We start from the raw sequence: 70381 nt of genomic DNA on the forward strand, positions 1-70381 counted from the left end.
CGGGTGTCAGCTTGGATTCTGACTCTGGCAGGGTTTGGGATTGTTCTTTGTAATACTGCATTTCTATTTTAATTTTCCTAGTAAAGAACTGTTATTCCAAATTCCTGCACTTTTGCCTGAGAGCCGTTTAATTTCAAAATTATAAAAATCTGGAGGAAGGGGGTTTACATTCTTCATTTCAAAGAGAAGCTCCTGACTTTATTGGCAGATACCTGTCCTTCCAACCAGGACAGTGTCAGGATGGGTGGGTGTGCCCTGGCTCAGCTCACCTGAGCACCCCTGAGCCTACAGAGGGTTCTGAAGCACCATTGCCATGGCAGGCACTAGAAAACATCCTCCACTCTCTGCATCCTGGCCCTGACACCAATTAATTCCACATTTCTAGGGAAATATTGACATTTTTCCAATAGCCTGTCCCATCTGCTGCAGCCAGCAGTGAGAACTTCCTCAACCACAGACACTTGTTTTAGCTTTTCACAGATTTTTGGATGGATTTTTTTGCCCTGTGTTTTTCTAGCCATTTGTTTTTAAGCTCAGGTTAACTTTGGGCCTCAGCCAAGGAATTTCACTGTTTTCATCAACAAAGGGAAATGCTTCCAGCCTCCTTTAGCCTGCACTGGCTCTGCTGACCAAGAATTCCACACAAAACCACTCTGCCAGTGGCAAAGCCAGTCATTCCCAGTCCACCTTCTCCAGCTCATTGCTGTTTTGGAGATTTTTTTAACCCTTAATCTTCAGCCTTTATCTGCAAGCAACTCCTTTTCCAAAATATGAATACAAATAATTGGAATTTCCAAAAAATACTGCATGTCCTGGGATATTTGCAACCCAAGCTGGTGCAATTCCTGCTGCTGTGCCACCCCTCACAGCTCCCAGTCACTGAGTGCACGACGACGCAGCCACGGATGCCCCAAAAAGGAGAAAGTCTCTTTTTTTAAAATTCTTTATTTATAAAAAAGTACATTTTTTTTCCACAGCTCAGCCACTATTGTTTTTTTATACAAGTAAAAGGAAGGGTGATGCAACACCCCACCCACACAAATTATAACCATGAAAATACTCCCCCCCCACCCACCCCAGGACTCGAAATGAACAAATTACAGAGGATGGAAAACAAAACAAAACAAAACAAAAAAACCCCAAAAACCAAAACAAAACAAAAAAAAAAAAAGAAGAAAAAACCAAACCAAAATCATAAAAGTCCATTACATTATAATTATTATTTTTATTTTTTATTTTTTACAAAAGCACTTACAACACAGATTACAAAATTAAAAAAAAAAAAAAAAGAAAAAAAAGTGGGGTTGGGGTTGTTTGTTTGTCTGTCTGCAGTTTTAACTCCACAATAATCATTACAACCATGGGATGAAGAAAAAGAGAGATAAAATCACTGGAGCTGAGGAATCATATTCTTTTAAAAAAAGAGAAAGGCCAAAGAAAAGAAAATCCAGATCCTCCAGCATCAGTGTCTGCCAGTGGAGGATCTGACTCTGTGTGCTCCTTACATTCACCCCAGGGAATCACAGCTGGAAAATCCCCCTGGCCCCAAATCCAAGCTCTGAGCCTCGGTTTGGGAGCTGAGCCCCCCTGCTCTCCCCCAGCCCCTCTGCCCTGGGTCCCACTCTGGGGTGAATTTGGGAGGGATGGGAAGGACCCAGGATCTTCACACCCTGCCCTGCCCCAGAGTTCCCCTGCTCATCCCAAGGAAAAGCTGGAATTGCAGCAGATTTCCTTGGGGATGGAAGGAGGTGCTGGTTCACACCCCATCAGTAAAGAACAGGCAGCAGGACACGGTGCTGGCAGTGTCCCCTGTCACACACCCAAAACTTCAGAGCTGCAACAGCAGAGGTGGAGCGAAACTTAAAAGTGGATTTTAACCCTCTGGCAACCCTGGATCCCCCCATTTCCACACTGGCAAACCTCAGAGCCTGCAGGAGGACACATCTGAGGGCAATGGGGTTTTCCCCTCCATCCCATCTGGTACCCACACCCCAAAATCTGCGTGTGCGTGTGTGTGCCTGTGCACAGCAAAGGGAAAGAGCCAAGCAGAGCAGCAGCCCCCGTTCCAATCACACCCCTTCTCTAATTGCCTGGAGATCAATCTTTGGAATCTCTCTCTCCCTAACCCTCCGTGATTCTTGCTGAACTGCTGTTGTGTTTCTTTTTGACTGGACATCAGGAAAATGGCTCCCTTTGTCCCTCATGTCTTTGCAATCAATTTGGTGCAACCAGCTCAGTTCGTTGATTTATTTCATGAAGAAATCTTCAGGTTATTTTTTCTTTTTTTTTTCTTTTTTTATTTTTTTTTTTTTATCCCTGCTTGAATGAAAATGATTTAACAGGGGAAAAAAAACCCCAGCAAACCTGGTAATTAAATAAGGGAAAATAACATCACTAGGGTGAATTGCAATGAATAATCCTAGAGAAAAGCCCCGGCAGGGAAACAGCTGGAGTGCCTTTGTACATAAAGCACAGGCTCGTTGTGGCACAGACCTGTTTGCTTGTACAGCTCCCTGAATCTACATTGGGAATGGGGGACTGGCCCAAATTCACCTGAATTTCGGGTCACTGATTTCTCTCTCTGCCTGCTCAGTTTTCTCCACCCACCCTGAGGTATCACAAGCTTTGCCATCCAGGATGAGGGATTGGAAAAGGGAAAAGCACCAGGCTGCTGTCTCTGTTCCCTCCTGGAGCAGGATCCCTGCGCGGGGGGGTGATGGATGAGGCACTGACACCCAGCCCCGAGCAGGGTGAAGCATTCCCCGGGCACAAACACAACCCAGGCACAGCCAGGGGGGCCACACCAGTTCGGGACTGGTGTGAAATGGGACAATTCCTGGAGAGCAGCAGCTCCCTAGCACCGGTGTGGAGGGGACAAGGACCAGGAGCAGCTTCCCTGTCCCAAATGGAAAATCCCACTCGGTCCCACAGGGGCATTTCCCACCTCCTTAGCACCTCTGATGAAAGGGGGGGGGTGGAGAAGAAGGGGATTTTTCACAGGAGGCAGCCCGAGGGTCCCAGAGAGATGAGCCAGCCCTGAGCCCATGTGTGGCACTCCAGCCTGACAGAACTGCAGGAAATTGGGCACAAAGGGACAAGTGACACAATCACCAGAGCCAAGAACTGCCCAGGCTGGCCCTGCTGCACAATCCCAGCACATTCCCTCCCTGCAGAATCCCCCAGGAGCAGGATGCTCGTGGTTCTTCACTTTGGCCTCTCTCCTGAGCTCAGCCCTGCACTCAGCTAGGAACAGGTATCACTTTCTGCTTGATGATGTTGGAAAAACATCTAATTCCCTTCAAGGGCCCCCTCAGAGCAATTCAACCCAGAGAAGGCAGTGATGCTATTACTGGACCAAAACAGCTCTCAGATGAAGCATCAATCTGATTTTCTTCCCCCACACTTCTTTTTTCTTCCACCTTGCTAAGGATTAATGGCTAATCACTTGGCTAATTACCACCCCAAGAGTCCCATGGCCATCTAGCTGACCTTGCAAGGGACAGCAAGAAGCAAATGACAGCACAGAGGGGGCATTTCTCCGTGGCTGTGGTGATATTTGCACCAGGGGAGCAATGCTGAAGAGCTCAAGGATGAGAGAAAAGCAGCACTGAACCTTGAACTCGCAGGGTGCCTCGCTGCTGTGCCAGGCAAAGCTGTCTAAGGATCTTCCACTCCAGGTTCTGGATGAAAAATGATCATTTGACCCCTTTTCTGAACCACTCTGAGGAGGTAAGTGGCTGAGCTAAGTCCTGCATTTGGGCTGGTGGAAAAAGGGCAGGAAGGGAATTATGCACAGGAATTGGAAATTCCACATTGCTCCACTCTCTCCTTTCCTCTCCCTGGGTCCCACTGGGTTTTTGAGTGTGTGAACGGGCAATAAATAAGCCAAGAAGGCTACAGCTCCAAAAATGACACCTTCAAAGGTAAACTAATAACTCCCCAAGCAGATTTCTCAGGGTTGCTTTGGTCACCCCTGAATTTGGGAATACCCATACAGCCCTCCCAAACCCTCTGCCCCAATTGCCAGGCTTTGCACTTTTGTTCTTTAGGACACAGAGCTGTGGGGTGAGTGTGGTGGGAATTTTCCAGACCTGAGGCCTCTGCCTGAATGTGAGGAATTGCTGCTGGGCCCTGCAGATTTTTCTAAAAAATTGTTTTCCTCCAAAGCCACCTCCTGTGCTGGGGGAAATCTGCAGGGCAGAGCTGTGCCACTGATCTCACTCAGTGCCCAGAGCTTGGTGTTGGGGGCACTGTCACCATCCTGTTCTGAGCCTGGCTGTGGCATTCAGATCTAAAGGATTACTCACTGGAGAGATGGAATTTGTTGGGAATTCTCCCTGCACCACACACTGATCCAGATTCCAGGCTCTCCCTTTGGGGCAGTCAAAGCCCTGTGTGTGCTGCTCTGCCAAGGCACTGGAGGGAAGCCATTCCCACCCCTAATCATCAGTAATCAGAGATTTGCAGAGATGCTAAAAGGTTTTATTTCCTTTATTGGGGCTTTCTTGCTATCAGGGTGCTGCTGGTGTCATGGAGGGGACCTGGGACAGCTCAGGCTGAGGGATCCCGAGGGAATCTCTGCCTGCCCTGGCTCTGGGAGGACACAGAGCAGCCTTCCTGTGGCATGTGGCTGTCATGCCAGAAGCCAGGAAGCCTGAGGGGCTGGCAGGAACAGCAGAGAGATTACAGCCCTACAATTGGATTGCCCACTGCCCTACCCCACTAATGCAATCAGAGCACTGGGATGGCTCGGGCTGAGCTCCCTGTGGTCTGCACTGAGCACCTCACAGGAAAGGAAAGATTTGGAGGCTGCCTGGACCAGAGATCTGACCTTGACTCATCTGTGTGGCTCTGCCTCTTCACCCTCCTCCCTTTCTGCAGCTGTGGAACAAAACCCAGCGGGTAAGGCAGGAGGAGAATTAGTCCTGCTATTTTTAGATGTGCATGATAATACAGCTCAGAAAACTGGGGATTTCTTTTCAAACAAAAGATTTATTTATACATCAAATTAAAAAAAAATATATATATAACCCACAAGAAGAAAAATAAGCCCCAACCCAGTGAATCTAATTTGGAGATGGTCGGTGTGAGACAGAGGGCCCTGAAGTCTGGAATCCCATTTATTCACAGAGCAGAGATAGCAGCAATGCAAACCTCCCCAGCACAACAGCTCAAGGCGAGGAGGGTGAGATCAATACCCCAGGCTCAATCCCTCCTACCCTGTCTGCCAGGCCTGTGCTCAGGAGAGGGATGTGATATTGGAAAAGTGGCAATCAATGCCAGCTACGTGGTGCAGCCACGGGCTGGGGTTGTTGCTAGGAGAGAGAGAGAAAGAGAGAGACAGAAGCACCCCCGTGCTCTGAAAAAATAAAAAAATAAAGTGTAAACACATGACAATTAAGTCTTAGTGGTATAATAAAATAAAACTCAGGGGTTGGCCCTGCCCTGCCTGGGCGTGCAGAGCAGAGCTGAAGGCAGTGAATGTGTGGAAGCAAAGTGTCCTCAGTTGGTCCCTTCCCCAGTGGATGTGCCCCAGTGAACTCTGTGGCTGGTACCAGTGACAACAACAGCAACAAGAACAAAAAGAGCCAGCCTTTCTCTGAGCCATCACGGGGGGAAAAGTGTCAGCAATAAATACTCCTTTTCTTTTCTTTTAGAAGAACACTCAAACAAAGACAGAAAAATGAAAAGCCAGGCAATAATAAATTGTAGGAGGAAAATGGCAGTTTTGTTTCCCTGCTCTGCTATCAGCCCCTGCACCTGGGGTTTGGTCTAGGGTTATTTTTCCCCCCTTTCTCCTCATTTTCCTTTTATTCAGTCATTATAAAACTGGGTGTGGTTCTCTCCAGGTGTGCAGCAGGCAATGGGAATGTCACCCAGACCCCACCAAAAAAATAATAATAAAAAAAAAAAAGAAAACAATTAGGGGGAAAAAAAACCCCAAAATCCATTTCACCTGATAATGGCACCTTATGTTTCCATTGCCATAAAACTCTCCTGGCCTCCGTCCTACGGACAGCCCACCTGCCCCCCTCCCAAGGTTAAAAAACAAACAAAGAAGACAACATACAAACAAATTTCCAGTGTTTCAGGGGGGTGGGAGGAGGGAAGGGCACTCTGAGACATGAAGACACAAACAGAGTGTAATATACAGGCTGGGCAACAGTCGTTAAAGCAAAGAGTAACACCTAAGCCACCGACCAATACAAACACCACAGAAGGGGACGAAAGTCGAAGAGAGAAATTAAAAAGCCAAACCAAAACCGAGAGAAAATAATTACCCGACCTCCCACCCTCCCACACTTTGCCCCCCCACCCCCCAAAAAAAAAAAAATCATTAAGCAAAGCTGCCCTCCCTCCCTGCTCGCCGCTGCTGGGAGCATCCAAAAAAGTCTGTGCAGGGCAGCGGGGCGTGCGTGGGGGTGCTGGAGGGATGCAGGGGAGGGAGGGCATCGCTCGTGAGCGCGTGTGAGCGTTTCGTGAGTGCGAGTGCAGCACAGGGGGGGCGTGGAGCTACACGTACCACTCCTTTTTGGAAATAAAAGAGCCGTCGTTCTGCGACACCATGTTGTCGGCCAGGTCGAGCTGCTCGGGGTCGTACTGGAAGCCGAGTGTCCTCTCGTCGTAGGGCTCGGGGTGGGCCTCGCCCTCGTCCACGGTGAAGTACGGCCTCTTGGCGTCCTCCTCGTAGGTTTTGGGGCCGCCCAGCTTGCGCTCGCCGCCCGCATCCTCGTCCTCGTCCTCGTAGGTGCTGCCGCCCAAGGGGCCCGGCTTCTTCTCGTCGTCCGAGTCGTCGGGGTACTGCAGGTTCTGTGCCATGGGGGGGTGGTGCTGGGGGATGCCAGCCTTGCTGTAGCCGTTGCCGTACACGTGCTTCTTTGTGCTGTAGTCCCCCTTGAAGGTGTGCCGCCGGCGCCGGAGCACCACAAAGAGCACCACGGCCACCAGCAGGACCAGCGAGACGCCTCCCACTACGCCCCCAATCACCGGTGTGGGGATGTTCGGCTGCACCATGGATTTGTGATCATCGATTGGAGACGGGGTGTAGGGAAATTCTGGGTAGGAAAAGACAGATGGAAGGGGGAACAGTGTCAAACCATGCGGAAACGCGCCCTCCCTCCACGCTCTCATTGCCAGGTCGGGGTGGGGGGTGAGGGGGTGGGAAGATGAGGGTAAGGAACAGGGAAGGGAAAGACTGGGGAAAGGGGAAGAGGGGCGTCCTCACGGGGGTCAGCTGTGCCTCAGCAAGGGGAAGGTGCCGTGCCAAGCTGGCCAAGCCTCATGCAGGAGCCCAGCAGGCTGGAAGCAGTGATTTCCCCTCCCCAGCCCTCCAGGTGTGCTCAGATCCCACCAGCCCCATGGCTTGAGTCCAAACGCGCTCGGTTTTACCAGAGAACAGAATTCCAGTTTCCCAGAGAGTGCTCCTGACAGGGAATGAGACCCAAACCCACCTGAGCTGCTCAGAGGTGCCACGCTGGACCCAGCAGCTCTGCATCCCTCTCCTCACGTCCCAGCCCGCAGCAGAACCAGCACTTTGTGATCCCCCACACACCCACAGGAGCCCTGTGGCTGCTCAGGGCTGCTCAGAGCCCTGCTGGCTCCTGACCCCCTGTGCTGACCCTGCAGCACAAGGACACAGCCCTCCCACTGCTCCTTCCCAGCACAGTGCCACTCCTCCTGCTAATCTTGCTCTTACAGTTACCCTGACCTATTTAAAAAATAAAATAAATAAAAAACACTCAGAAAGAGGCAGAGGAAAGAAATGAGAAAGCAGCTCTCTTCTCTTTCATGCAGTTCAACACCTACACTTTGACACAGATAAAGTTTGAGCCAGGACTTCAATCAACCTTCCTGGGCACAGTTACAGCCCCTGGCTGAGCTCAGAGCCTGTTGAACACCCGTGTCCATGAGGAATTAAACACCACGTGGTTGTCTCAGCCCTTCACCTGCCTCCTCATTTAGGCAGCAGGTGCCTGGTTAATGCCCTGTGGCAGCTTTGTCTTTGCACATCAGACCTCTCCCAGTGTTGTCTGCCAACCCTGGATCCTCCTGGCCTTCCCTTTTTCCCCAGCAGCCAAGGAGAGCTGCAGACCCAGCAGCAAACTCAGCATGGGGAAAGAGGGGCTCAAAGGCAGCAGGTTCCAAAGAGATGTGAGGCAGGGACTGTGCCCACCCCATTTCATGTCCCTGCTGGCACAGCTTAGCCCAGCCACTGGGGGAGAGGGGGGAAAAGAGCTTCCCCCAAGTGAAGGCACAGCAACAGCTGCAGCTTTTGGACAAGGGCACTGAATTCGAGCAATTGCTGGCCTGAGCCATAAATGCTTGGGGTTTTTTTGTGCCTGGGAGATGATTAATTCCTGCCTTTCCTGAGACATCAACCCAACAACAGAGTCTTGGTTTCTGCAGACTTGCCTGGACTGAAGCCTCCTAAGGCTGAACCCACACAGAGAGCAGCCCAGTGGGCAGAGTGGGCTGGGGGACAGATGGAGGGTCCCTGCTGCAGCCAGAATGAGCAGCAAGATGTTGTGCAGGCAGGAGCCAGCATTTTCCCCCAAAAACAGCCTCAGAGAAGCAGCAAGAGCATGTCTTGCAGCTCAGGGAGCCAGGCTGGGTTGTGGAAAGCCAAAGCCACATGTTGCATCAAGAGAAGGTTTGTCCCAGCCAGCTGGGTGATGCAGAACCTCTCTGCAGGGACACCAGGGACTGTCACATCCATCCCCTGTTGTCCTGCCTGCTGAGGGCTCTGGATGGTGGCACAGCCCTGTGGGTGGCACTGCTGTGACCCTCTCCTGCTGTCACTGGTGTTGCCAGCAAGGGCTGTGCCCTGTGACAAGGTGCCTCAGCTCTGGCAGGTGGTGAGCAGGGACCAGAGTGTCACCTGTCCCCTCATCCAGCTCCATTAACCATCTGCCAATCCCACCAAGGGGACCCAGCCCTCTGCCCACCCCGAAACAGAGCAGCACCAAGGGGAGAGGGGGAAGTGTGGGAACAGGATCCCCTTTTCTTGTGTCCGAGGGGGGCGTGAAATTTCTGGGAACGGGTGCGATGCCTGAGCGTGCTCGGGGGCCCCATGTGAAAAATCCATTAGGAAGAGTCTGGAGAGAATTAAAGCTGCTGTGAAAAGCAGCCTGGAGAAACAGGAGACAGCGGAGCCGAGGGAGGGGGAACAAGCCAGGCTTTAATGCCAGCATGAAAAGCCTCCCCCCCTGCCACCCCCCAGCCCTTATAAAAAGAGGGAGTGCTGTGTGAATAGGAATTAAAGCAGCAACACTATCTGCCCGTGCCCGGCTCTGCCAGCTGTTGCATTCAGCCCAGCTTCCTGTCCCTGTGCCAGCAGCCAGACCTCTGGGACAGCAGCTGGGAGAGCAGGGGACAGGAGGTGACCCCGGGCTCAGCCTGGCACCTGGCCCAGCCCACAGGCTCTCTTTGATCCCTTTGCAATGCTCCATGCATCTCCTGCCCTCCTAGTGAGGCCACAAGCTTCCCCAAACCTTCATCACAAGAGTGGCTTCAAAAGCACAGGTTTTTTATAAAAAATCACATCTTTTTCTTAATGGCTGTTTTTCAATAAAAATGAGGTGCATGCAAATCATCCCACCTGTCCATCAATCCTTTATCTGCTGCTTTTTTGAACCTGCTGGCCAATTTGAGTGCTATGTGACAGAAGGAGCTGAAATTATCCCTGTGAGAAAGCTCCTGGAGATGGCTGCAGTGGGATCCTTGGCAGAGGTGGGAGCTAAACCTCATTAGACATCAGAGAACCCAGAGGGACAGGAGGCTGGTCCCAGGGGCAGGAAGGGCCCAGATCAGAAAAAGGGTATTTTTAGACACCCAGTAATTCTTCTGTGATATGCAGATCCACGGGAAATCAGCTTTCAAAAGCTCTTCTGCTCATCTGCTGGGATATTTTAAAAGACTGCTTCCTGTGGACATGTTTTTCCTTTAAGTCCCTTTGCCATCTTTTTGCCCTCAATCCTAAGGATGAAGGGAAAAGCCAGCACCAGCCCAAATTCTCCCTGTAGCCACAGGCACTGAAGAAAATGTCAAACTCCATGAGTTGTTGGACACGTGTCAGCCCAAGCTCTTCCAGAGGAAAACTCTGGATTTCCTTCTTGGAAAACCAAACATCCACACACTGTGAACAGCAGCTCCAGGGAGGAACAGGAACCTGAATTCCAACGTATTCATGGGGCTTCCCAGTTCCCAGATGGCCTCAGCAAATACAGAAATGACCCTGCAGAGTTTGTTTAGGAGCCAGATTGCTGATGGCAAACTCTCCCTGCCGGAACAGTCCACGCCAAATTATCTCAGGACTTTACTCCTGTGTTAAGTTATGTACACGAGGGAAGATAAGGAGAAACCTGGGGACAAAGCTGCAATTTGAGAAGCCCAGAGCACTGCTGACCTTCTCCCTCCCCCCCTGCACCTCTGCATGTCCATCTCCAGCTTTCCAAGGGCTCCTGCTTTCCTCTCCCTCCCAGGGGTTCCTGCAGGCTGGAAAAACCACTGGCAACTAATCCAGAAGTTCAGCAGCTGCCCCTGGCGTTTCAGAGTGTGACAGCTTTCAGGCCAGATGCCAAACGTGTCTTAGGTTTTAATCTCTCTCTCAGGTCACCTATCCCCTGTCAATCACGCCCTGCTCCCGCGGGGGATGCTGGCACAGATGCCACCAGACAGGATGCACGGCCACTCTGGGAGATTAGCATCAGCCAGACCCCCCCTCGGGGCTTGCTTCTCTTTGGCCCTGCATCCTCCCACCTAAATCTGCCTTTGGGAGCACCTGCTGCAGGGTTTGGGATTTAGGGCTTCCCAGGAAGGGCTTTCCCAGCTCGGTGGCAGCAGCTCCCACTGTTTGCAGTGACCTTGATGGGACGAGAGTGTTGCTGGTGTGTAAATAACTCCCTGCTGGAAGCCAAATGAGCAGGGGGGGTCAGAAACCCCTGCCAGCTTCTCCTCCCCCCCAGCCTGTAGCAGATCCAAGGCCAGGGCTGCAAAGCTGCTGGCACAGGCTCTTCCTGCTCCCCCAGCTCTGTGAGTCTCCTTCAAAGGACCATTTGCCATTTTTTTCCCTTTCTCCTTGTGCTTCCTCTGGCTGGAAGCAGTGCACAAGTGGGTGAATGTCTCCTGCACAGGGCCAGGGCATGTCCATGCTCTGCTGCACCCAGAAAAGCCCATGGTCATGAATCCATGGACATTCCCAGGTGTAAATGATTCATTCCTGCCCTGTGCTGCAGGGCATCCCATGCAGGTTTGGGGAAACCATTCCCACAGCCAGGATGAAAATGGGATCACACCTGTGAATGTCCATGGGCAGGATAAAAATGGGATCACACCTGTGAATATCCATGGCCAGGATGAAGACTGGGATCACACCAGTGAACATCCATGGCCAGGATGAAGACTAGGATCACACCAGTGAACATCCATGGCCAGGATGAAGACTAGGATCACACCAGTGAGTGTCCATGGCCAGTTCTCTGTGCAGGACCACCCCACACGTGCAGCCCACAAGCACAGCCTTCCATTCTGTCACCCACCCACCCGTAATAAATAGTTACATGTCACACTACATGGCTTGCCTGCGACTGACAAAGGTCCTGCAAGGCAGGAGAAGCTATTATGGGAACAGATTGCTGGAATAAAATATTAAATTTCCACTTATCAATCTCTTTAATGCGCCATAACTCTCATAGAAGCATTCAGCCTTCTCCCTCTGAACAAATTGCCCTCCCCATCAGGAGGCTGAATCAGCCCTGCACTCTTCCTCTCTGGGGCCTGGAGGGAAGATTTTGGGTGGCAAAAGGGGGGAGAACAGGGAGACAGAAGGGGGAAAAGCTGCTGCAGGGTTTTCTCTGCATCAGCCTTCTGTGTTGTGTTTTTTTTTTTTTTTTCTCCCAAGGCTGGCTGCTCACTAGATTGAACTCCATTTATTGCATGCAGCTCTTGAAAGAGGTTTCGTGGTCCACTGACAATCCCTAAATTGCCTGCAAGACCCAAACAAATGTACCTGTAATAGCTGAGTGAGGAGGGCTGAGCCCTCCCCAGCACTGGCCTAATCGCTCCTTGGGGAGAGCTGGATAAACATATTCAGATCCTATGAATTATTAAAGGATTTTTTTCTTTATAATGTGGTGCTGGCCTGGCCTGTGGGGTTGGCTGTTAATCCCTCCTAGCAGGGCAGCTGTGGGTGTGCCCTTCATTCTCTCCCATTTAACCCCAACCCCACAGCCAGGACCTTTGGGAACCAGCTGAGGTTCCAGGCAGGCAGACACAACCCCAAGCCCAGAAATCCTGCCACGTCCTCTGCCAGGAAGAGAGACAATTCCAATCCCAAATTCCAAATCCCAAATCCCAGAGGGTTCTCCCTGCACAGCCCTGCTCTCCAGAAGAGCCTGTGCAGGTGAGCTGGTGCAGCACCTGTGGTGCTCAGACACCTCAAAAATGGGCAGGAAACATGAAGAGGTGTCCTGACACCTCCAATGGTGTGGGGTGGCTGGACAGGCAGAATGACAGCAAGAAATGGGCTCAGAGGCTGTGGGGGATGGAAAGTGAGAGCCTGTTAATCTCAAAGTCTTCAGTCCCTCTCCCACCTCATTGTCTGTGTCTGAGGGCTGAGCTGGAGGTTTTTAAGCTCTGCTCACTGTTTGGAATGGATTTCTGTTGCCAAAGGGAGTCAGCTCAGTTTGTACCAGGCACTGCCCCAGGAACACTGAGGTGACAGCTCCCCTGGAACGGCCAGAGCTGATTTTGGCCATGACCTTGCCCTGGTTTTGGGTGGTTGGGCAGGGCTGGGCACAAAGGGCTTTGTTCTTCCAGTGCCTTTTCCTGGCAGAAGAAACAACCCCCAGAGAAATGCAGGAGCTCAGCAGGCAGGGATCCAGGACAGGAGGTGTGAATGAAAGGACTGCTCCAGTGATAATGATCATAAATAAATACCGGGTAATTAGCATCTCATTAGCACATCCCATCCAGTGACCTCCAAGCACTTGGGTAGAGGAAGATTAGCCTGGTTTGCCCATGTTACAGAGAGGGGAGCTGAGGTGCTGAGGGTGCCAAACACTGAGTTATTGCTAATTTTAGCTGTCCCAGACTCGGCTCTGTGTTTGCTCAGCATTTTCCACCAGAGAAAGCTGGGGGAGGGGGCTGGAGTTCCTTCACTCAGGTCAGACAAGGACTGGGGTGGCAGGAGAGGCTCTGCCTGCCTTGGGCAGGACAGAGGGAGAGGTGACAGCCCTGGGAGCCTGTCCTGTGCTCCCCAAGCCCCTCATCCACCTCACTGCCCATCCTGTCCGGGGTCTCTGCAGCCCAGAGCTCACTGAGGTGTGGCTGTGCTCTACATCACTGTTCCCAGAGGCACTTCCAGCCCTCCTGAGACCCCCCCAGTCACTGACCCCCTTTACCCAAATCGCTCCTTTCACCCCAAAGGAATGGGATAAATCTCCCTTTCCTGCTCTCAAAGCACCCACAGCCACTTTTCCCCTTTGGTGTCTCACAATGTCACTCTGATTTCAGAAATCAGGCCATTGCCATATGTTATTTCTTCTCTTGAAGCTATTTCTTGACATGATTTTCTGTCCCTGACACTACCTAAGCTTGCCCACATCTTTCCCTCCCTCCTGTGCTTTGCAGGCCATCAGATTCCTTCTGTGTGACATCACAGCATCCCTTCCCCCTGCGTCCTGGGATGTCATCCCTTCCTGGAGCCCAGACAAAGCTCCCCAAGCACTCACAGGAATCCTTGGCAGGCAGGTGAGCGAGTTCACAGAGCTCAAATGAAGAATCCTGAGAATTGCCCAACACCAGAAGCACCAAACACCATCCTGAACAAGTGATTCATCCATCTCCTGCCTTTGTGGCAGTCCACATCCTCATCCTGCCCCAGCAGAGGGGCAGGGCAGTTTTGCCCTTGCTAGCAACGTGAGAAATCCCCCATTGCAGGATCTAGTGCTTATAAAGTTCTGTCTTTGCTGTTAACACAACCATCTCTCTGAATCCAAAGCAGAAGACAAGGAGGGAACAAACTGAATTGGTGTAAGAAAGGAAAAGACCACGAGAGGAAAGGAGGCACAGAAAAATCCAAAGCCAACCAGTACAACACCAAAACAAAGCCAAGAACTCTGCCCCATTGGCACCATGAGATTCCCAGCCCTGAAAGGTGATTGAGATGTCACTGCTCACACCTTTGCCTCCCTCCCCCTTCCTCCAGGTTCCAGGTGCTGTCCTACCTGTGACATTGACCTCCACCAGGCCCGAGCGTGTCCCGATGGCGTTGGTGGCCTCGCAGACGTAGGTGCCAGCCAGGCTGTAGGACACGGGCCCTTTGAAGTAGATGGTGTTGTTCTGGATCTCCACACTCCCTGGCAGGGTCCCGTTTGGCCTGGGGGGGACAGAGGCAGTGGCTGAGCCCAGAGGTGACACTGGTGTCACCAACATTCTGGGCTGTGCTTGCCCGTGGGTGCTTGTTGGGAACGAGGAAATAGAAAAACCTTATAAATGTGAGTGCTTAGTGAAAGGTTTTGAAACCATAAGTGAAATAGAAATTATAGCAATTTTCAACTGTGGGGCTGAGAGCAACCATGTGAAAGTTTGAGGCCTCTTCCTTTGCTTAGATAATGCCAAATGCCAAAGATACCCAAGAGCCAGCAGACATCGTGTTCCAAGGTTTAGAGATAAGGTTTAGAGATAAGAAAGCCATAAAACATGGCAATAGAGTGATTCCTATAGGTTGCATGCAAATATTAGGAAATTAGTATTTTGTAGTAGATTGGTTAATGGAAATTAGAATATTCAGCATAGAAGAATATTTATTGTATTGTAAACAGGAAATCACTCTCTTATTCTCTCTATTCCTCTCTCTTATTCTCTCTCCCTCTCATACTTCTCTCTCTGTCCTGCTCTGAGTTGTGCTGGCAGCTCTTAGCAGGACCTTTATACCCATGCCCTAACAATAAATTACAAACTTCAAGAAAATAGAGAGCTCCTGAGTCTGTCCTGATGACCATCCCCCTGGCAAAAACTCCCACAGGTGCTGGCTGGGAAATCCTCATTAATTTGTGTCTCCCATTAAAGGGACACAACCTGACCCTGTTCTACCCCAATTTCCTGCCCATTCAACTCTCCTGATCACCCAGTGTTAATTTCAGCTCGAATTCAAGGACAGAAGTGTTTAGAACAGTCAGGTAAGTGTAAAACTGCAAAAGTAAACCCAGAGATACAGAAAATAAATGAACAAAGGCAGATGAAATAAATAAATAAATAAATAAAAGCCCCTGTGTGTTAGGAAAAGACACACATGGCCTGGTTATTCTTAATTACTGAAGCAAAGTAAAGTAATTACTTCTCTTAGGCAATTAAAAATTACTCAAGTAATTCGTTCCCCTCCTCCCAACCCAAATGTGCACATATTGTCAGCAATTTGTGAGAAACAAAAGGGAATAACGGGGGTATAATTAGGACTGTAAAGAAGTGCCTAGATGGATGTATTTTACATGGCTGCATATACACACATGTACAGAAAGCAGAGTTTTTCCAGTTGCATCAAGAAAATGATCCCAAAGTTGATGGAAAAACACCTTAACTGTGGCCCTATAGACCCTGAACCTACAAAAATGAAAGGGTGCTGTGGGATCTGACAGCTCCCCTAACTGCTGCTCATCCCCACCCAAATGGGAGGAGAGGAAAAGCACTGCTGGCTTTTCCATTCCAAAAAAGCAGCAGCCCCCAGGAAGGGGAGGAGGCACAGAAAGAGCCTCAAGTGGCATCTCTTGTGCTTGGGTGCATTTCTGCCTCTGAGCCTTCCTGGAAATGTTGTGAGGAACCTTCAGAGTTTAAGTCAGACTGGCAGAACCAACAGATGGAGAGAGCTGGGGATGGAGAAATAGGAAAAAAGGCAAGAAAAACAATCCTCTTCAGACTTCCACTTTGAGCAGTTTGATCTGGGAAGTGGAATGAGAGAGAATGTGCTCCTTGCAAAGCCATATTGAGAGCCTCTCTCCTGATGACAAATGCCAGCTGAAAAGAAGAAAGGATCCATTTGATCTTCCTCTTTTAAAGCTACATGAGTGCTTACAGAGAAGAAAGAGCAGCAGAGAACCACATCAGGTTGTATCAATTCCCACCTGACTGCCCAGACACCCCTCACTCACTTTTCAAGTCCCTTTTCCAAAAGCTGGAAACCTGAGGACAAGGAATTGTTGCTGTTTAATGTCAGCCACGTGGGAGGCTGCTGGAGCTGATTCCAGGGTAAGGTTGTTCACACACAGACAAATTTTGTGTTATTTGTGCCCCTTCAAAGCAGGGAAATCCTGGGTTCTTTCCCAGCTCTGCTACTGAGGCACTTGGTGGTGCTGGGCACATGAATCACCTTGTCACATCCCAGCTGCCTCACATCACCAGGGCAGAATATTATCCCAGAGAGGTGAGAACAGTTTTTCCTGGATATTGAAGCTGTGCTGTGCTGGCAGCCACCTCCACCACAGGCACAGGTTTTACCTTGGAGTGACACTAATGGGACTGGGCCCTGAGTGACCAGAGGGTGAGCGAGGTGTCTGCAGGGATTCCCTGTCCCTGTGGGGAGGTGACATTTGCTGCTGGCAGCAGGGGACTCTGGGGACACTTACAGCTTCCACTCGTAGGTGTGAGCTGGGGGGTTGGCATCAGATTTGCAGATCAGCTTCACATCCTTGCGGTTCAGGTACCAGTTGCCATCAAAGCCCTCGATGGTGACTTCTGGCTCATCTGCAGGGTGGGGGCAAAGGGAGGAGAGCAGGAGGGGAGAAGAAGAGAGGGAAGAGTTGTAGGAAAGGGGAGGAAATGAAATGGGAAGAGATGAGGGAGCAGAAGTGGGAGAAGGAAAAAGATTGCAAGGAGGTAATGGGACAAGGAATGTGGAAAAGGAAAAGGGAGGGAATGAAATAGGAAGAGATGAGGGGGCAGGAGTAGGAAAAGGAGATTAAAAGGAGAGGAAAGAGTTATGGGAACAGGGATAAAATGAAATAGAGAGAGATGATGGGGCAGGAATGGGAGAAGGAGAGAGAACACAAAGAGGGAAAGATGATGGGACAAGAAATGTGAGGGAGTGCAAAAGAGAGAGAGAAGGGGAGCAAAAGGGACATGGCAGGGGCAGAGAAAGCAGGCAAGAAAAAGAGAAACGCCACGATTACTCCAAAGGATCCTTTCCGCTTTCACTCTCCAAACCAAGCCCAACCCCTCTCCCCACAAACCCCCTTTTCCCAGAGCGTCTCCCCAGCTGTGGGCAGCCCCTTACACTGCACGTTGAGGGTGATGCTGTCGGTGAACCTCTCCAGCTGGTAGTTGACCACGCAGGCGAGCGGCTGGCGGTGCGCCTCACGGCTGGGCACCAGCCGGTAGCGGCTGATCACCGTCACCGTCCCGTTGCTGTGCCGGATCTCCTGGAATTCCGCCTCCCCCTTCAGCTTGGTGTCCCAGCTGACGCTGCTGGGGGGTTTCCCGTTGGAGGAGGTGCAGGTGGCCACCAGGATCTTTTCTGTCCTGCCGGATTTGGCGATGAGCGGCCTCTTGGTGCCCTCCATCCAGTTCGTGGGCTTGGCTGCAGGGGAAGGGGAAGAGGAGGAGGAAAGGGTGCAAAGGGATGGTTAGGAAAGCAGTGCTGCTCTGTTTGCTGCTGTGACAGAGCTTGTGGTGAGTCCAGAGCTGTGCAAATTGTCAGCACTAATTCCCATGTACTGGTTGCTTTATGGCAGTGCCTGTGCACCTTGCACCATCTACCTGCATCATTTATGGGGAAACAATGGTGGGGGTGCCCTAAATGCACAGATACATGGAAAGTCAATCCTTTCCTCCCAGAGGTTTTCATCTCTTTGTTAGAAAGGAACTGAAATTGGAGACAAAATGACTCATGCAGACTTTGGGTGGGGTCTGTTCACTCACAGCCCAGAGCTCCAGGGACAAGCTCTGCTTGAGTTTAGGCTCAATCTGTTGTTTTTTCTTCCTTGACAGCCCCCAGCTCATTAAAACTCCCCACTCCCACAGAGACCTGGTCACTGTTACTGCACCTGCATGAGGAGTGTAGGTGGAGGGAAAAGGGGAACTGAGACCTGCAAAGAAGAAAAGGTGAGACAGCTCAGCTGTCTCAGAACCACCTGCTCTGTGCTCCCTGCTCTTCACCTCTTCCCTGTCAATTAAAAATCCATCCCAGCCACGACTGACACCCCAAATTCGCCCAGATGTGACTGGAGGTTCACCCTGCAGAGCCTTACCCAGCACGGTGAGGTTCAGCTGCCCTTCCCTGTTGCCGGTTGGGAAAGTGGCAAACTCACAGATGTAAACACCCTCATCCTCCAGCTCCAGCCGGGACAGCTGGATGGTGCCATCCTTGAAGGAAGGGTTCCGGAAAATCACCCTCTCCTTGTAGGGGGACAGGATGGACACGCCCATGGCGGGGTTGTAGATGGCCACATTCTGCTTGGTGCCGTTGGTGGCTTTCTGCCACGTCACCTGCGTGATCTTCACGTTGGGCAGCGGGTTGGTGAAGCTGCAGTGCAGCACCACGTCCGTGCCGATGAACCCCGAGACGGAGTCATTGACCAAGACAGTCTGAGCTTGCAGCCCTGCAATGCAAAAACAGCATGTGAGTGTTTGGGTGCTTCCCAGAAGCAGTGTGGTTATTGGGCATCAGGATGAGGAGTTCCTCTGTTTGTTCCTCTTATTGTTTCTTATTGGCATGGCTGATAAAAGAACAATTTGTGGCTACAGGCACCATCTGCAGCAACCTGCAGCTTCATTCTTGGTCAAAAACATTGTTCTCCCACTGTGAGCAGCCCAGTTTAGGGCTCATCATCATCATCACCCAAAGGCACAAGGATAGATTAATAACACCTTCCTCCCACAGTGAGCAGCCCAGCTTAGGGCTCATCATCATCATCACCCAAAGGCACAAGGATAGATTAATAACACCTTCCTCCCACAGTGAGTAGACCAGCTTAGGGCTCATCATCATCATCATCATCATCATCATCATCATCATCATCATCATCATCATCATAATCCAAAGGCTCAAGGATGGATCAATAACACCTTAATCCCACCATGACCAGCCCAACCTAAGGCTCATTATCATCATCACCCAAAGGCACAAAGATGGATCAATAACACCTTCCTCCCACAGTGAGCAGCCCAGTTTAGGGCTCACTTCATCATCATCATCACCCAAAGGCACCAGGCTGGATCACAAACACCTTCACCCTTTTGTCTTCAGCTCCGGGTGACACTGAATCAGTTCTGGTAAATATGCAGGGCATGTGTGTCTGCAGGCATGTGAAAGCCCTGATGTTTATCAGCACAGCACATCCCAACATATGCTAACACACACTCAGACATCCATTTAATCCCATTGGAGCTGCAGCAGTAATTACAGGAGCTGCAAAGACTCAGCCCTTATTTCACAGCAGCAACAATTCCCATGTGAAAACAGCTTTATGGCACTGCCCTACACCTTGTACGATCTCCCTGTATCATCCAGATAATTTCTGTGTATTTTTATAACCTCAGATGTGGCTGAATTTAGGAGCCTTCCACCTTGGTTCTGTGGAAGGTGCCCATGAAAAGTGGGAGCTGCAGTTCATGACAGCTCTTCTGTCTCGGTTGATTCCTCCCCTGACAGATGGAGAAAAACATCTCCCACCAGACTGACCCTGAAATTCATCTTTGCTGCCACTGTGTCTTTTCCTAATCTGTGTGTTTAGAGATAATACCCTGGTAATTACACAGCCAGTATTTGTATGATAAATACAATAGAGAGGCAAGGTGGTAAGAACCAGAAAAGCGGGTTCTGCTCACTGCTTCTGGGAGAATCTGCAATTGGATGGATTCTGGGAGTTGGGAGGAAAAGAAAGAAAGGGATAATAAAAAAAAAGAAAGATGTACAGAGGGTGAGGAACATGAAAGAGTGATGGAACAGAGAGAGGGGCTGAGGAAAGAAAAATGCAGAGCAAGAGAAACAAGACAGCACCTCCTAACACAAATGTCACCCTACTCTGTTCCTCCAGGGATGAATGGCTCCCTGTCCAAGGCTAAAATGAGCTCCTCAGTGCTGGTCCCTGTGGCAGATGTGCCCTGGGACTTCTCCAAGAGTCTCCTTCCTGCAGTTCCACACACACACACAAGTGCAGGCAGACAAAACTCTCCTCCACCCACCCACACTCCACATTGCCCCCTCACTCCTGCTGTTCCCAGCCTTATCCCAATCCCCACATCTCATCCACGCCTCTCCTTTCTCCCTTCTCCTTCCTGTGACCCTGAGGACAAGCCCCAACAGCCCAGCCCGGCCACGAGACGCCACCAGCTGACCACAGCCATCAGCAGTTCCGACCGAAACTCGGCCTCCAGAGCTTTGTGTCAACTTGCCCCCTGCTCCCCGAGCCAAGCCCCACACCCCAGCACTGCAGCTGGATGCTCAGGAATGTTTCCCAGAGCTTCTTACGGCCACAGCAAAGCGTTGGTGCCCTCATGTGCCTGCACACACGAAGCCACTGCATCCTCTGGGGCTGGCAGGGTGCACCCTTCCCCTCCCAGCACAGCCAGGGACAATTTCCCCATGGCTTTCCCTCCAAAGCAGAGGGTAGGGATGTCCCCACTCTGGGAAAGTCACATCTGGGCCATGCTTCCCCTCTGGAGAAGGATGTCCCAGCAGCAGGACACAGTGCCACCAGTGCCCACAGCATCCTCCTGACAAAAGGAGGGCACAGGCTGGGTTTAGATGAGGCCAGGCCGGGATCTGAGGGGAGGGTTGGTGGCCAGGGGAGGGGGAGATGTCTCCAGCCTGCTGTGCAGCATATGCTGCTCCTTCCAGCCCGGAGGTGAGCGAGCATTGCCCACACCCGCCGAGGTGAGGAGCAGCTTTGCTGAGCAGTCTGGCTCAGGAGGCTCCAGAGCCTCCTAGAACGTGTGGCAGCTTGCTGGGGAGCTCTCAAATCACATAGCCAGGGCCTTGGGAACGGCCCTGCCTGGGTGGGTGTGCTCAGCACTCCCTCCTTCTCCCAGGGCTGGGGGAGCCATCAGTGCCTCTTGCACCAAGGGCTGTTCCCCCAGCAGCCCTGCCTGGGCTGGGGCGCTGGCACAGCTGGCTCTGCTCCCCACAACCCCCCTGACCCCCCCATGCCACCCCTCTGAACCCTTTCCACACCCCAACAAGCAGCCCCAAAGTCACATCTCTGCAGCTCCTCGTGGCAGCAGAGGAGCCAAACTGCAGAGAGGAGAGGGTGGGATCCACCAGCCTCTCCCCAGAGTCACCCCTGCAGCTGGAAGCCCCTCGTGGCACTGGAGGAGCACTGCCAGGCCAAGATGTGCCCCTCAAATGAAGATAAAGTCAATCAACCCACAGCCATTCCAGCAGGGATTTTGATGGATGGCACAGGGGAGGTCAGCCCAGTCCCTCACTCCATCCATCATTACTCTGCCCTTCCTTTCTGCTGTGATTTCCTTGCAGATTAATGAACTGACCCTTTTAAAAATCAAGTTATATATCTTGACCTTGAGCAGCAGCAACAATTCCCAGTTCTACCCTCCCCCTGCCATGGGATCCATGCCTCAATACAGGCTGGGCTTGGATATAAACTGGAGAAAAAGTGGGTTTTGGAGCTGATAAACCTTATCCTGACCCTGGAATTGTCCTGCAGAACCCAGGTGTAAAGAGCCAGACTTCTGGCCAGGAAAAAGCTGGTGCCAGTTGAGTGAGGACAGCGTGCCAACAGCCAAATGCTGCCAAAGCTGGGATTCAGGCCCTTACATGCAGCAGCTTTGACAAAAACACATTCCAAACTTTCTCGAGGCTCCAGGGGAAAAGGGAAAACAAAAAAACAACACCCGGCAGAAGAAATAACAAAACAAAACAAACAAAAAAACACCCTGAAAAACCCCAAACACAGCACGGAAATTGCGTTTCCTTTCCAGGTGACTGAACAACTCTTTTGCAAGACAGGAAAAACTCTTTCTGTTCCACTCCTCCAAGCTTTAAACCAGGCAAATAACACACCCAATTCTGCTCCAGGAGCACCCAGACCTCAATGCAGTGATGAGGAAGGGGGACAGATGGAGGAAAGGGGTTTGGGAAGTTGTTGGATCAGCTTCTCATCCTAAATCAGAAGCCAGAGGGCAAAGCTGGCTGTGCCAGGCTCGGGGAGCTCCTGTTTGCAAGGTGACTGAGCTGGGCTGGCGAGCCTTCCCTCGCCCCGTTACACACTCAATAATTCATCAGGGCAAATGCATAGATAATTGATGGCAATGAGCACGCACGGCCGGCAGAGGAGGAGAAAATAAAATCACTAATCAGCCTCTGGAGAGGTTTGAACATATTCAGCTGGATGTGAAGTGCTGGGATTCGCCTCGTTTCCCCTTCGCTGAACGATCGTGTGGTTGGTAGGGCAGGGAAAAAGCTTGGGATGGATCCTGCTGTTTTCACACCCCACATCTCCCAGTGCCCACCAATCCATGCTGACACCTCCCAGCACTCCAGCAAGGATTAGCTGGATGGGTTGCAGCTTGCCCATTTGTGTTTTATTCATTAGTTTAGTGGTGTTATTTTTTTTTTGTCAGGGACTAGAAAGGGCCCAGCCGTGCGCCAAAGACGTGTTGGTGCCAAGAGCTCGTTAGTGCAGGGCTGGGAGATGCTGCTCCTCCACCTTGGCCTCTGAAGTGGTTTGTGTCCATGCCTTTCCCCACGATCCCAGGTCCAGATATTCACCTGGCCTCGGGGGCTCCTGCACAGCTCAGAGTGCCCTGGGGGGAGGGAGGAAGGGCTGCACTCCCTGGGTGTCAGGGGACAGAGAACAAGTGGCAGGTGCTGGCTCTTGGAGCTGAGAACCTTTTCTCCCAAAAGCCCAGGAGGTGCTGTTCCCACACTTGCAAATCAGGTTCTTGCTCCCCCATATAGAAAGCTCTGGAAATGATCTCCAGGCTCTGGGTGAGCTCTGTCACAACCTCACTCAATGGCTCTTTGTTAAGAGCCATGTGAACTGCACTCTGCTTTGCACAACCTTGCCTCTGCTGAGCCTCTCACCGGTGTCTCTCCCTCCTGCTCCCTGATACTCATCTCCCCCCAAGGGCACTGAAACAGCCCTTGGCAGGAGTGTGATGAGCCACCCTTTGGTGTGGCAATATCATGACTGATGCAGATGTCACAGGGATCGCTCCTGACAGCCTTAGTCACAGCAGCTGGGATCTTACAGAAGGACAGATCAGTGCACCACACTTCAACCTGCACAAACTCCCACAAAAAAGCACCTGATTTTGTGACAGCACCGTGGCCGTGGGCAGTGATGTCCCATCCATGTATCTCTCACAGACACTGCAAATTTTCCATGAAGGAAAAATGGAATGGAACAGGAGCCCAAAACCTTCCACTCGGTGGCACTTAAAAATTTCTCTCCTGGTGTTTCTGAACTCATCTTTCCAAAGGAAAACAAGGTCTGAAATACAACTCCTGTGGGGCAGAGCCTCCAACAGCCCAAAGGAACATCCCAGGTGTGTGTGGCAGGGTGGGAAACACAGGAAAGAAGATCCTAAATCCCAGCAGGGGAATTTCAGGTGGCAAGAAGCAAAGGTGTGAGGTGGAGCTTGGCCAAGAGGTTGGGGTTAGTACCTCTGCTCTTGCCAGGGAGGCTTTGCATTGATTGCCAGGCATTTAAATCAGGATTCTGCTGCTCTTCCAAGAGCACAGGGCCTGCCTGGCCCTGCTGGGAGCCCCTTGCAATGAAGGAGTGGGCTCCAGTGAGTCAGTGGGCTCCAGTGAGTCACCCCCAGGCCCTTCCTGTGGCAGCAGGCTTTCACTGGAGGTCTCTCTGTCATCCACTGATTCACTCCTGCAGAGCCCGAGCACCACAGGGATTGTAAAACTTGAGTTTCCAACACAAGGGGAGGGGGAGCCTTGGAAGGGAGATGAGAGAGATGTGGCAAGATTATAGCTCCAGGTGACATGGCTGCACATGAAAGGCCTGAGATAACACTGGGGTGGGGTGGGGGCACCCCAAGAGAGAAACTGCACGCCCAGGCATCCCTTCCCCCTTCCAGTGGGAGCTGGGAGAGATTTATGGGAGCTGTCGGGAAATGGCAGCGCTGTACAATGGCCCGCCTGGCCCTCAGCCAGAAAAATCCTCCTCCAACAAGAAAGGACTGGGCTGGGCTTTGGCTTGCAAATGGGAAACACGGGGCCCTCTCCTCGAGGTCACTGGTTCAGACCCAGATCCAGCCCATGGCAGCAGAGCAGAGATGATTTTATCCCAGTCAATGGCTTGTATTGAGTGAGGTCTCCATCCCTGGCTGCCTTTGGGGTAAAGCCTCTCCTGCCTGTGCAGGGTTTCCTCTTTGGATAAATGGAGCACAGAGCAGCCTCAGGAGCCCCTTGAATGAAAGCTCTTCCCCAAAGGGCCTGATCCATCCATGCTCCAGTCATTCCCTGTTACACTTTGGGAAATCTGGTCACTGTGCTGGGACTCACACAAGGCCTCAAGCAAGAGCAAAGCCATGCTTATCCCAGTGCTCCTCACAGAAAGAAATGAAAGAAATGAAGCCAAGATTGAAGAGGCAGAGATGACCACCAGGCCAGACCATGAGTTTGCAAACATCCCCATCTGCATGCAGGCAGGAAAAGGGCTGCAGACAGAGGAGTGGGATGGGAACAGCAGCCTGCCTCTGTTCCCAGCTCTCCCTCCCTGCCCTTCCTTCCCTGCCTTTCTCACAGCTGCTTTGCTTCACCCCCCAAGTCACGGGGAGGGGAACATGCCCCATGGCAAAAGCAGGGAGGCTGGCAGAGCAGAAAGAGCTGACACAGCACTGGGAAAGGCCTCCCTGCAATAAAGCTCAGCTTGCAAAGCCCGTGCTCAGCAACAAAGCACAAAGGCTCCGCTCCCGTCCCGGCGCACGCAGCCGGTGCTGGCACCCACTGCAGCTCCCACACACCTGGGCACACACCTGGCTGCTGTGCCCTGCCTGCTGAGCCCCACTGCTGCCCACCTGGCCTGTTTTGCCCTCTCCTTTGGGCTGGATGTGACTCCGGCTCATTCCTCAGCTCATTTCCCACTGTGTGTCCTTGCTCCCGGTTTCACAACTCCAATTTCCACCTCCCATCTCCTTCTCTCCCCACTGCCCATCTCCAGGATTGCCTCTCCAGCTGGTCAATGCTTGTGCCTTGCTTTGATTTGCCCTCCTTCCATTGTAGCCTTAAAAATCTTCCTATTCATCCCCCTTGTGTCTCTCCACCTCAGCCCACTCGCTTGCCTCTTCTCATCCCCAGCCACTATTCCACCAGTGGATATATCCAGGGTGACAATTCTGGAAAAGCAGGCAGCTGGCCAGGCAAGGACAAAGAACCAAAAATCCAAGACTATTCTCTCTGGAATCATCTCATTGCCTGCCAGCAAGGGAAAAACCAAGGTCTTTTTGCTTACCAATTCTCACCTGCAAGCAAAAGAAAGGGGACCACAAGCAGAGCCAATGCTTATTTGGTGGTTGGGTGGGGAAGAAAAGCTGGAAAATCAAGTGTGGAGGAAGGTAAAGAAGCTGGAGCTTTGAGAAGAGGAAAGCTAATTAAGCTGAGACTGTCCTGAGACCTTATCTCGATGGGCTGAGTCCCCAAATGCACACGAGTGTTTGCTCTGCTCTGCCTCTTTCTTGGACTTCCTTGTTGCTTTGGGTGTTGTTCAAGGAGTTCTGGTCCATCTCCTCACTACTGGAGATGCTAAGGAGAAGGGATTTCATGAGGAACTGTGAAGAAGGGATCAAGACAGCAACCCATGTAGAGCCTCATTTCCGAAGCCAGACAACTTGAGGCTGAGAGAGATTCAATAAAAAAAACAAAAATAAACTTGATGGCATAGAGAAATGAGAGAAGATCAGATCTTTCCTTCCCTCGCTGGTCTGTGGGCTCGGAGCTGGAGCAGGGAATGACTCACTCGCCTCCACAATGGGAACGGGACAAAGCCGAAACTCTGCTGACTCAGGCGTGACTCCAGAGCCAGGGTTAATAACTGGCAGCCTCCCCTGGCTGGCCCCAGCAGCCAATTCCCTCTGTCCCCACTCAAACCAAGCCTCTTTCATCAGCATAGATGCCCGGTCACAGGAAATTATCAAAGATCCAAACGCTGGTGCTCAGCCCGAAACGTGGTGAAAAAAGCATCCCTGCCAAACCACGCTGGTGCTGGCCAGCCCTGTAATTTTCATGGAGAAGATCAAAACTCTGACTTTCCTATAGCTGAAATGCATGTTTAACAGTAGCAGCTTTCTGCCTGTGGTTTTGCTTTCCTCCCATTATCTCTCAGGATATAACATATTGCTGATATCTCACTATCTCCCCAAAGTTAAAAAGAAATGTTTCCTCCTCTTGTGAGCGGGAATGCCACGCTCTGTTCTTCTGCAATTTGTTTCAAAAGATGGAAACAAGGTTTTTTTGGTAACCAGGAGAATGTGATATATGTTCTGGTGGCTGACAAGTAGGGAAAAGCTTTGCAAACAAGGCAAATGCAAACATGGCACCAACAGATGCAATGGACAGACACCCTTCGCTGGCTCCCTGCCTGTGATTTCTCTTTTAATGTGTTTTTATCTTGCCCTAGAGATATCTCTGCAGGGAAGTGGGAAAGGCTCAGACCTCCCAACTTTCTCTGGGTTGTTTAAGGATTCCTGCCCGTGAAAGAACAGCGAGTACAAATAACCCCAAATTCAGTGCTCTGCTTGATTTCCAGCCTGCTGCTGCTCAGCTTTCTTATCATAAGCCACTGTGTGAGGAATTTCTACAAATTTCACTTCTTCCCGGGTTTAAGAACTCCACAGAGCAGAGGCAGGCACAGCTCCAGTCCTACCTGGGCCCCATCTGCAAGAATCACTCTGCATATTTATGGAAAAAGCTTTGCATCTTCAAAAGGTTTTTCAAACAGCAACTAATTAATCCTCCAACACCCTGAGAGGCAGGAAAGCTTTATTACCCCTGTTTCAGGGGTGGGGAAATCAGAGGTGCTGAATGACAAAGAGATGTGCCCAAGGCCACCCAGGCAACCTCACCTGGTTAGAGGCGGGGATGTGAGGATGGTGGCACTTCTCACCTGAGGATGAAGGGATGGAGGCATTTGTGGGGAGCCCCACAGCCCCACCCACCCCTCATGCAAATGGCAAAGTCACCCTCATTTCCATGGCTGAGGAAACCGAGGGAGATGAAGTGGAAAATCCATTTAATAGGCAGAGCATGGAAAATGAAACATTTCCCAGTCAAGATCTCCACTAAAGGCTCCCAAAATGTTATTTCTGACCATGAGATAACTGCTTGCAGCCAAATCTCCTGAGATTTTGTACTAAAGACATGACAGAAGTTAGGAGAGGTTGGGGGTGAGTGTCCCATTCACCCAAAATCCAGCCCCACATTTCTGAAATATTCCACATACTCAAAAAGAATGGGGTTAGATTAGAATTTAGGAAGAAATTCTTTACTCAAGAAGCTGTGGGTGCTCCATCCCTGGAAGTGACCAAGGATGGGTTGGACAGGGCTTGGAGGACCTGGGATCATGAAAAGTGTCCCTGGCCATGGCAGGGGGGTGAAATGGGATAATTCTGTGCCCCCCGTGCTGGGTGGAGATGCAGCTCTCCCATCCATTAAGGTCCCAACCTCCTCCAGGATGTCTGGGAATGATTGCTGGGCTTAGAGGGGCCTGCAAGAGCCAGGGCTGTAAACAAGTGACAAGACCACCCATCAAAGGCAGGCTGAGCATGGCAAGGGGGGAGGAAAGCAGGGAGGGAGGGTCAGAGACCTCCCAGCACGGGTCACCCTCCCTGCCCCATCCTCTGGGGTGCCTGGGCTTTGCTTTCCTGGGAGACCAGCACAGGCACAGCCACTCTTCCCTGAGAAAGGGGCTCACAGAGCACGAGGCCAGAGGAGCAGGGAATTCTGCAGAAAAAAAAAAAAAAAAGAACAACAAAAAAAAAAAAGAATATTTTTCCTGCAGAGAAGAATTCACAAACTCCCTTGGACACCTCTCAGTGGGAGCATTACTCCTTCTGCTGAGTTAATGGGGAGTCAGACTCAAAATTTGTATCTGTTCAGTGGTTGCAATGCAATGAGGGACACAGAACTTCCAGGAAGAGAAGTTAAGGATTTCTCCATTCCTGATTATCCCATCCTCCAACAAGGTGTCTTTGTGCTTCCAGGTAGCCCCAGGGAGGAGCTGGGTTGTGCTGGGACACTTAGAGGGAATTTGGTGACAAATGTCCCTCAGGAAGGGGAGTGACAGCAGTGCTGAGTGCCACCAGTGCTGAGTGACACCAGTTCTGAGTGCCACCAGTGCCCAGGGACAAAGCTGTCCCTTCAAACCCTCTGCACTGAGCTGCTTTTGGAGCCCTCTCTCACTTTTATCCCACATCTGCCCAAGCAGGAAGGTTGGGATCCCAACAGCTCTGACCCTGTGGCAGGCTGGAATCCCACATTTGCTCTAAAAAATGTTCCTCAGGTCTTGATTCACAAGAGACAAGCCAGGACCAAAAAGCCATCAGCTCCCTGTGGAGCTGCATGAGCAGGATGGAGCAAACCAAGAGCCAACACCCCACTCCCAGCCTCCTGCTGGGATCCTCAGGGTTAAACAGCCCAGTTGGCTTTAATTGACAGATTTCATTGACTTTCATGGTGATTTCATTGACTTTTGTTCAACTCCATCAGCAGCAGGCTCCCTGTTTCCTTCTCAGGGAGCAGCAAGCCACGTGCAGAAGGATGTGGATGCCAGATGGATTTTCCTGTGCCACTGGGGAGAGCTCCAGGGAGTCATCCTGCTCTTCCAAAGACCAGGAGGTCAACTGCTCTCAGGGGACTCCTGTGTGCTTTGTCCCAGCTCAAACTGGAGGCTGCCACAAAAATGGAAAGCATGCTATGAAAAAATAACCAGAGCTGGTGGAAAATTTTCCAGCACAGCATATTTTTCTGATGGAAAGTGTCACTTAGTCCAAGCCAAAACCATCTTCTGGAATGTGCTGATTTTGGCAAAACTCGATTAAAAAAAAAAAAAAAAAAAAAAAAAAAAAAAGCCCTTTTGATAAGTTTGAAATGTTTTTTTTCCTTGTGGACTCTCATTTCTTTTAAATGGCATTATGGTAAAACACTGACCAGGAGTGCAGCCAGGGTGGGAGGCTTTGCTTCCCATGGAATGGGGACAGCTTGGATGAAGCCAGGCCAAAGTTTTCTTTTGAAATTTCCTTTCTGTGGAAATTTTCAAATGACAGCCTCAAAGCAGAAGAACTCCCTCTGAAACGCCCAGCACCCCCACTCTGCCAGCCCATCCTGCCTTAGTCATCCCCAGAGTGACCTTTGAATCAAATCACCTCCCTGAGCCTCTCCCACCTTCACTTACAGCCCACTCCAGCCTCTGATCCATCTGCATTCATCCTCTGCTGGGTCTCATCCCACCCTGTCCCTGGGTCAGGAATGTTTCTGGGGGCTTGGGCCAGCCCTCCAAGCTGTGTGAGCCCCTCTCCAGCACCTCTCCCTCTGGATTCCCTGTCGATTCCTCCTTCCTGACAGACGGATTTGCTCCCACCCTGCACCTGCCTGCTGTGCCCACCTCCTCCTCCTCCGTCTGCTGCTTGTGCCTTGCCACTCTCTAACAACTCCAGGGGAGGCTGGCTGAGAGAACTGCTGTTCCTTTCAGATTTGGGGGCAAAAAAGAGAGAGAGAGAACACAGACTATTACATTTTTTTTAGCAGACATGACAATATGGGCACAGTGCATATTTTAAGACAAATTTTACCCCAAAAATGTCAGCCAGCTCTCCTGGTGGGAGGAAGAATGAAGGAATGAAAGGGTCCTCCAGGTCTGCAGCAGAACTTTTATCTTGGGAAAGCTGGAAACTCCTGAGCACCTTCCCCAACACAGCAAGTTGATTGCCTGTTGCCTCCCCCAAGGGCTGGAGCGAGGATGGATGCTCCAAAATATCCCATTTCCCACAGAAGCAGCTCTGTCCTGCATCAGGGGGGTGCCCAGGATGGGGAAATGCCTCTGCAGACAAAACACTGGAGGCTTTGCCCAGAGATGTTCTGGACTCTCCATCCCTGGAAGTGTCCAAGGTGAGGTTGGGATTTAGGGTGCTGTCCCTGCCCATGGCAGGATGTGGAATTAAATGGTTTTTGAGGTCCCTTCCAACCCAAAGCAGCTGTGACTCCATGCCTTGACCTCCCATGCCAGGAGCATCACCCAGGTGAGGAGGAACTGTGCAGAAAGAGACAAAAACTTCTCCAGACAAGGAAAGGACCAGCCTGGCTGTGGCTGCCCTTGGGGCTCCACCACCTCTGGATGTGGCAGCTGGGCTGGGGCTGCACAGCAGCTCAAATGTCACTTGTTCACCATCCCTGCTTGAGCTAAGAACTGCTCAGAACCATCTTCACTTGTTGCTTAGGGACCAGAGTGACAGAGAGAACACAGCTGGATGCTTGGCTACCTCAGGAGATGGATGAGAGGTTATAAATAGCTAATGGCAAGAGGAAAGAGAACAAAAAGTCCCATTTCCAATTTGGTAAAAAACTGACCAGAATAGTAGTGGAGGAAGACTTCCAGAAATAAGCACATGGATATTAAATGAATGGAAAATGAATTAGAAGACAGGGAAAAGAGACTAAAAGGATATTCTGAACCTGTTGGAAGAATAATTGTCCCATCCTGGAAAAAGTTTATGTCCCCTGTGTGCCACAAATCATTATTGGAGGTAACTCCAGAGTGACAAGAGGCAGTGGAGAAGGAAGATAAGTATGTGGATAAATGTCATTAATCCCTGTTAGTGCAGGGCTTAGGGAGTTCAAAGCTGCAGTGAAGGGTGGAGGTCTCAGGGACTGTGTCTGGTTTGTCTGTAAAAGCTCTGAGAGGAGGCAGTAAATAAACAAGTTTCTTCTAGGCTTGAGAACCTGCTGTTTGTGATGGCTGTGACAGCCACAGGGAGCTCAGCAGGTCAGTCCAAGTGTGCCAAGGTGGGTTCTGCATCTGACCCACAGGGATGGAGCAAAAGCACAGAGGGTGAGAAGGATGTGCCCCAAAGGGAAAGGAAGAGCTTTTATTTTGGGGAGGGACACACCTTCCTCAGGAGAGATCCCATCAGAGAGAAACAACAGCCCTGAAAAGGAAAATAACAGGCTCTTCCCAGGGTGAGCTGAGAGGGAGCCCAGTGTGCTCCCCATGGCTCTTCCCAGCCCCGTGGGCCACCCAGCCCCAAAAAACACTCAGACAAGGACTGGGATACTTTGCTGTGGATGTCCCCAAGCCAAGGACTCAGACAGGGAACAACACAAAGCCCAAGAGGAAGAGGAAGTTTACAGCTGTCCTCAGAAAAGTCAGGGTGGCCCTTTCCTCTCAGAGCTCCCACATCCCTTGGGAAAGCACAAACTCATCTGCAAGTCTGCACAGAGCCCTCTGGGAGTCAGAACCTCGGGCTGACAACTCAGTGGCAAAGTGTGAATCCAAAGTAATTGCACTGTTTGCTCTGGGAATACTCCAGATGCACTTGGCATAACAGAGAAACACTCAGAATTCTCTCCTTGTAGCATCCACAAACCCCCTGTTCTTTCACATCCCTAGGATTTTCTCCTCTCCCATGCCTTCTTTCTTCCCATTGCCCTGATTTTAGAAAAAAGGCATTTGAGTTTCTGCCTTCACTCTCTGCCTGGGTAATGAAATCTTTTTATCCTCCAACCCTGCCTTGCAGAGGGGGGGTTCTCTGGAGCACACAGGGAGGGCAGGGTCCCTTGGGCATCAACACAAACCGATCTGCAGGCTGGGGCTGCAGGGTTAAACCACTTTAATTACCTGCAAGCAGAGCACCAGCCCAGGAATGGCCAATGTGCAAAGCAAGCCCTGCTGTCCCATCGGGGCTGGGATGTCTCACCAGGCTCCTGCTGATCCTCTGGTTGATTAAATTCTTGGGTGAGAGCTGCCCTCCAGTTTTATGGCAGTGGGGATAATTTCCCTGCACCCATGCTGGGGTTGGGGCCCCAGAGCTGTGAAACTGCAAACTTCCCACCTGGATGGCATCACTGTGAAATCCAAGCAACTTCAGCAGGGTTTGAAGTCATTTCTTTTCACTCCTAACACAGCAGAGAGGCAGATCTCTTGTCCCTATCTGTCCCCAGCCTCCCAAGCCCTTCCCAGCTCCCAGCAGTTCCCTGTGGTCACCTCATATCCCTGCATCTTCCTCAGATGCCCACAGCAAACCCAAGGGAAGGAAAATGGTGTTTGGGTGTGTTTATACGTGGGCAGAGGGGAGGGAAGGAGCAGCTCTTTCCCAAGGGACTCAGATGGCAGCCAGGGCTGAGCAGCAGCTCTTCCCAAGCAGGCACAGCCACCTGGGTCACCCTGGCTTTGTGGGAATCCATCAGGGCTCCTTCCCACCAGGAATTGTGCTGCCAAAACTCACCCTCTGCCTCCTTCCCAAGCACCCCACAGGGCAGCTCAAGGGAATCCTGTCCCCCCTTGGTTCCCTGCCTCCCTGCAGCCCCAGGGAAGCCACAGCTGTGTCCCACGGGATCAGGGTCCCCACTCCTCCTGTTTCCCTCGCCCTGGTTCAGGGGAAGCCGCACCCTGACCTCTTCCAGCTCCAACTTGCTTTCCCAAATTGGGCTGGTTTTGGGCAGGACGTGCTCGGACCTGCTGCCACCTCCCCGAGCCTTTGAAGGCAGCCACGTAGGCAGCTACACCCTCAGACTCTGCTGGGGAAAAGCCACAAATCCCTGAGTCACCTGGCTCCAGCCTCTGGAGGCTCCTGTTCCCTCCCTCGGTGGGACAGAGGCTCAGGGCTACAGGACTCCCAATAAATCCTGGGAAGGCTGCTGTGCCAGCCTTGGCAGCAGGAATTTGGACCTCACAAGGGAGAAGGGGAGTTTTGGTGCAGGATTTTGGACCTTAGGTTGGGAGAAGGGGTGGCCTTTTTTGCAGGATTTTGGGGTCCTCATGGTGCAAGAAGGGGAGGTTTTGTGCAGCCTGCTGTGAGAAAGGGGGAAGGGGACAAGGGATGGGGTTCCCAGATAACCAGAGCAGAAGGAGAAGCCCCAGGTCAGGGGGGTCTGGTGTTCTTCAGCCTCAGCAAAAGAACCTGCCTGGCAGGGGGATTCTCTGTGCTCAGCACTGAGCCATTTCCCCTTTCCCAGAGAGCCCCTCTCCCTCTCAAACCCATTTCCATCCCATTCTCCCTCTCTCCTGCTCCCCCCAGTGCTCCCCAGGGAGGGCTGAGGTGAGCTGGGTGTGGGAAGGGCAGGGAGCAGGGTGTGTGCCCAGGGAACATTTGGGGGGGAAGAGGAAACACGTGCTGTATTCTGAGCACACACAGAATACAGGAACAAAACACTCCTGGATTTCCTCAGCCTGGCTCCAAATCCCCCACCAAGGTTTCCTCAGCCAAAGGGACAATGGGGACCTGACATAAACAATCCCATAGGATCAGCACATGGATACCCAGCCCACCCCCACTGCTGCCTCGCCTCCCCCTCAGCCCAGCTGAGGCCAGCAAGACACAATGTGTAATTAGGTTAATGAGCTAAGCACGGGTTTTAATTGGGATTCCCCGATTTACTGGTCTATCTCCTCCTTTTGTTTTACTGCTGGTGCAAGTTCCTAAAAGCTGCCCTTGCTAAAGGCCCTGATATTAGAAAGGTCTTACGGATCTTTAATTGTATTTAATCATCGAGGTAATTAATGATCCTTGAGCAAAATGGAGATTGCATCTAGAGTAGTTCCAGTCTTGCCCTTCAGCATCTGTTGTGTCTGGGCACAGGAATTCTGCAGGAGAGGGGTTCACACAGAGCGAGACAAAAGGATGTAAGGGAGAGGAGAGGGCAGAGAAAGGGCTGGGGGAAAAGAGCACATTTGAAATGGAGAAGGAGCTGAGTGGAAGAGAGGGAAGTGGGGAAAGGGAAACAATGCCTTTCCTTCTCACAGACAGGAGCCATTCAATGCCACAGCCTGGAATGTGGGCTGGGGGGGATGGCTGGCTGCTCCCTGTGTCCCCAAACTGGACAGCCTTGACCAGCACTCAGCACTCCCACGAGACAGCCACCTGCTCCTGCTGCTCCCCTTCTCCATTCCTTGCTTCCCTCTGGCACCGTTTCACACCCCTTTTTTTTTTTTTTTTTTTCTCAGGGAGACATTCCCAAAGTTCAAAACCTTGAGCTGGAACAGGGGAGAGGGGGAGTGATGGACAGCAAGTCCCAGCACGTCCCCTCCCTCCCAGGCCACAAACCCTGCACCTCCCATCCCTGCTGCCAACCCCTCCGCTTCTCCCAGAGCACAAACAAAGCCTGTCCAACCAGAAACGGGGCTGCCTGCTCCAACTTGCCCCACAAAGGCAGATTTAGTGAGAAATGTCACAGGCAAAGCAGCAAGGATGTGGAATCAGTGTCTTGGGATGTGCCAGAGCTGTCCTGAGCACAGGGGGCTTGTTGAGGAATGTCCCCTGGCTCCCAGCCCCAGTGACAAGGGACAGTTCAGCCCAGGAAAAGCACTGCCCTCCCCTCCTGCAGCCCCAGCCAGGCTGAACACAGAACAGTGGCACAAATTGCACATGAAGCCTGGTAGTGGGTGATATTTGGGACTGCACGAGTCCTCCCCAAAGGGAAAAATCCAGCTGCCACAGCAGATCCACCCTTCTCATTCCCATTCTGTCTGTGCTGGAGCACGAGTGAAAGGTCCTGGCAGGGTGCTGGAATGAGCCTGCTTTTATTCTGTCACTGTAAATGAGCTCCAGCGTGGCTCCAGATTGGGCCCAGATAAGCTCTGTGAGCTGGGACTTGCACAGAGCAGTTTTTGGGCTGGGCTGGAGTTTCCAACTGCCCATAAACTGAGCTTGGGGCAGCCTGGAGCCAGAGTTTAGTGTTGGGGGCAGAGTTCCCCTTCAGATCCTGAAATCCCAGTTTTTCCTGGAAACCTGGGGCTCTGTTACCATGGGAAAGGCACCGTGCAGAGCCAGTCCTGACTGGGAATCTGCCCCTTCCCACCCTGGAACAAGCTGCCTTCCCAGGCAGGTTCCAGCTTGCTTGGGCCGTCAGCTTGGCGGATCTCATTTCTGCTGTTTTCTTCTCCTTTATTGCCTCCTTATCTGCCCCAGGGCTTGAGAGAGGGCTGCCTCCTCCTTTAGAGCATTAGCAAACCCTGCCAGTTTTGCCCACTTGGAATATTTCATGCTCAAGTCCTTCTTTCTCCCACGCTCTCTCCCCATCCCGTGTCCGGCTGTGGCTCCTGTGGCAGCTCCTGGTGGCTCCAGGTGTGGCACAGCTCAGGTGCTGTCCCTGCTGCCTGGGCTTCACCCCTGCAGCCACAGCACCACGGAGCAAAGGGCAACATGAGATTCAGGGAGATACAGGCAGAGGCAGAGGGAGGAGTGACACCCAAAAACGGGGGGCATGGAGCGAGCACAGAGGGGACAGCAGGGGAGGGAGTCACAGGGATGAGCCTTGAAAAGGGGAATTGCAGTGAGGAACAAAGAGCTGGAAGATTGGGAAAGCCTGGCTGGGTTTGGTTCTGCTCCCACAAAAGCCTCATGCTGGCAGAGCAGGGTCCAGCCTCCCTGCCAAGGCTGATCCCCACAGCCCCTGATCCTGGGAATGGCTAAGCTGATTGCAACAGCCCCTGAGATCTGCATCAAGCCTCTCCTCCCTCCCTGCACACCAGATCAGGCTGCCTGATTGTGTCATTTATTCCCCCGTAAACAAAGCAGCCAAAGGAGAAACCCAGCCCAGAAATGAGAAACCTTCCTGGAGACTCAGCTGGGCCAGGCAGGATGAGGCTCCCTGGCCTGACCTCACTTGTGCTGGAGCAAAATCATCTGCAGACAGTGCCTGGGTGGCAAAGACCCCTGGTGGGTCCATCCTGCCTCACAGGACCCCCCAAAAAGCAGCTGGAAGAGAACACAGCCAGCCCTCAATGCTTCAGGGCAGGAGCTGATCCTGCCCCTTCCAGGCATCTTCCCTGCTGCCACTACCAAGAATTTTTCCTGGGCTGAATGGCAGGCCAGAGGTCCAAAACCAAAATCTGCAGCAGTGGGGCTCAAATCCTGCTGCCTGCTTGCAGGGGTTGTGTTGTATCCCACCAGGGAGTCACTTCCAACAGCTCACACCCTCCTGTGGGGATGCAGGCTGCTGGACTCCAGGGCTCCTGCAGATCCCAGCTCAGGATATTCTGTGATTCCAGGACTGTGACTTGGTGAGCAGCACAGCTGGGACCCCACAGAGGCACTGAGAGCTGTCCCAGTGTCACCAACCACTGTGTCCTGCCCTGGAGGAGATGCTGGGCAGTACCAGCATCCCCAGAGCTGGAGCATCCTGAGGAGCAGAGACCTCACCCTGTGCCCCAGCTCAGTGCACCAGAGCCCCTCCAGGTGTTTTGGGGAGCTCCCCCCAGCCAGGGCTGTCCCTGGAGCTGTCCCTGGAGCTGCCAGCCTGGCTGTGCTCCTTCTCCTGGGCTGGAGTGTGAGGCTGTGCTGGAGCTGCTCCCCAGGGTGATTTCCCTCTCGTGCCAAGCAAAGCACTGGCTCTGTGTCTCAGCTCTGCCTTCCCAGGAGGAAGGGGAAGAGGCAAAGCTCAGAGGTAGCACACAGGCACCTGACTCACACTTCCCATGTCTTTTCTCTTTCTCCCACCCTCCTCACCACCTCTGGCTCTGCCTTTCTGGCACCTCTGCACACAACAGCATCGCTCTGCCGTGCCAGGAACAGCAGCCTGACAAATCCACAGCAGTGAAATTCAGTGTACAGGGAGCCAGGGCTGTGGGAAGGGGAGGGCAGGGGGGACCCTCACTGCAGAACACTTCCCTGTCACCCCAGCCTCAGAAACTCTGCCCTTCACAAACACGAGTGCAAAGACTGGAAGCACCACAACAGGAGTTTTTAGCCACAAAACAGCAAAAAGCCCCCACTGTCCTTGCTTGGAGCTGCCAGATGAGGAAGGATCAGGCCAAAGCATGCACAGAGATTGTTTGAAAACTCTTCTTGATCCACTGCCTTTATTTTGTTTTGTTTTGGTTTTTTTCAGAGGTGGAAACACAGCAAAGATTGGAGGAAGGCAGAGAAGTCACTGGCTGAATGCACAGCCTATGAAACCTTGCCAAGTCACTGAGAAACCTCTGAACCACTGCTCAAATAGATTTTAAATGGAGTCCCAGGCCTTCCTACACTGAGGGTGACGAAGAATAAAATGAACTGAGAGCTTTTAATGCACAGACTGAGGACAAACGACTTTTTAATTGATAATGCCAGGAACTGGAGCCAGGGGATTCATCAGCATGTTTTGGCACTTCTCAGGAGTGCAGGATTCCACCCAATCCTTGTGTTAAATGACACATTAACAGGAGCAGGAGTGCAAGAGGAGTGCAAGGGCTCACAGCAGCTCAAAGAACTCCAGAAGCTGCTGCCAAAATTCATCTCTGAGTCCACCTATGGAGAGCAGCTCCTGCAGTGCAGACAGCAGCTCCCAGCCAGGTTGTTTGGCTTGGATTGTCCCCTCAACCCCACAGCTGTCCCAGGTGCTCTGGGCTGGGGTTCCCTGCTGTGAGCACAGATGATGGTTCAGCTCCATCCCTGCCCTGCCTCAGCCCCAGATTTTGGGATGTCCTTGTGCCCTGTCCACCCTGGCTGTGTGTTCTGCTCTCCATTCCCCTCAGGAAGCTCTTCCCAGCCTTGCTGTCACAGTTATGTGACTCCTGGGACCATGTAGGAGCCCAGGCAAGGAGATAAATCTTGGAGAGGCAGTAATTACTTCTGTCAGATTAATAAATTAATAAACCTCCCATTTATTCTCCAGATTTAATTTCCAATCCTTGCGTTTTCCCTTCCTGTCATGCAAACATGGAAAAATATGGGAAGAGAAAGAAAGAGGAGAAGGAGGCTCCAAGAAAAATCCACTGTGAAGCTGCTCAGCACCTCCAAGCCACTGAAACAGCTCCTAAAGTTGCAGAAAGGTGAGAGGAGGAGGAGAAACTCTGCCTGCACAAGAAGCAGCCCCCCTTGATGGAAAAAGCCAGCTCCCAGTGCAGACACCTTCATCTTGGCTCTCTGTCTGCTCTCGCTGCAAAGTCAATGAAGAGAAATTCCTAATTCAGGCACTCTGCATAAGAAATTTACCTTGGGCTGGTTTAATCTGGAAGTGCCTATTTTTTACCTTGGACATGAGGGAGTCTGGATGATTTGCTCCATTGTCCCCTTTTGTCTCAAAGGAAGGTTTTGCAGGGAACTCTCTCACTGACCTGGACAAAAGGGAGAGCTCTGTTCATCCAGAGACTTCCCCAACCTCTGCTAAAATCTCTTTTACAGAAAACCTCAGCCTCTGTTTGCTCAAGGAGCTGCTGAGAGCCCATTTCTCTTCAGAAATGACTCTGGAGTGCTGCTCTCCTTAGTGGGGGTCTTAACCAGGACAACCACAAGGGGAACATCAGCTGAGCCTGCCTTCTCCTCCTTGTCACCACTAGCTCTTGCCCAAATTTCTGAGCAGAACTTGTCTTTCCCCTTCTCCCTTTGAAAATTCCCCCTGTGAGACAGGTGACACCAGCTGCTGATCAGATTTCAGACTCATCACTTAAAGATGATGCACTTTGGCCCAATGCTCAGTCCAGCCTTGGTAAAATGATGCTTGGTCCCACCCCCTCCTGCCCTCCTGGACCAGTCTGAGGCAAAAACAGTGAAAACCCAGCTGGGTTTCTTGCAGGGGAGGAGGAACTGCAAGGACCTGCCCCCGTTTCCCAGCTCAGTAGAGCTCAAGTGGAGCATCCATGTAGAAATAATAAGAAGGGGAGGAAAATTAGGATCCTACTGTGGGCCATCAGGCCTTTTCCATTCCTTTCCCAGTCATCCATCCCTGGATGACCCTGGATTCCCTGCCTTGCTTGCAATTTCTTGCTGGCAAACACACAGGCAGGAGGATGAGAGGCTTCTTGCCAACAAATAGGTGGTCAGGGCAGGAACAGGAGCAGAGACATTAGAGAAGCCAATAAAATCCAGTTCTCCTGCTCAAAACATTCCTCTCCTGTGCATCCCAGACAGCAGGATGCTCACCTGGGCAGGTGCAGGGCTAAACCAGCGCTTTTCCTTTTTATTTTAGAGAAGCAGAAAGCAAATCCCCCAAGGATGGCCACAACCGGGCACAGAAGGAAAAAAAAAATAGTAAAAAAAGCCAGAACAAAAGGCAGCAGCGGCTCCCTGCCCCCTCCCTGCAGATGTCCGCTGGCTGTGCCTAATCCGCCCGGGCAGGCAGTGTCACCCCCGGGGGGACAGCGCTGTCCCCTCCCCGCATCCCGCACTGAGGGGGGGTCACTGGGGCCGGGGGTCTCGTCCCCGCTCCGCCGAGAGCAGGAACAAAGCGCCGGGAATTCAGCGCGACCAGCGGCATTTCCATGCTAATGAGCGCTCCCGGTTCCATCCCGCCGCCCGTGGCAAATTGGAGCGAAAATCCAGGCTTGAGAGGATGCAACTTTTATGTCCGATGAGCGTCGCTGGGCTCCGACACCAATCCTCTCCCTCGGTTTATTTTTAATTGACTCCCACTAAGCCGGAGTGCATTTTCATCCGTTCCAAATGGAGCAGCTGTTGAAACTGAAAATCAGCAGCAGAAAGTGCGGACGTTTCTATTTTGCGGTGTTCACTCCTCAGCGCTCCATTTCCAAACCTCAGCAGCCTGCCCAGAACAAAGGATGGGCTCTGCCTTGGTGCAGAGCATTAACCCCATCCTGAAACCTCAGAATCCCCATCCTTGCAACCCTCACATTCCACTTGGAAACCTTCACATTCCATCCTGAAACCCTCACACTCCATCCTGAAACCCCCACGTTCCATCCTGCTGCGTTTTCATCCTGCACTCCTGACATCCCCATCCTGTTTCTCTTTATACCCCCAAACTGCCACCCCTGCATCCCAATCCTGCACCCCTCACCTCCCCATCCTGAATTCCTCCTGTCCCCATCCTGTACCACTCACACCCTCTTATATCCCCACCCTGCACCCCTAACACCCTATCCTGCTTCTCTCATATCCCTACCCTGCATCCCCATTTTCCATTGCTCACATTCCCATTCTTCATTCCTCAAATCCTCATCCTGCACCCCTCAAATTCTCACCCTTCAACCTCTGCATCCCTTTCCTGCAATCCCCATCTTGCATCCCTTCCATCCTCATCCTCAGTGCAGGATCCAGGGAGGGATAATAATCCACTGGCACTGCAGGATGGAGATGTGAAGGATGCAGGTTTTGAAGGATGAATATGGAAGGATTGCAGTTTGGGGGTGCAGGGGTTCCTAATGCCAGCAGGATCAGCACAGTTCTGTGCACAACTGACCACACACAAACCCCAGCACCTCAGACAAGCCCTGGCAAGGCTCTGGCCCCTGGGATGGACAGCTGGACACCAGGAGCTCATCCCAAAGCTGGGATTTAGCATGCAGGATGTTGGGATCAGGCACCAGAGCTGACAGGCTGGGGCTTGGTCCTGCTCACAAATAAGCTGTGCCCTCCTCCACAAGGCAAACACCAGCTGGCCAAGCTGTGGCCATCCCACTGCTCAGTCCCACGGGCTGTTAATCCACAGACCTGGCACTGCAGAATGCTCTGGAGAGCCCTGGCCATTGCCAAATCCCTGCACCAAGCCAGAGTCAACATGGAAACGCTGCAAATGGGAAATGCTGCCTGGGAAGCAGCCTGGGAGCTGGGACAGGATCCCTCAGGCAGGGATGGAGCTGTGGGGTCTGCCTGGCTCTGAGGACACCCAGAATTCACTCCCTGCACAGAGGGGAGCAGCCAGCTCCTAGGGGTGTGTGCCAATGGTTTTGCAGGTAGCCTGGCCATGGATCCAGCTGCTGGAGAGGTTTCTGCACATGGCAAGAGTTGCTAATGGGGGAATAAAAGCTCAGCTTCTCTCCCTCAGCAGTCTGCAGCAGGGTTTCTACAGGAGCAGCTGTCCAGGACCTGGATCCCTAATCCCAACAAAGCCAGAGGGAAGCTGGACCCTGTGTAGGAAGGATATCCTCCTCCCCTCGTCTTCCTTGGAGAGCAGAATCCAACCCCGAGAAGGAGCAGGAGGAGGGGGAGTGGATGCAGGTAACACTTTGCTGGCACATGGCAGCAGGGTTTGCTCTGTAAATAACATTTCACACCAGGGGCATGCTGAGTGCCAGTCACTTCAGGTGCTTTGGCATGTATGAGCTTTGCTGGGAGCTGAGGTGTTCAGAAAATCTGTCACTGGCCAGTGTGCTCCAATCTTAAAATAATTGATTAATTAAAAGCCGACCCTGAGCTTTTATTTGAAGGTCTGTCCCTTACTCTAAACCCCAAAAAAGCCATTTTTATCTTTTGCCAACCAAACAAATCCAGCTTCAGACCTCTGATTAAATATTAACAACTTTGCACAGACCACAAGCAAGCTCCACAGCTATTTATTGCTCCAAAGGCAGCTGCAGCAAGAAACACAGAACAAAACAAACAAAAACCAGCCAGGAACGAACGGTGTCATCCACATCAACAAGTTTCCCTTGTGTGCCTGAGTCAGCTCAGAGCCAGGGGGCATTTCAAGCACGTTTCACTGGGCTCAGAGCTCAGGACCTGGTGCTGTTGGAGCTCTCCCAGCTCCAGATGCTGCCCAGTACCCCTTTCTGGAGTGCTCCACGTGCTGTGGTGTCAGTGGTCCTCACCTTGGATCTCACTGCAAAACCCCTGTGATGCCTGAAGGGCTCAGTGAGGGTGATCTGGCCACTGGCTGGATTTTTCAGCCTTTCATCCCCGTTTCCAAGCCCAGTTTGGGGCTGGCAGTGACATTTAGGGACACAGGGATGAGATGAGGGTGTGCAGGAGTTTGTCCCTGTGCAGTCACAGCCAAGGCCAGGTGAGGGGCACCACTGGAACCAAGGTCAAAGCAATGTCCCCATGCCCAAAGTGTGACCCCCCTTGTACACCCCATACATCCATCAAAGCCTTTCCCCTGTATCATTCCATCCCCTGGAGCAACAGCACAAAAGGGGATTGTTCCCCATTGCACTCCCAATCATTACTGGAAATAAAAAAGCAGCTGTGCCTGTGTTTGGGCACTGAGCCAGGCTGGGATCCCCCTCCCCACCTGAATTCCCAGGCACGGGCTCAGGTTTCTGATGCACAGGATCAAATAACCCATCACTCAGGGCAAGATATTATCCCCTATTACCAATTCCATGCAAACAGCTCTGCTCCTGCCAGGATTAAAAGCCAATTAGGGAACCTTGCTTTTCAAGGGGAGAGGAAGATGAGAGGAGGAGTTTTTGTGGGTTTTTGTTGGTGTCTGGCTGGTAGGAAATATCCCCCAGAAGGACTATTGATGAGTTCTTTTCAGATCACATTGATTTTGCTCAGAACCATTTGGGACTCGTGTCTCCAGAGGAAAAAAGAGAAACACAAAGAGGACAACAACAAAATCCCCACAAGCCATGTCCTAAAAAGGGAAAAGAAAGAAATTTTATTTGCAGGAGGATCAATGGTGTTTGCTGAAGTCAGCAATTGGTGTTTTGGGTTTCAAAGCTTTCTCAGGGCAAGGAAGCTTTTCTCTCAAGGTGAAGAGCAAGCTCATAAATCTGGGAGAAGCTTCAAGCCCAGGATCTGCTGATTCCCCACTGCAGGGAGGGCAGAGCCTGCAGGAAAAGGGCATTTGCTCTGCAAACAAGGAGCAGGATGAGCACCTGTAAATCGCTGCTCACGAGGGAACAGGTGACATTCAGCCCTGCTGCACTCAGATCTGGGATAAAGGGGAGCACAAAGGTGACTTTAAGCCAGCTCTGCACTCACAAGGGCCATGTGAGCACCTGGTTCCTTATCTCAGCTCCCAGTGCAAGCCTCAGGTCTGATGCTGGGAAAACAAAGCTTGTCTTCAACACTTGACCCTGGCCCCAAAGTCTAAAACCATGGAATGGGTTGGAACTTAAAGATCAACCTCCCACTCCTCTGTCATGGACAGGGACAATTTCCAGGGTGCTCCAAGCCCTATCCAACCTGAAATATGTCCAGGGACATGTCCAGGGCAGGGGGAAGGCCAGAGATGGGAAAATCTCCAGCTGGGACTGCAGCCAGCACAGCCAGACTGCACCACAAAAGTGCACAGGGAGAAATCACCCCATCGATCCCACTGACCCGGATTTAGGAGGAACAAACAAAAAGCCTCATCATCAAAACCCCCAGACTGCCTGTGCAGCAAGTGTCCTGCCCAAAAGGAGCCTGGCTTTAGCATCATCAGGGTTGGAAAAGCCCTCCAAAACCAATCTTTGCCCAAAAACCCCCTTATCACTAAACCACAGAGCTTCCCCATCGTGCTCCTGCTGCCCCCCTGCCTCTCTCACGCTGCTCCCAGCCCCAGTAGCACCAGTTTGGAAGCAGCCCTGCCACTGGTGCCAGGGGAAGGGGCAGCAGGGCTGTGGAGCTCTTGCCAGTGTTTAGCACACCCACCTGCCTCGGCAGGCAGGTATGTGACCCCTCAAGGTCCCCTGCAGACCTGAATTATCTCTTGTTTCTATCAGGATGCTAAACTAGCACAAAAACATGTCTGTCTTTCTGTCAATCTGTCACTTTGTGTTCGCTTCACTTTCGTCTGTCAAACATTAGCCCAGATCTCACTGTCAACGAGCAGATATTTATTTGTTGTTTCCTCTTTTGTTTGCTTTTTTTTTCCAGGTCATTTCCACTTGAGATACACCCAGGCAGGCAGAGCCATACGAAATCAAATAGCAGGGCACCATTTTCACTCCATTCCAGGCTTTTTTTTACTGGAAACACTGGGAGTAACTCGCTCTGACAAGTGACTCTTTGCATTAAAACCAAGCTGCCAGGCTCCTCTTGGGTGCACACCTGGGCAAGGTGAGGGGATCCGGGCTGGGCAGGGATGATCTGGAAGGTGCTTCCAACCCAAACCAGTCTGACATTCCATGGGAATGGTTCCAGGGCTGGGGGAGAGGCAGAGCCCCCTGCCAGAGCATCCTCAGTGCTTGTGGCCATGCCAGGGGGGGCAGGAGACCTCCCAGACCTCACCTGAAGAGATCCAAACCTGACCTGAACAGATCTAGAACTCACCTGCACAGCCCAAACATCACCTGAACAGATCCAGACTTGACCTAAATGATCTAGAACTCACTTGAACAGCCCCAACCCTCACCTGAACATCCCAAACCTCACCTGAACAGCCACAACCCTCACCTGAACATATCCAGACCTCACCTGAGCACATCCAGACCTCACCTGCACAGCCCCAACCCTCACCTGGCCGCTGCCACACACCTGGATGAGAGACCCAGCCTGGAGAGGAAGGGAGAGGCAGAGAGCAGGAGGAGCCTGGGGACAGCACAGCCCTGAGGGGGGACACAGGGAGGAGCCAGCAGGATCCCCTCCCTCTGCCCTCCATTTCCACCCAGGATATAGAGAAAAAAAAAAAAAAAGAAAAAAAAGAACATTTTTCCTGCCTGGATTCTTTTTCCCGGCGTCCCCCAGCCCATCTGAAGCCACCCCATCTCCATGGCAACGGGCCGAAGGAACAGATGGGCCTGGCAGGCAAATCCCCCTTGGAGGAGAATGCTCAGGGCCACAGGCCTTGGGGACAGGGACAGGGAACTCACCCCTGGCATCCCTTCCCTCACCCCCAAACCTTGGTGGCACCTCAGGGTGGAAGAAGGGACAGGGATGCTCCCGTCCCAAGGGGCTGAGATGCACCTGGCAATGGGAAAATCCACATTTTCTCAGATATCTGGAGCGTTTCCCTGCCCTTCTCCAGCAAACCTCACCCCTAAAGCAGAGCATGGCACAGCAGGATGGGCACAGGGGACAGAATTCCCATCCCTGCAGGGAGTGGGCACAGGGCTCAGCTGTCCCAGCCTCGATTCATCCGACCACACCGGGGTGGGAGAAGATAAAACTCAGCCTCTAATCTCCCTGTGGATTAACCATCCACGTGGGGCTGTGGTGTGGGGCTTTGGAGCAGGCAAACAACAGCTGAGCCCCTCTGAGATGCCACAGCTCCTCTGGAATATCTGAGAGGAGCAGCCAGGCCTGGCTGGGCACCCAGAGACAGCAGGGTGTTCTTCTTTCACCTCATCTTTCACCTCATCTTTCACCTCCTCTTTCCTCACCCTCCTTGCAAACCTGATGCAGCTTGTTGTGCTCAGCCCAGAACTGGTTCCTTTTTTTGGGGAGAACAGTGAGTGTGAAGCTGCACTTCAAAGCCTGCAAAGCTGTCTGGGCCTGCACAGGTGGGGAAACACAGGCTGAGGGCATCAAGAAAAGGAAAAACACAAAGGGATGGCTGTTCCTTTAGGAATTTTAGCCCAGGCTGTCTCAGCTGCTGGGGCCTGTTTTCTCCTGAAAACCCAAAGCAAGCCTTGCTCTCCAGAGCCACTTTGGAGCTGTTTCCTCCATTATCCCAACTCCTATCGCTGCATACAAACCCCTGTGGGTCATGGCTGGTTCTGCTGCCCTGTCCCCATTCCCACACAGCTTTTCCTTGCCCGTGGGAGATCCTGGGGCTGGGAGCACATTCCTCATGGTCTGGAGGTGAAGGAGGCTGTGCTGAGGGAGCAGGGTGGGCGATGATGGGGAGCAGAGAGCTGAACCCCTGCTGCTTTCCCTGCTGCCTTCCCTTCCCTGCTCCTTCCCCAGGGTGCTCTCAGGGGTGCTGGTGCTGCCCTGGGGGCCCAGCCCAGCCCAGCCAGCTCCCAGCCCCACCGTGGGAAGCTCAGAGCCCGTCCTGCCTCTCAGGTGTGGCCCTTGGCCCGCGGGCTCCCACCCCAGAGGGAAGGGCAGCACAGCTCCCGAGGTGCTGGCAGCACCACCACCCCTCTGTGGGGTTCCACAGAATAGAAAAAAACCCATTTTTTAAAATTTATTTTCCTTTTTTTTTTTGTTTTGTTTTTTCTGCTGGGGTTTTTCAGGGATTTTCTGCCCCATGAGCCCACCGCTTTCCTTCCCTCTGCTCCCTTTCCCGGATCAAAGCTGCCTCCCCTCCCTGTATTGCAAACATTATTCAGCTCTGAGATAAGAAGCTCTCCAGCAGCACTTTATTAATCCCACAGGAGGCAGAAAGAAGCAGAGTGAAAGGCTTTAGTGTGGCCAGGACGGAGACTAATGCTCCACGAAACACCTTAGCAAGAGAGAGCCACGTCTTTTTCCCAGAAAGTCTCCTGGAGAGCTTGGGTAATAATTAACAATTATCGAACTTTAAACTCTCCATCTCTCTCTCTGTGTCCTGAGCAGGTTCTGTAATCACTCCCCCAGTCTGGAACACTCCCAGCCCGGGGTGCTGGGGTGTACTGGGGCTGCAGGGTGAGGAGGAGGAGGATGCAGACAGACTCTGTGGGCAGCTGCTGACTGCTCCTTCCCTGCTTCTCCACTGAGCTGGGATGTGAACCTCCCTCCTTCCCTTCCACCAATGAACCCTGCAGCTCCTTTGGCCACAGAATGAAGTGGCTCTTTGTGGTTCTTCCCAGGGAGGTTTCTCCCAGCCTTAGACTTGCATATGGCTGAAATCATCATCTACCCAGGAGAGAGACTGGAGAGCTCCTCTAGCACAGAGACACTTGCTCAAACCCATCTGCTGTCTGAGGCAGCCACCATCAGTGCCATGTCAGGCTCACACTGGGGCAAACTGGGTGGCTCAGCTGGTTCCATCCCTACCTGGTGGAAAGACCACAGAGTTTTGCTTGCTCATGCAACAAAGGGTGTTTCTGTTATCTGTTTGTTGTTATCTGCATCCCACCACAGGGCAGCCCAAGTGTCAGGAATCCTGCCCACAGCCATGTGGGGAGTTTTTGGGAAAAGCAAAACTCGCTGCAGGTGTCTGGAGACTCGCAGTGCTGTCATGGTAGGAAATCCTTGATGCCTCAGCACCCACAGCAGACCCAAGGACAGGGCACAACGTGAACCCCTGGCAGCACTGCCCAGCAAAGAGCCAGGGTGTGGGTGGGAAGGAGCAGGGAAGTGCAGACATGTCCATCCCACACCTCTCACCCACCTGCAACCTCTCTTCTGGAAACCAGAGGTGATCCAAATGCAAAACCAGCAGAGCAAGAAATCAAGAGACCTTTGAATTCAAGCAGGCTGGGAAGCCAATGGGCTGTGCTCACCCAACTCTGTGATGTCAGCCCCACATCCCACACCCAGAGCAGCCAGAAACTGAGCCCAGTGTTTGCACTAACAGAATATTTGTACATGGATCCATGCAAAAGCATTTCCTGCCTTCTAAACTCCCTGGGCAAGGAGCAGCCTGCTTCTGCCTGCTGTGAAAAAATGCCCAAGTGAAGGGGAGTCACCTTTCCCTGTGCTCTGCCAATGTCTCCTGCTGGGATCAGGAGGATCAGGTGTGCAAGGCACCCTGCAGACACGGGGCAGGGTGAACAGGGCAGAGAGGGACAGCTCCCAGCAGCTGCTGACAGGGAAAGGCACAGAGCTGAAGTGAGCTGGCCAAGGATATTCCAGGGAGCTCGTGGCAAAGCCAGGAAACGCTGCCAGCCCTTCTGAGCTCAGCCTGCCTTTGCCATCACCTCCAGGCCATTCTTTCCCTGTAAGTAAAAGCTGATTCACGCCTGGTAGGAGTCAGTGTGAGGCAGCAGATATTCCCATTTCCAGTGAGGTGCTGTAAGGTACTCCACGGCCATGGCAGCATTTGAAATGTCAAGAATACAAAAAAATATATGTACTTAAGGAGAGTGATTTGAGCCTTTTATTTCCAAAGTGAGTTTAGAGGCAGTGAAAGGTCTCAGATCAATACCAGCAAAACTGCAAATTGGAGTTCTCCCCTTTGCCACAGAGAGGGTACAGCTGAGCCAGCATCTGCACAAGCAGCCTGCCCACAGCCCTGCCAGCCTGCTCAGCTCTGACCTTGAGGAGCTGCACAGGGAAACTCCCCCTTCCCTTGCAGCCCTGGGCTTTGTTCCCCGGATGCTGATTTATTTAACTTGGGTACATTCTGTCCAGGGAAGAACCTGAGTCTTGATAAACTCCGTGTGAACATGGAGGAGAAGCTGCTTCATCCTTCAGGTGGAGAGAAAGCCCAAGGGGGTCTTGCAGCACAGATTTGGAGGTAAATCCAGAAGAGAGCTCAAGTGCCAGGCTGGCTGTGGCATTTTGGAAGGTGAAATGTAGTTGTCTGCTCAAGTGCCCCATTATAAACAGGCTGTTCTTCCCCTCCCTGCCCCACAGCTGTCCCTGTGCCCCAGGGACCCCTGGAAAGGTTGTCCCCATCCAAAGCTGGGATCAATACAGCTGTCAGGCTCTGGCCACATTACCCCTGCTAATTGGAATTACAATAGGCAGACTGCAGCTTTCACTCCATCTCTCTGTCGCTTGTCATAATGTAATCAAAATCTCTCTCTCTCTTTATCACCGAGCGTGACAGCAGCAGAGGCAGCCAGGAGACTACAGATTCCTCCAGATCTCACTGGGGCTGGGAGCTCTGCCACAGGGCTGGGGAAAGAACCCCTCACTGCCAAAACTCCAGCTTTTGGATAAGCAGGATAATGGGAGAGGACCCTGAACCCCAAAAGTGGCTGGGAAAAGAACCCCTCAGTACCAAAATTCAAGCCTTTGGATAAGCAGGATAATGGGAGAGGACCCTGAACCCCACAAGTGGCTGGGAAAAGAACCCCTCAGTACCAAAATTCAAGCTTTTGGATGAGCAGAATAATGGGAAAGGACCCAAGGGGCTGGGCAGAGCAGGGAGAAGGGATGAGGTGCTGTGGGGTGCAGCAGCAGGGTGTGACCAGAGGCAGCCACAGTTGGTTGTGGAGCTGGGCAGAGCCCAGGAAGGAGCCTCCCTCCTCTTCCTCGCTGCCTCCTGCCATCCCAGGCTCCTGCTTTGCCCCACTGGCTGCCAGAGCCAAAAGTGAGCAGGGGATCACTGGATGGGGCACTGAGCACAGAACAAAGCTCTGAGCTCACACAGGAGCCTTTACATATCTCACTCCCCCTGCTCTGAGGGCTTGGCCAATTTACAGAGCCAGGGTGATCCATCCTGGGCGAATGGTGCAGCACCAGTGATTTGTTGGTCATTATTAAACACCACTAATGCAGGCCTGAATTACCCAGAGGAGGGAGGGATCAGCAGCCTGGACATACCCAGCTCCCCTGAGAGTGGCCATAAACAAAACTTAAATAATTAGAGTGCTTGGGTGGAGATGCAGCCTCTAAGTATTCTTGCACAAATACGGGAAATAAATTCTTGGAAGGTGCCAGGCTGGATGGGGCAGAGGGAGGCTCATTTTCCAGATCACTTGAGAGCAGCCATTATAAATCTCAGTGAAAGATGCACCTCCCCAGGCTGGCGATATTTTTAAATTCCAAGGGAGAGAGAGAGAGAGAGAGAGAGGGGGGAGAGAAAAAGCACATTTTAGTATTTACACCACAGGCGAAATGGGTATTTAAAAATCAGGGTACATTTTCCAAAGTCTGTTCCTGCCATGCCAACAAATAAAGAATTTTCTTTCTATAGTGTGCTAGCTGGCAATATTAGCCCCAGAGAATTCACTGCCACCACCATCATTCTGTTGTGAGCTGAGAAATCAAACTCCCAGAAGGACTGGGGGAGTCAGGGGATAAAGGTTCTTTCACTGGCAAATTGCTACTGCAGCTCCCAACTGAATCAGCAGCAAATGCAAATCCTTGGGATCCTGAGGGTGACTCCTGCCCTGTCCTGGGATGGTGTCCCAGAGGGTGGCCCAGCCCAGCTCTGGAGCTGGGAATCCATGGCTCAGCATGGGCAGGATCACCAGGCCACTTGTCCTTGCTGATGCTTTGCTGTGCTGCAGTTGGTCAGTGCTGGAGGGAGCACACTCTGCTGGTTTTTGGGTGGAAATCTTGTCAGGAGCTGACTGATCATGGGTTGATTGAGGCTGCAGGTGACAGGATGTGAGGATTCCCAGCCTGGCTCTCCTGGAGAACCCCAAATAAGAACTACCAGGGCAGTTCTGCCTTTCTCTGCAGCCTTCCTTCTCCTCACTCCTGCTCCTCTTTCCCTCTCAGGCACAGAGAACATTCCCCTTTTACAATCTCTGCTCTGTTCAATCCTTTCTCCCTTTCTCCCAGCCCTCCCCATCCTGCACAGGATCCCATCCAGCTCCTATCAAAGGGATGCACCAGCACACCCATCAGGCATCACAGCATCCAGCAAATCCCCAAAGAAGCCTCCTGGAAAGATCAGAGCACTGTAATCACTCCCTGTGCAAGGAGATCCCAACAAACCCTCCCCCACTTTCCCTGGGTTCTCACTGAACCTGAGCACGAGGTAAATTTGGCAAAGGGAGAAGTGTCTCCAAAAATCTCACACACAGAGAGCTCCTGGCCTCTCCCATGGCAGCACCCAGATGTTGGGGGGCTGAACTGGAGTAAAGAGATCCAAGAGCTGCCCTTTCCCCTCAGCACCTTGCACACAAAAATAAACTCTTCATTCCCAGGAAAATCCCCAGCACTCCATCGAGCCTGGCAGAGCCAAGAGGGGTCCTGTATCCAATGGAAACTGGCAGCTGATGTGAATTACAGCATGGCAGGGATGCTGCTATGCAACACATCCCTGATCCTCAGCGGCCACAAATGGGCACTGCTGGGGTTCTGCCAACACCCAGAGGTGTCCCTTCCTCCAGCACAGTCCCCAGACACTCTGATGGTGCAGCTGACCAGGGGAAGAGCCCAGAGAGGCCCAGGAATGAGCAGCTTGTGCAGTTGGGCACCACCAAATCTGCTGCTGCCTCCTGTTCCAGCCCTTAAAACACCATTGCCTTGGCTGAGTGAGGAGAGAGGCAAGAAAAAGGAAATACAACCCCTCCAGAATGGGGGAGATGTTCCTGTGTGTTCCTACAGCTCCTGAACTGACCTGGATTATCCATCTCTAAAATTTCCTCTAGTTCTGGCATGCCCAGGTTAGGAAAACCATCAGCACTGGTGGGAACAAGACTCTGGGTTTGCCTCCAAGGGGTCTCTGCTGATTGTGTAGCCCAAGAAAAATCAGAGTAAAGCCCCTTGGATGCCTCTTCCTAAGAAAAATGCAGCCAGAGCTTGATGCAGTTAATTCTCCTGACTGCAGACTGTGTAGGGTGTTCTTTCCAGGAGAGGTTTCAAGGCAAGGGGAGCCTCCACTAGGGCTGTGGGTCTGGGTGAGTTATGACTCCACAGAACTGATAACTCAGAGCTGGTAAGTCAGAGCTGATAACTCATGTGGCTGCTCAAGGACAGGGCAGGGTTCATCCCTCCCTTGCTGCTCTCTCTGCCCTGAGTGCCACAGCTCCTCAGCCAGGGCAGCAGAACCATCCCATGTTAAGCTGTTCTGCACAGAAATCAGGAACAGAGAGTGACAGAAACTCTGACCTTTCTCCTCCCCTGCTTCTCCTATTAAACTCTCCCCTGGGTCTGTGATTTCTGCCCATCAGTGACCATTTGTAACCCTTGGTTTTGCCAGGACACTCAGCACAACAACCTCTAATTACAGCCCTCTGCTCTTGAGTCACACCAGCCTCTTGTGCACATCAGCATCAGACCCTGAGCCTACAGCCAGAACTCTGCCCCCAAACTGTGCCCTTGGGCAGTGAAAATGGTCAGTGGAAAGCTGCTCAAGCAGCATTTCCCTTGGTCCAGAGGGTATCCTGCCAGGGGATAAAAATGAAACCTGGTTTTGCCACATGTGAGAACCTCAGTGCAGAGCAGACACCAGCTGAAATCCCTGGACCCTCATGAGAGAGCTGCAAACCCTGCACTGCAGCAGCCTCACACAGAGCACTCAGGTGGCCACAGAACACTTCATTCTAGCCCCCACAGATCCCTCACAGCCAGGCCTTTGTGCTGGAAGGGCTCTGGACAGGCTGGATGGGACCTGCACAGACCCTCTGTCACTCCAGGGTGTGCCTCTCTCCAGCACTGGGGGAGGGAGGGATGGATATTCCACAAGAGAAGCAAAATAGCCTCAAAATCAGCCTGATTACAGGGATGAGAGGTGGAGGCTGAGTCCTCTTGCCTAACCAGGCTTGGGAGTACCTGCTGTCTCTCAGCCAGGTGGTCCATCTGCTGCTGCTGCTCCGAGGCAGGGATGTGATTTGCAGGTCCTGGACCACATCTGGAGCATCCCTGCATGGTTGGGAGCAGATGGAAGCACTTTGCTGTTTCCTGCAGCTAGAAAGGCAAATAGGCTGGGATGGAGGACAGAAAAGCCCTTCAGTGTGCTTTAACTCCCAGGGAGGAGAATCACACTGATCCTGCCTCTCTTAGGCTCTTCTCCCTGCACACCTGGAGGCTGAAGTGCTGTCCACCAGTCCCCAACTGGTCTGGCTCAGAGCCAGGGAGGGCAGGCCTGCAGCAGAGAGAGGCAGAGTTGGGTGGATAATGCTTAGAAATGCTTCCCTCTTGCATCACAGCCAATAATGTCAAGGCAGGATTATAAAACTCCTGCAGGGACTGCTGGTGGTGGGGGAATGGAGCAGAGATGGTTCATCAGGTTGGGTCAGTTCCTCCCACCCTTCCCCAGCACCCCACAAAGCTGCTGACACGACAAGAGCCCTCTGTGCCTCCCTCACCTGGGCCCTGCTGGGACTGGAGCTGGCTCCCCTCCTCATGGCCAGGGCTGCAGTCAGTGCCCAGACAGGACAACACTCAGGGGGCAGCAGGAGTTGAGCCCCACACATCCCCAAGTGCCTTGGGGGCTGGGACACAGCACAGGGCACAGAAAATTGATAATGTGGTGCTGCAAAGGGCAGCAAATTTCACTTCCCGTTTTCCATGTGACAGAGAAGGGACGTCAAACCCAGTGTGGTGACAGAGGAGAAATTCCCTTTCCTCCCACGAGTGGCACCTCAGCATCTGAGATTTTCTTCTGCTACAGAGCCAAGGGGCTCCCCTTGAAATCGCTGTGTGTGTGCTGGGATGTGCCTCAGTGCAGCCAGGGTTAACCCTTCACTGGGAGGAGGCAGGGAAATGTGCACCTGGGAGAACACCCAGGGCTTATCAGCAGCCAGGAGGAAATGCCTCATTTCTGAGTTAAACAAACCTTCACCTGAAATGAATTCTCCGTGCAGGGATGGCTGAGCCTCTGGTAATTAACACAAAGAGGTGTCTCCAATGCAAACTGGGTCCCTGCTCCAGTGGCTGGCGGCACCAGCTCACCCTTCTGCAGAGCTGCCCTGATTTAATCTGACGTTATTTGAAAAAGCAAGATCTCCAGGGGCTTCGAGATTGGAGTACCTTTCTTTGTCCCTCCCTCATTTGTTTCTGCTTTTTTGCACTGATAAGCCTGGCTGGGAAGAGCAAGAGCCATCAGCACCTCGGGCAAAGATGCTGCAAGACTCAAACCCTTTCTCAGCAGCCCTGAGGACTGTGGACATCCTGCTGAGCACCGGCCAGCTCATCCCTGCAGCTCTCACACACAGCCCAACTCCAGCACTTCCAAAAATGTTTGGCTTGGAGCAAACCAGTCTGGTGGAAGGTGTCCCTGCCCAAGGCAGGGTGTTGGAAGGAGATGATCTCTAAGGTGCCTTTCAATCCAAATTGTTCTGGATTCTGTGATTAAAATCCCTTTTTCCTGCAGTGCTTGTCCCCGTCCCTGCCTGCTGGCAGTGCTGTGAAACTCCCCAGGGTGCTGGAGGTGGGAAAAAACCTCCCCCTGGCTCAGGGTGGCCACTTGCTGCTGTCCCCCCAGGCTGTCCCCATCCTGAGTGGCACTAGCAGAGGGCACGAGGTGCCAGTGGCAGCCAGGCCTGGGAAACAGTTCAGGGACAACCAGCTCTTCTGGTTCCTTCCATGATTCAGCCCTGCTCAAAGGAGCCCTGTGGTGCCTCCCTTTAAGCCTGGCTTTTGTGGCTGGTCCAGCTGCAGCCCAGAGCAGGGGTGATTGCAAGGAGAGATGTGCCAGCATCTCCTCGGCCACCAGCTCATCCCAAGCACTGGATGTGTCCCTGCTGATGGGCTGGGCTGGGAGCTCCTGGTGAAAGCTGCTGGTTCAGGGGGCAAAGAGCATCAGCCATGGGGCAGACACCCTCCTGCTCGTGGGCTGAGCTGCCTCTGCCCCAGCCTGGCGCCTCACCCACGCTGACACACTCAGCAGATCATCCACGCCAGGCTAAAACCCGACCGGTCGGTTTAAGTGAGGTTTAATGAGAAAAAAATCAGCCAAAGACACGCTTTTGCTTCCTGAAATAGCCTGATGCTGCTGTTTGTAAGTTTTGGGAGGAGGCAGGTGGCGGGAGAAGAAAAAGTAACAACCAAGAACTCAACCCAAAGTCTGAAGGAGAATCTGGCAACATTTTTGCATTTTGGAAGCTACTTTGGGATATTAAAGCAGCACTAGAAAGTACAAGATGGAGCAGATCCTGCTCTTCCCAGCACTCCAGAGAGCTGCTGTACCTCCCCAAAACGAGCCCTCCCTCCAGCTGCAGCCAAGTTTGACCTCAGCCCTGCAGGTCACCACGGCTCAGTCAATGCTCCTTTCGAGCGCCGCGGTGGAAAAACCCTGTGTCAAAGCAGCTCCAGCCACCTCTGCTGCTCTCCCCTGTGGAGCATCTCAAAGCACTTTGCAGAGTGCTGCCAGGCCCCTCTGGGACATCAGGAGGTAGCCCAGCAATGGCAGAGAGGAATTTGTCTGCAGCCAGGATTTGGGAGCAGAGGCCCAGATGTGCAGAGGCAGGACCAGGCACAGATGATGCCTCAGCTCTGTGTGCCTGCATCTCAAGCTGCAGGAGCTCCACAGGGATAAACAGACAGATTGTTAAGGCTTGTAAAGCACAAATTTAACTGCAAGTCTTCTTAACCTCTGCAGATCAGCTGCCTGGGATCTCTCCTCCCCTTCCCCCATGGCTTTCCAGCAACCCCTGTTGATACCAATATCTTGAATGGAGCGTGAGTTGATACCTGGTTCCAAATGGATGGGCATGGAAGGCTGCAGGAGCCATGAATTGAATCTGTTCTGGACGATTGAACTGCTCACATTAAAGATAATTTGTAAAGCAGATTTTTATACGAGACTCCTTACAGCTTTTACAGCGGCGGAACTTTTATTTCCTTATCAGAGGAAAAAAAAAAGAAAAGCTAACGTTGTCTGAAAGGGGAGGTGGGTGGGAACAGAATGAAATGGCATTGATCAGCTGGACATGAAAGGTTTTCCAGAGAGCAGGCACTGCTCTGATCCTTCTCGGGTGTTGGGTATGAAACTACATTTTCCAACAAGTCCACAGCTACTAATTCACTTGTAGTAGAGGATCCTGAGTTTCCTCTCCTTGTTAAGCAAGCTTGTCTGTATAAATACAGCTTTAGATGTGTTTGTATATATGATTTTGGCACAATGCATCGTGAACTCGAGGAACTCCTCAGGAAGGCATCCAGACCTGGGGTCTGGTAAAGACTCTCTTAGTGCAGCACTGTGCTGGTCCTTCCCTGCATCTCTGGGTCCAGCCACAGCACCCAAACGAAGGAAATAAATGAATGAATAAATATTTAACGTGCAGGATCAGACACTCCTGCAGCTGCGGTGCATCCACCACCGAACTGGTCGGGCCGAGAGTCTCGCCCACACAGGCTGCAGGGCAGCACTGCTCAGGGTTTGGGAAGGATTATCCTCCTGGAACACTGCAGAGATGGCTCTGCCCTGGGCTTGGCAAGGCACCACGAGATGCACCACTGGCTGATCCTGGCAGAGCTGGGACAGTGCAAGACAAACTGCCACGCTACTGCAGTGGCAGGAGATGAGCCCGCCTGGCTGCTGGCAGCACAGCCCCAAGAACAGCCAGAAATAGGAGATGTGCAGGGGAAAAAGTCTTGGCAGGACAAGGTGAGCTGCCAGGCTGTGTCAGGGTCACTGCGTGTCTCCTTGGTGAGAGCAGTTCCCAAGGGAGCACAAAGTCCTTTTGGTTCAGGCAGCACAGTCAGCACAGCGTTACTGCCCCTCCAGTGCCTTTCCCGGGGCTGTGGGGAGGAGCTGCCCGGGAGGGGATGAGGAGGGAAGGGTGAGGAACAGCATGGAAAGTTCTGAGACTCCTTGAGAGGAGCCAGGGCTCAGCCAGGCACCTGCCTGCAAGCGCAGAGGAGCGCGGGGAGCCTGAGGCTGTCCCTTCCGTCACCTCTGTTTGCAATGCACAGCAGATCCCTTTGTCCTGGGAATACCGAGGTGCACCCAGCCCTGCTTTCTCATTGCCCTGTTAACCTTTTCCCTCTCACAGCCTCCCCGGTTTCTGGATCACCACCCCCTCCCATTTCATCTCTGCCCTCATCCATTTTAACCAGACCATCCAGTCGCTGTGATCTGTTGATCTCTCGTGTCCTGATGTTATCACACCCCTGTCTTTGCCAGCACCGGGGCACTCCGGGCCCTGGCATTTGCTCTGATGGCCCAGAGCTGAATCCTGCAGCCACATCTCAGCCTGGCTGCTCCTCTGGGACGCTGCCCCAGCCCCAATACCGGAGGAATGGACGCAATTCCACCCTGCCTTCACCGCAACTTCTCTCCAGCTGCAGATCCCGGCGCTGCTGCGGGATCGCTCGTGTGCCCGCTGCCAGCGCTCCAGCCCCAGCCACCAGCAGCCGAGCCCCAAAAAGGCAAAACATCGCCTCTGTTTGCATCTCTCACTTCATTCACAAGCTGTAAACGCAGACTGCCGATCCCCTTTCCACGGCTCCGACTCCCGGAAAGCCCTCCAGCATGGCATTAACCCGTTCTGCACTGGAGCAGAATAAATGAGTCCCCGCAGGGCACTCGCCAAAGTGGGTCACTCTCCGCTTCCCAGCGCTGTGCTGGAGCCCGGGGCAGGTCCGAGCCCCGGGAAGGGACACGCGGACGGCTCTGCCACCGCCCGGGTGGCTCCAGCGAGCTGGGGAGCAGTGAATGCACATCTCTGCCCGTTCCCCAGACGGATCAGAACCCAAGGGATGGATCGGAACCAAAGCGACGAATAAGATGCCATCAGGCAGCCAAGCTCAAAGGCAGCGAAAGGAAGCGCTGAAAGCTGGGAGCGGTCCAGCCCCTCCGCTAGAAAGCCCGTGGGAAGTGTGTGCGGAGGGGAGCGGCGCTTTTGGGGATGCTGGAGAGCCGAAACCCTCCATCCCTCCTCCCGAAACATCTGCGCTCCGTGCCCAGCCTCGTGGCTGCCTTTCGGGGGAAGCCTGGCTGCTGCGCCTCGCTAGACGCTGCTCGATCCAAAAAGCAAACAAACGGCCTCAGCTCCCCGGGCTGCGGAGCCCGCTGCCTGCAGCTGCTTCCAAAACAAACGAGCGTCTTGTTCCGAGCCGAGCCGGCGCTCAGAGCGGCCCCGGCTCTCTCCCACCCTCACACAGATGCTCCCACACCTGCTCCAGACCGGGGCGCGCACCCCAAAACGCCGATCCCACCCTTCCCCGCCGCTCCGCAGCACTCCCCGCACCCCTTTTCCCCCCACGGGTACCCCGCAAATCCCCTCCGGGGCTGCGTCCAGCCCCGCAGCGCCCCGACGGAGCCCAGTGCCCTCCGGGGAGCGGCTCACCTGGTAGGAGCGCGGCTGCCAGGATGCAAACTCCGATAGTCCAGCACGATGCACGGCAACTTGTCTGCAGCCGTGAAGCCATGAGAGTTCCTTAAGAGCGATGGGCAGGGGTCGGTCTGGCAGCGCCGCGGGGCCCCCCACCCTCCCAGCCCCCGGTGATGCTCAGGTCTGCTTGAAAAAGAAAAAATTAAAAAAAAAATACTAAAAAAAAAGATCGTAGGTGAGGAGGACAAAGAGGTGGCGGGAGGGCGGGAGGGCTCCGGGGGGAGCTCCGCACATCCGCGGGGCGCTCCGGCCGCGGGGCAGCGCGGGCGCTTCCTTCCGCAGAGCCCGGGCGAGTGACGAGGGAAGGGCGAGAAGGAAGGGCGGGGGGGTGGGGGGGTGGAAAACGCGATTTAAAAAATAAAAAAAAAGGAGAACAAAAAAATTGAGGGGGGAAAAAAAAAAATCAAAAAGCAACCCCAGACAAAAAAGAAAGAGGGGAGGCAAAACAAATGAAGAGCGGCTCGGCAGAGCCCTCCGCGGGCTGCGGCGCTGCCGTGGCTCCGGCGGCGGGGCTCGGCAGCCCCCGCCCGCTGCCCGCCCTGCGCTGGGGCCCCGGCGGCGCTCAGGCGGTGCCGGTGCGGGGCCGCTCCATGGCCGGGCGGGGGGCGCGGGGCCGGGCCGGCCGCGGGGCGGGGGTGCCCGGGTGCGGTGCCCGGGTGCGGTGCCCGGGTGCGGTGCCCGGTGCGGGGCTCGGCGGCCGCGCTCGCACTCACGCACACACTGGCGGGAGGAGCCTGGCCCGTGATGTCAGCGCTGAGAGAAGGAGGGCGCAGCGTTAACCCTTCGCCCGGCGGCTCCCGGGGATGCGCGGCGAGGGCGGGACGGGGTGCTCGGGCTCGCCGCCCGCCCCTCCGGATGTTGGCAGCTGGCGGCAGCTGGGCTTTGTTCGCCGTGTCCGGCCGCGCCGCCAGCAGCCCAGGGCGCCTCGCCGTGGGCTGGCGGAGGTGCTCCTGCCTCGCCACCCCGGGATCCTGGACTCGAGGCTGTTCCCGAATTCCCTTCGGACGCCGGAGCGCCCCGGGCTCAGCCTCCCAAACCCAGCGCATTTTTCACCGTGTGAAATACGCGGAGCCTAAAGCGGCGATCCGAAACGCCTGGGATGTGGATGGCACAGCGTTTTCCTGGGGCCTGCTGAATGAAGGAGCTTGTTCTGGCCACCCTCTGTGTGAGCTGATAAACGAGGGGGATTCAGAACTGGCACCGTTCTGATGCGCAGGAGGAGGGGGCAGCGGTTTCGCCGCGCTTTGTAGCAGCCTTTATTGCGCGGACACAGACACGGCCTTTGTGGATCTCTGGCGAAGGAGGTGTTCAGCCTGCTACCGCCGGCTCCTGAGCTGCCCTGGCCTCTGCAAGGATGCTGAACCCCAAACAAAGATGTGAACAACAATGACAACAACCAACAACAAAGTCATGTTGATTTCAAGCTCCATTAGAACAACACAGGAACAAATCAATGCCTGGCAGGCAGAAAAGGATGGAATCAGTGGGGAAGGATACCACACATAGAGGGAAAGGGAAAGGGGGGGCAGCCAGCAGCTATAAAAAGATACCCCTAAGGACCCCTTCAGCAGTCTCCTCCTCCTTTTAATTCCTTTAGAAGTTAATTCCTGTTCAAGGGAAGGATGGGCAGCTCTGTAACAAAGCGGATTAGGCAGATACAAGGTTTGTTCTGAAATAACAAAAGTTATTACGTAGTAATGAGGTTTAGTTAATAGATTCACAGACTGTAAGGCCGCTGGGATTCCTTTGGACATCCTGCCTGTGGAGCTGGGGCTGCTGAGCTGGTGAATACTGCCTCCTGAACTTCTCTAAAGCTGCAGACCCGGGCTCAGGAGTGCAGCCCCCCATCCTTGTGGGCAGGCAGGATGTGAGGAGTTCCCAGCATCCTTGTTGCTGGTTGGTTTTCCTGCCCGTGGAGTGCTTATCTGTCTAATTTCAGTTTTAATCCATAAAATCTCATTATTTCCTTTCCCAACTCCATTAAAGAGATACCTCCGATGAGACATTGTTCCCCTGGGCAGGTCTCTGAGTTACCATGGAGTTCCCCACATTAACAACTTCCAGTTTACATTATTCCCAGAGTTACACTCCCCTTTCTCCTGTTTATTCTGTTGTCACTGCACCTGAGCTGATGTCCCTGAGACCTGTGGAGCAGCCACACCTCAACTCTCCTCCTTTCACCTTCCTGCATTTCAGGTGGGGGAAAAAAATTCAAATTTCTCTTCAAGAATCTGGGGAGATTTCATAGAGCCTTAGGGCCTTGGCCTTCCAAATCACAGACCTCAACCATGTGAGACAAAAATGTAAATCCATTTAGCAGCAGCAGCAGCAGCAGCAGTGGACCATTAGCCCTGGTGCATCAGGCCTGACTTACTGAGCCAGAATGTATTATTTTCATGATCCTGCACAAAGCAAAACCCATCACATTTGGCACAGTTCTGGCTGTTAACTTCTAAGATTTATTACACAGTGCCATGGGGCCCCTGTTCTGCAGCATTTTGTGAGTCCAAAATTTCCGTGAAGCCCAAGAGGACTTGGGAGGCAGGAGCAGAATGCTTTGGTTTGGCAGTTTTTTGTGATTTCTAGGGGAGGAAGATAATAATATGTAACATATTTAATTGCATCATACTTTGTTTTTTTTTTTTTTTTGTAATTTGGGAGGTCTCTATGTGCATGTCCTCTGGGGGGCTGGGGGTGCTGCCTTCTGCTTTGCTGGATCTGCTGGTTTAACCCATTTTTTACTTCCTTGTTCTACCCCTCACAACAGTGGGTTCCTAAAACTCATCCCAGCCAGAGATGTGGAAAAGGAACCCTGGCTGTGCCTGCAATGATAAGACAGGGGATTTCAAGGTTCCTGCTGCAGGAACCACTGTGAGACTCAGAAATCCCTTCCATAAATCTATAAATGTGTTCCACTAGAAACAAAGAGAGAAAGAAACAATCCACCTGTGCCTCAGATAAAATTGGGCTGTGAGGAGTCCCACCTTCTCCAAGGGAAATGATTTTTAATACTGTGATAGGCACAGCCCCTGGACATGGTGTAGGAACTTGGACCACACTTACATAAGTTGTCACACCAATATTGCTCTTGAAAATTGCCATTAGAGCATGAAACAACATTTGGCTGGGGGAAAAAAAATAAAAAAGGAAAAAACAACAGGCTTGCAGTGTTTTGTCCTCCCAGCACTTTGGCTGTTCCGCCAGCACTGGGGTTTTCTGCTGATGCTGCCGTGTGAGGTAACGTCTCCTCAGCAACCTGCTGGAATGGGACCTCCCCAAACCCTTCCCACTGGAAAAACATGGTCATGGCAGTGGGCAGGAGCTGGGATGGGGCTGGGATGGGGCTGGGATGGGGCTGGGATGGGGTTGGGATGGGGCTGAGATGGGGCTGGGATGGGATGAGGTTGGGATGGGGCTGGGATGGGGCTGGGATGGGATGGGGCTGGGATGGAGCTGGGAATGGGGCTGGGATGGGGCTGGGATGGGGTTGGGATGGGGCTGGGATGGGGCTGGGATGGGGTTGGGATGGGGCTGGGATGAAGTTGGGATGGGGCTGGGATGGGGCTGGGATGGAACTGGGATGGGACTGGGATGGGGCTGGGATGGGGCTGGGATGAAGTTGGGATGGGGCTGGGATGGGGCTGGGATGAAGTTGGCACTTTCACAACTCCTCTGGATGGGATCCTCCCTGGCGAGCTGATGCACATCCTTCCCCAGGGTGGAACAGTTCCTGGAGTCAGGCTTGTCCAAATCTTTCTGAAGCAGCTCCTGTCTGCTGTGGGAGCACAAAACCAGAGCTGGGCTGATGGATGGCCCCCAGGGGAGGCAGGAATTCCCCCAGTGCCTTCCCAAGCAGTGGCCTCTTCCCAGTGGCTCCCTGCCGCTTGAAAGGCTCAGTGGGGCCAGACACCTTCTCAGAGATTTTCACAGCTATAACTACCACAAAGTCTTGGAAGGAGGGGAGGAGGAGGGGGGGGGAGGGATTGCTCTTTAAAGCATTCCTCCGTAGGGTTGTTCAGCTGCTTTTGTTTGCTGCAGAGCCCACAGCAGAGAGCTGTCACTCCGAGCTGGGAGCGCGTTTGACACTCTGCCTGTGCCGTGTACCTGGTGTGTATTTGCTGCAGTGCTGATTGCATTAACTCCCGTGTTTATAAACATTTGGAATCAGTGCAGAAGGCTGCGCTCGATGGAATTTTAAAGCCGGCATCAGTTTTATTTTTGCTTTTTCGTCTGTAAACACACATCGTGCAGCCAGCAGTGGGGGAGCAAAGGTGCAAAGGGTTTCTGTGCTTGGCTTCACTGCTGAGCCCTCCTGCTCCAGCCTCCTCCACGAACTCACATTTCCACAGCACTGCACAGGCAGCTCACACTCCCCCAGACCTCCATGCACCATCCCATTTTAAAAGGCAATTCTGCACTGATCGTCGTTCCTGCCCTGCTGTTCCCTGGATAGGGCCAGCAGTTAGAGGAGGAATTAAGTCTGAACTGGGGAGAAAATTGCCTCCCAGTTAATGGGAGCTGATGTGAGCTGCAAACAGCAGTGGGGGATTTTTCTGAGCCCCTCTGCTGAAGGGTTTGTAAGAGCCTGGCTGCTGTGCTGTCTGAGTGCCTTAGCCCTGGCAATCCCCACAGCACCCCCTTGTGAGGCAGGAATTAAACCGTAATCCTCATTGTACATGGAGAAAAGAAACCCGGGGGGATTAGGAATCCCAGCCCTGCAGGAAGCAGGATGAGTTCTGCTGTGGATTTCTAGTGGGAAGCAGTTGGAGTTGCAAGGCTGGTGGGCTTGGGGGCACCCACGGTTTGGAAATGCCCCACAAGGGCTGGAGTGACTGGCTTTCAATCCAGCCAGCCACATGCTGGGGAGGAATTTGGGCTGGAATTTGGGGTCTTGCTTTCAATCCAGTCAGACACACACTGGGAAGGAATGTGGGCTGGAATTTGGGGTTTTGCATGGATAAGAGTGATGCAAACAACAACCACTGGCTCGAGGTTTGACCAGCAGTGCTGGGCACTCCAGTGCTTTGTGTGGGCTCTGTGTCAGCCTGTTCCCATCAGCAGAGAATAATTCCATCATCAAAGCTATGAAATGCCTGAGAGAAGGAGCTGCTGTCTGCCCAGAAGGAGCTGATACAGAAGAAGGATGAAAAGGTCTCTTGCATGCACACACAGCACTGGGGATGGTGTGTGCAGCCCATGGAGAGCCAGAGGCAGGCAGGAGATGAGGCACAGCATCCACAGGGACCCCGTGGCACAGGGAAAGGGGAACCAGAGGAGAAATAAGGAATGAAGTCAGCAGGAACACTTCAAAGGGCATTGCTGATGAGGTCCAGCAAGGGGAATTCTGTCTCAGCTCCAGGATCTGAACCCAGGCACGGCCACAGCTCGTTCAGAGCCGGGTGCTGTATTAGAAAATGACATTTATTATTGAGCAGCACTGTGCCCTGCCATCCCCAGAGCCCTGGCAGTGCCCAGGCAGGGAAGGCAGGGCACAGAGTCCCAAACCAGCCTCCTGACAGAGGGTGTCAGGAGCTGCTGTGCAGCCATCCATGAGGCAGAGCTCTCAGAGAGGATTTCTGCTGCCCTGCAAATTCACTGACACGCTCTGCTTCGGGTTTGAATCGGGATCAGGACTTGCTGCAAATTTACAAGTGGAAATAAGCCTTTTGCTTTTAGTGGTTGGACAAACAGGCTTCTCCTCCTGCATAAGCTCTTCTGGGGCCTGATCTCTGGGTCACACAGGGCCTGTCTCATTTGCAGCTGCCATGGCAGTGGCACGAGAGGGTGAATTTGATGCTGTGGCAGCAGAGCTGCTGTGATCAGTGAGCTGTGCTCCTGCTGCCATCCCAAATGTGAGTGGCACATTGCCACCAGCAGGGTAAAGCCACTGTCACCCTCTGGAGACCCTGAAAGGGACCAGATCCACACCAAGGTGTAATTCTGCATCAATTCCAATGCATTATGTTTAGCAAATCCGTGCCAGATGTGGGAATTTTTGGATTAATCCTGGAGTGAGTTGAGCCCCAATCACAGGGAAGGGACTGCCCCACTCAATCCTTGCCATTATTTCTGAGGCACATCCAGCAAATCTTATCTTTCATCTTCCTTTCTTTCAGCCATGTCATTCATTTCTGGCCATCCCCAAAAACAACAGGACCCTGTGCCCCATCCAGCAGGCCAGGTGGGACACAGGAATCAGCACATTCCAGAGATGCTGGTTTATCATCCCCAGCTTTGATAAGCAGAGATATGAATGCTAAAGGCTGAGTTTACCTTGTCTGCATCCATGGATCTCCTGTGGAGGTTTCCTGTGCACGCTCCTCCTGCAGCCCAGGAAGGGAAGGGTTTTTACTGTGAACAATGCAGGGTGAGCCCACAGTAATCCCCCTCCCAGCCTGTTTTGTAAATGCCAGCCAGGCCTGCCTGATGTCTATTCAGAGGGATTTTGCTGCAGTCTGAGGAGTTAGCAATGGGAATTTGGAGGGACTCCAAGGGGAATGTTTCTGTCACCCTGGAGTCACTGCAGAGGGGGCAGTGGGGTGTCCCAGCTTATCCAGAGGACAAACTCATGGGGCAGTTTCTTCTCCTGGCTCCTTGTGGGGTTTGTTCTCCTCCATCCTCGAGTTTGTGCTTTCTTCTGCAATGCAATCATGAAACCTTTCCAGAGGCTCTGGGAGGCTTTGCCCATCTCCCTGGGACAGCTCATCCTCCTCCTCATGGCAAGGCTCCCCAAACTTTCCACCAGCCAAAGAAACAAGCTCTGCTCCTAACTCCTGTTTGGCTTTATTTGTGATGAAAAAAAAAAATACTTGGGGAAAAAAACCCCAACAACAGTGGATCAATGGTACTTTAGATCCTTCCCATGAGGAAGAAGGCTTTGGATTTTGGGGAGCCAAATTTATTTGCCCTCTCTCCTAAGTGTGACTCTATTTCCATGTGCTATGTGCCCCTGCCAGCCTGGGCACTCACCAAGAGCTGTAAAGTGACTTAATGAGTCATCTCTTCCCGAGCGGGGACAAAAAATGTCACATTAAATTCCTGTTTGCAAATTTTTCAAATGCGTGGCTCCAGCTCTGTGACACAAAATGAGCTCACAGTGGAAACTGTCTGCAGGGCTGCATTTCCACGGGGTTTTGGTGGGGGGTTGGTGACATTTCTGGGTTCCAAATCCCATTCTCACGGGGGGACAGCTAAGCCAGCACCTACACAGGGTTTGGTGGGGGTAAAATTCAATGTTTTTGACAGATTTGTGGCAAGGAGAAAAATTTCAGCAGCAGGAAGAGATCCCTGAGTTCAGCCTGTGTTTTTGACACCTTTTTTCCCATGCAGTTCAAGGCCAGGTTGGGCTTGGTCACATTTTATTTTATCCTGATACAAACAATTGGGATAAGAATTCAGATCTCCCAATGCCTGTCTATAGTATTTATTCTACGTGTCCAGATTTAAGGCTGAGCCTTCATCACCTCCTGCCTCAGTTTCCCACCAAACATGGGAAGTTTGGAGGCCAAAAACCTTTCAGCCATTTAACTCAGGGCTGGGATAAATGAATAACTGGTTTCCATCTGGAGCATTATGGGGATGTCAGTCTGTGCTGAGTGTCTCAGGTGAAGTGTTGGAGATGGATAATGGCAGGAACAAGCTCTTAAGGGCTTTTTCTCCTTCTGTGGGCAGCAAAAGTCTCTTTCCTCTACCCAGATAACCTGAGAGGAGCAGGACTGTGGGCTCACTCCATTTGTCAAGCGATTCTTTTAAATGTATTTAAATACTTTCACAGCCTCTGTTAATGAAACTTTGGTGACCCTGGGGCTCCTGAGGGAATCCATCTGCATCTAAGTGATGGAAAATGAACTCGTTAATGGCTGGGCCCTGCTTAGTCAATATGGGATATCGATTCCTGGTGATGAAGGGCTGGATGGGAAGGGGCTGGGCTAAATGGGCTTAATCCTGGGATGAGCAGGGCTGGGTGGGCAGTGATTGATGTGGGATAGCTGGGAAAACACCTCACCCTCCCTGCTAACTGCAGGGATTTGGGAGGGCCTGCCAAGCTGAGCTAGTGGTGCCTGAAGGACGTGGAAGGGCTGTTTGAGATCTGACTCAATCTCTGTTTTCTGCTTCTGCACTGCTCCTCACCCAACTTTGACAAAATCTTTGGATGTCCCAGCTTCCCCCTCTCTGAAGGAGAGATGTCTCCCAACAAATCTAATTTCCTCCTGTCACAGCTGATACAGCAGGGGCAAGGAGATTGGATCTGGATAAGGCAGGAGATAAAGTCTGGCACCTCCAGAAAGCCCAGGAAAGTTGTGCTCTGGGGGCCTGGATCCCCTGGGAAGTGCTCTGAGAGTTTGGAATGTTTCTCATCACCTGATGGGAGTTATCTTGGGGGAAGGGCTTGTCCTGCTCTTGCTTTTGGGCTCACAAACTCCCCTGAAGTCTTTTCCCTGTTGCCCATCATTGAGGGGATCTAAGGGGGAAAATCATACCTGGAAATTTTGGTATTTGCTGCAGGAAATGGGAATTCCCTGTGGGGCTGTGCCAACACATTGCACAGCAGGAAAGGAAGGAGATGGGGGAGGGATAAAAGGTTAGAAGAGGGAATAGGGAACAAAACCCTATTTTGGGTGCATTTTGTGTGCAATCCTCCTATAAATTGGTTGTGTTCTGCTGCTATCCACAGGATGATGCTGATTTTCATTAGTGAGATCAGAACTGCAGGGCTCACTCAGGGTCCCTCTGCTCTGCCCCTCAACTAAAGGGCTTGCAGGGAAGAAAGGCAAGTTTGGAAAAAACAGCAGAACCTTTCTGGCTCTGGAGCAGGTTTGGATGCCCACAAAGGGCTTTGGGATGGGCAGTGGGCAGAGCTGAGCAGTTTTATGGGGTGGGATGGTGCTGTGGCCTGCAGGGATTCCCACAGACCCTGGGTCAGACCCCGAGCTGATAAAAGCTGCAGAACTGGGCTGATTTATGGCCAGGGAAGATGAGCTGCAGCAGGCCCACAGGAGAGCACTTGCTGCACACTCTGCTCCCTCTCCTCTCTCTCCACTTGCCTTCAGTCACTAAAATCTGCTTCATTAACAAACTCTCCCTAATCACTGCTCCTGAGCAGCCGAGCACTCTGCCCACTGGGGCTCTGCGTGGAGCTCCTTCCCAAGGATTTTTCCAGACAATAAAACACACACTTTAATGACTTTGCTTCTCCTTAGCCAGTTGTTGGAGGAGGTGGAGCAGTGGCTCTGCACAGTGGCTGAATGTTAGATGTGAATCTGCTGACATCCTGAGCAACCAGACATCTTCCTTCCCTGGAAAGGGGGTGGTCTTTTAGGAAAAAAAAAAAAAAAAAAAAGGAAATTTAAGTCAGTGAGTTGGTGGAGGTGATGCTCCAGCTTTTAGGGCTGTCATGGAAGAAGTAGAAGGGCCTTTAAGGATTTCAGTTTTGTATCTTCAAAGGAAAAACTCTTCCAGAAAATGCAAATCTGGAAGCGATTAGATTGTGGCTGATGAGGGAGGCATGGAAAGAGCAGGTCCAGGGCTGGAGTGACGCTCAGGATTTGTGCTCAGCACCCCAGCGGTGACAGAGCCCCTCTCCCAGCCCTGATCCCACACTCAGAGCATCAGCAGAGCTGTTCTATTCCCATCCTGGCGTGGAGCCACCTGTGTGAGACGTCAGAGTCTTCCCCTCACCGCCCCTTCCAGCAGCACCTTTGCTGGGGGAGCAGCCCAGCCAGCCTCACACCCCGTGGGCGGCTCCTTTTCCATCCTCCCCACCCTCCCGGCGATGAGGACGCCTATTTTTCTCCCCTTGCATGCACAGAAATAGCTCGTGCTTGTCGTAAATCACCTCGGCTGCAGATAGTGAGTCATTGGTTGATCAAAGGAGAGACCCTTTTCTGGGGCTGGGAGGAAGAGTGGATGCTTCAATAAATCATTAGGAATCAGCAGCAAAGAGTTTTTCCCTTGGGTCTGAGGAGAAAACCTGGCTGCCCCCACCTTTGTCCCTGTGGCCCTGGCGTAAATCACAGGTTTTAGTGGGGACACCTGATTTAGGATCCCTGTCACAGCAAGGGGCAGGCACTGTGCCAGCAGCAGGCAGTGAGAAGGGACAGAGTGTTGGCATGTGCCACTCACCAGCTGAAAACCAGAGGAGAAACCTGGGATCAGCAACAGCGGGGCACAGGGTGACAGGATCTGGCCTGGGAGTGACAGGAGCTGGCCTGGGGGTGACAGCAATGGGCAGCAGGGGAGGGAAAGTGCCAGCCTGTGACATAACGTGACATAACACATCAGGCACCTGTGGCAGGTAGGAATGAGACTGGGAGCATCAGGGCATCATCCCTTACCCCTCATCTTCATCCCTATCCCTCATGCCTCCATCCCTCACCCCTCATCCTCATCCCTTATCCATCATCCATTACCCCTTATCCTCATCCCTGTCCCTCATCTTTCCATCCCTCATCTTTCCATCCCTCACCCCTCATTCTCATCCCTCACCCCTCTCATCCCTCACCCCTGGTGGCTGCAGTGCCCTGCCCAGGACAGAGGATGGGTCCCAGCGGAGCAGAGGAAGGTGTGAGAGCTGCCAGGGAGGAGGGACAGACCTGGAGCTGTTCCTGTACCCTGAACACTCGTCCCTCTCCAGCCAGCCTCTCCGGGAAGGAAGAGACATCAATGGCTCTCGAGGCAGAGTCTCCGCAAAAGCCGAGCAGATGAAGGGTTTGCCATCTGTGAACAAGTTGTTCTGATTGAATTAGAGAACATTTAACATTTACAGATAATTAGGAACAGCCACCCATTACAAAGGCAGCGGAGGGAAGGGGAGCTTTTGAAAGGAATTGGAAGCTCCTTGACACATCAACCAGGGGAGCTTTTCAGACACAACTTCTGAGCCTTTCCAGATGCTTTGTGCTCCTTACATCCCGAATCCTGGGAGCCGAGAATCTCTCCCTGTCTCCCTTCTGTCCTCTCCATTACTTTTGAACTGCCGTTTGCCTTTTTCTCCCAACCAGTGCTCAGCCAGCTCCTCTCTGGGAGGTTTTAACAGGGTTTTCCTCTTTGTGGCCATCAGCTGTGAAGCAAAAGGGAAAGAAATTTGTTTTTCTGCTCCATTACTGTCCCAATTCCTTTGGTCTGGAGTTGGGCTGTGCAGCCATGGGGAGGGACAGCCCTGAATGCAGAGGCTCCTGTGCTATCCTGACCTCTGCAGGAGAGACCTGGACCTAGACCTGGTTAATATTTTATTCAACCTTTATTACAGAGCTAGATAAATACCCTTATAATAGAAAAAAAATAAATGTTGTTGTAGATAAAACATAGCAAAATATGTAAAATATTCTTCTTTATGCTCAAAAATACATTCTCCTCTTTTTATCCTTGCACTTCCTTAATATGTTTTTACATCAACAGTATTAAGAAAAGCACGTTTGCCATCCTTTTCTTTTGAGCGCCAAAGAAGCTCAAATTCCCCAAAACACAAAAAGAGATGATTTCCATCCCGAATTTCCTCTGAAAAAAGAGCTGGCATTTCTCAAGCAGCTCGAGCAGTAATTGCCTCGCAGCAGTGCTGGTAATTTCCCTGCATCTGCTGCAGAGATACCCAAGGGGTGAAGCCATAAAGCTGCAGCTGCCCTTTGGCTGGAAGGAGCCTCAGTGATGGTTTTTGGGCAGCACATCCAAGGCTTGGCCTCTTCTCCCAGAGCCGGGGGCAATTCCAGGAGCAGAGCCATGGGATCCCAATGGGATTGCTGTGCCTGGCAGGGGAGGGAACCCAGGGAATTAAGAAGTTCTCTGAAATGAATGCTTAAAGAAGTTCTGGAGGTGTTCAAATAAAGGGTGGACAGGGCTTGGAGTAATCTGAGACAGTGGAAGGTGTCCCTGCTCAATGGTAGGGAGTGGAACAAAATTATCTTTAAGCTCCCTTTCAACCCCACCCATTCCGAGAGTCTGTGAAATGGCAACCCGAGGTTTTTCCCACCAAAAAAAATCTCGGGATTCCTGTCTGGGACAGTGATAGCCACACGGGCACAACTCGTAGCCCGTCCCTGTCCCCCGCTCCCAGGCTGTCCCCAGCAGGCGATGAGCAGGACCCTGACAGACATCTAGTGGCATTTGCGATAACTACAGGGTACCACAGGAACGTGCGGCTGCCCCGGGCTGCGGGGCACTGCAGGAATCAGCATCAGCCCGGGGAGCGCTGAGCTGCCATCGTGCGCTCGGGAAAGGGGAAAGGAGAAAGGAATCCGTGTTCCAGCAGGGCTGGTAATGGGAGAGCCAGGCTGGGCACTGCTGGATTACCCTGCACTGCCCACAACTGGGGGAACTGACAGCGGTGGGAATGGGGAGGGGATGGATGGTGGGTATGGGATGGTGGGAATGGGGAGGGGATGGATGGTGGGTATGGGATGGTGGGAATGGGGAGGGGATGGTGGGAATGGGGAGGGGATGGATGGTGGGCACGGGGATGAATGGTGGGAATGGGGAGGGGATGGTGGGAATGGGGAGGGGATGGATGGTAGGCACGGGGTTGAATGGTGGGCACAGGAATGGATGGTGAGCGTGGGAAGGGGATGGATGGTGTGTACAGGGATGGATGGATGGTGAGCAGGGGCAGAGGATGGTTTGTGCGGGGATGGATGGATGGTGTGTACAGGGATGGATGGTGTGTACAGGGATGGATGGTGAGTACAGGGATGGATGGTGGCCATGGGGATGGATGGATGGATGGATGGATGGATGGATGGATGGATGGATGGATGGATGGATGGATGGATGGTGGCCAGCGCCTCCCCGCCACACGTGCCCGCACCCCGGCTGCGAGCATGAGAAAATGCCTCCAAGGGGGTGTCAGACGCAGTTACAGTGAAACACGATATTTATAACAAAGTGTGGGGGAAGGTGTCACATCACATTAC

At 52.6% G+C, this 70381-nt stretch overlaps 1 protein-coding gene across 1 annotated transcript; it reads right to left on the reverse strand.

The window, feature by feature from the left end:
- Positions 1-3403: 3403 nt before the first annotated feature.
- LOC306812364 (nectin-1-like) lies at positions 3404-58210 on the reverse strand. Its single transcript, XM_079326911.1, has 6 exons — positions 57435-58210; positions 18240-18590; positions 17267-17569; positions 16620-16737; positions 14226-14377; positions 3404-7055 (listed from the first exon to the last, which is right to left on the reverse strand). The coding sequence occupies exons 1-6, from the start codon at positions 57514-57516 to the stop codon at positions 6514-6516; spliced, it is 1548 nt and encodes a 515-aa protein (XP_079183037.1). The 5' UTR covers positions 57517-58210; the 3' UTR covers positions 3404-6513.
- Positions 58211-70381: the final 12171 nt, after the last annotated feature.

The sequence above is a fragment of the Erithacus rubecula genome (assembly GCF_903797595.1).
Source record: "Erithacus rubecula genome assembly, chromosome: 25".
Classification (NCBI taxonomy): Eukaryota; Metazoa; Chordata; class Aves; order Passeriformes; family Muscicapidae; genus Erithacus; species Erithacus rubecula.

Coding starts and splice junctions, on each gene's coding strand:
- LOC306812364 (XM_079326911.1), bottom strand. CDS start 57,516: ATGGCTTCACGGCTGCAGACAAGTTGCCGTGCATCGTGCTGGACTATC. Junction 17,570..18,239: donor GCTGAACCTCACCGTGCTGG/GTAAGGCTCTGC, acceptor CTTCCCCTGCAG/CCAAGCCCACGAACTGGATG. Junction 7,056..14,225: donor GGTGGAGGTCAATGTCACAG/GTAGGACAGCAC, acceptor TTTCCTACCCAG/AATTTCCCTACACCCCGTCT.